General features: G+C 50.6%; 3 protein-coding genes, 1 long non-coding RNA gene and 1 other non-coding gene across 6 annotated transcripts in view; 2 read left to right on the top strand and 3 right to left on the bottom strand.

The window, feature by feature from the left end:
* NUDC (nuclear distribution C, dynein complex regulator) lies at positions 455–14,348 on the top strand. Its single transcript, XM_005676796.3, has 9 exons — positions 455–670; positions 2,996–3,073; positions 10,620–10,823; positions 10,914–10,979; positions 11,709–11,828; positions 11,902–12,096; positions 13,346–13,429; positions 13,523–13,641; positions 14,068–14,348. The coding sequence occupies exons 1-9, from the start codon at positions 590–592 to the stop codon at positions 14,117–14,119; spliced, it is 999 nt and encodes a 332-aa protein (XP_005676853.2). The 5' UTR covers positions 455–589; the 3' UTR covers positions 14,120–14,348.
* TRNAG-CCC lies at positions 12,617–12,690 on the bottom strand. The gene has a single exon. It is a non-coding gene; the product is annotated as a tRNA-Gly (tRNA).
* KDF1 (keratinocyte differentiation factor 1) lies at positions 17,355–29,938 on the bottom strand. Of its 2 annotated transcripts, none has more exons than XM_018056595.1 (4): positions 29,845–29,908; positions 19,097–20,167; positions 18,564–18,638; positions 17,355–18,008 (listed from the first exon to the last, which is right to left on the bottom strand). In XM_018056595.1, exons 2-4 carry the CDS (start codon positions 20,133–20,135, stop codon positions 17,926–17,928), a joined length of 1,197 nt encoding a protein of 398 aa, XP_017912084.1. In that variant the 5' UTR covers positions 20,136–20,167; positions 29,845–29,908; the 3' UTR covers positions 17,355–17,925. The 2 variants fall into 2 exon arrangements, with proteins under 2 accessions (XP_017912084.1, XP_017912092.1); XM_018056603.1 differs by having other exon boundaries at positions 17,358–18,008; positions 29,907–29,938.
* On the top strand, positions 57,221–63,701 carry TRNP1. The gene is made up of 2 exons (XR_309830.2): positions 57,221–58,215; positions 62,997–63,701. It is a non-coding gene; the product is annotated as a TMF1-regulated nuclear protein 1 (long non-coding RNA).
* FAM46B (family with sequence similarity 46 member B) overlaps positions 67,330–69,696 on the bottom strand; it is a 7,505-nt gene continuing 5,138 nt past the window's right edge. Inside the window, exon 2 of the mRNA XM_018056620.1 lies at positions 67,330–69,210. Coding sequence (XP_017912109.1) covers positions 68,182–69,210 — 1,029 coding nt within the window. The 3' untranslated portion in view covers positions 67,330–68,181. The remainder of the gene's footprint in view (positions 69,211–69,696) is intronic.

A 69,696-nucleotide genomic window follows, 5' to 3' on the forward strand; every position in this document is an offset into this window, starting at 1 on the left:
GGGCCCCTGAGACTGCACAATTTATATAGAGCATGTGATGATGACGGAGGTAGACCGCTCTCTGCGCGAGTCCATTCTCCTTTTTTGGGGTCTCAATTGACCCATGGGAGAGTTAGAGTAGATAACTAAGAACATTTCCCACTTCACCCTTCTACAAGCTGGGAAGTCACGGCCAAGGCGTAAGAACAAAGTCTGTGCCTTTTTTTCAGTTCCAACCTAGCCGGATTTATGCCCAGACCTTTCTGGAAGGCCCCAAAAAGCGTCTGGTGACCATAGCAACTCACACCAAACTCTGGGGCCTTCCGTTCCGCCCACCGCTTCAGGAACGCGCTCTTTGATTGGCTCAGCAGGTCGACCAATGGCCGACAAAGCGGGCTATCTGCCCCGTGGTCAATGGCCGCAGGCTCGAAGCGGGGCGGGACGTGAGAGTGAGCGGGTGGGCCTGGGCGGCGCGGCGCCTGCGTGTTTCCGGCTCCGCTGCGGAAGGCGGAGGACTGGAGCCGTTGGACCGGACGCGATCCGAAGGGTCGGGGAGCGCGGGACGCCAGTGCGGAGCTCGGGTTTCGGAGCGTGGTTCGCAGCTGGCACGATGGGCGGGGAGCAGGAGGAAGATCGGTTCGACGGCATGTTGCTGGCCATGGCGCAGCAGCACGAGGGCGGCGTGCAGGAGGTAACGGCCCGCGCGGACTTGGCTGGGCCCGGCCTATCCGGGTGAAGGCCCCAGCCACGCTCTCTCCGTCCTTCTCTGCCTTCGAGAAGCCGAGATACACCCCTGGGCCTCGCGGGCTCTGGGATTCCCCTCCACATTCTTACTGCACTCGAGCTTCCGGTCTGGCCTAGTCGTACCAGGTCTTTCACTCGTACCAGGCCTGGTCCCCCCTGAGACCTCTCAGTAGTTTCTGCCTTTGCAGCTCCGGCGTCGCTGCACCCGCCTCCGGAAAAGCCCCAGAGTTTGGGGATTTACCCCCCTATACACCACCCCCCTCGCCCCCGCCACATGCTTTCGGCTCCGTTTCTTCGTTGGTGGCCGCCCCCGAAGAGCATCTCTTGGGATGAATCTTTCCAAACATTACGACTTGCCTGTACGGAGACTTGGAGCTAGCGAAAGAATGTGAGAGTGGGAGGCGATATTAACACGTGGTCTTTGAATGGGGGAACAGGAGGCCTATGTTCACGATTGTTCTACAGCGCAGCTATCAACTTGGGACCCTTCGACGTCTCCCAGCCTCAGTTTCTTTATTTGAGACACAGCTAGGAATCCTTATATTTCCTGAATTTGTAGGAGAGTAGTGTCTTGAAGGGAGGGACAGTGAGGAATTCTCAGTAACCAGGCTTGGGCAGTCAACAGGTATTTGTTCGAATGACTGATGTGTGCAGGAACATAATTTCCTGCATAGTGACCAGACCCAGTAACACAGAGTGAATAAAGGATAAGGACCAATTTAGAAGAGGTCCTGGAATTGTTTTGAACCATGGAAAAGTTCAAAAGGTAGAAAAGCCTGTCAAGGTCTGTCTTCTTATTAAAGACACTGAAGGAACTTGCCCAAGATCATCCAACAGGCTCCTGACCTGGAGGGGACCAGCATCCTTAGGCCAGTGTGTGCTTTCCACAGACCATTTCAGGTTCTGTGTCTCTCTGGGTATAAAAGTTTGGAGCTTTCCATTCTGGTTCTCATTCAGGTGGGTACCGGTGGTGACCAAGGACTCCTAAGCCCTTTGAGGTCGGAAGAATACTATTAATTTGAGGATGTGAAAGGCTCCCTCTCCCCGCCCCTCCCCAAATTGTTGACACAACTGGATTTGGAGTGTATTCATTTTTGAGCAAACTGAAAAAATTGTGTAGAAGCAGGAATTGAAACCATTGAGGTAAAATCTAGCATCGGATTTAGAACCACTCTCTTGGGCAAATAAAAGGGCTTAGTTGTAGATGCTAACCTTAGGTCACCACTAGATTGTTTCGTTCATCAGAATGTTTATTGAGCATGTCCTCGGAGTCAGGTCTGGTGCTGGGCGCTGAGGATGTTCATGGTGCATGCAATGTGGACTTCACTCTCCCGCAGAGTGTCTGTTGCTCTGGACCAGACACTGCTAGGGACCTCACCCCCTTTACTTCCTTTGGTTCTCACAGAGGATCCTCACGTATATCCCTGGAAATAGGTCCTGCTGCTGTTTGTCTTTTGTGGAGTTAAGAAACTTTCCTAAGGTCACAGAGCTCATGTCTATCAGCCTTGATACCCAGACTGATGTTCTTAAACCACTTGGCTACCCAGCCATAATTAGTTGGTCTGAGCTTTCTTTCAAATGGCTTCATTTGTTCCCTTTCTTCTAGCTCTGCCCTAGTAACTCAGCCAGTGCCACTCTGGATGGGTTTTTTACCATGTGAAGAGGAAAGGTGGGCCCCAAGTGTTTCAAACCCTAGATGCCCATATCCTCAGGCTGCCTCTAGCACCACAAAAAAATGTGAAGTATATATACACGTGCGCACAAGACAGTGAGAAATCTGGGACTTCCTGGTGGTCCAGTGGTTAAGAATCGGCCTGCCAGTGCAGAGGACATGGGTTCGATCCCTTGTCTGGGAAGGCCCCACGTGTCATGGAGTGCCTAAGGTTAAGCCTGTGTGCCACAGCTACTGAGTCCATGCCTGAGAGTCCATGCTCCCCAAGAGAAGCTGCTGCAGTGAGAAGCCTGTGCACCACAATGAAGAGCAGCCCTTGCTCACCACAGCTTGGAGAAAGCCTGTGTGTCAAAGACCCTGTGCAGCCAAAAATAAAAAAATGAGAAATCTGCCTTTCAGGTGATCTGGGTAAAGTTAGTTTAGGCTTCCTGGCAGGAGTGACAAAGCCTGGGCCTGTAGGGGGATGTGTCCTCAGTTGAGAGGCCGGGGGTGAAACAGTCTAGTCCCAGGTTCCCTCCTAGCCTAAGAGAGTTTGCTTCTGTGCAGTTGAAGGGCCCCCAATATGGCATCTCTCCAGCCTCTGTCTTTGTCTCCTTTCAGCTGGTGAACACTTTCTTCAGCTTCCTTCGACGCAAAACAGACTTCTTTGTTGGAGGAGAAGAAGGCATGGCAGAAAAGGTGAGTGATGGGGGCCAGTGTCCTTTGGGCAGCTCTGTTTCTCCAGAAAAGCTGACCTGGCCTTCTTTGGCATACTAATAACTGTTAGCAGAAGTAAAATGCCAGGGGCAAAGAGTCGGGGAAGGGAAGCAAGCCATCCTTTATTAAAGCCCCTCACCTCGCCAACTGCATTACCTACCCTGTTCCGCATGGTCCTTTAACTGTTTGAGGGGCAGGTGTTACTCTCCCCATTTACAAATGAGGAAATCTGTGTGAGTTATAGGAAAGCCAGGGTTGTCCAGATTCTTGAGCTGAGTTATGGGAGAGCCAGGGTTGAAACCAGAGTCTCTTGTAAAACTGCTTTCTGCCCCTTACACAACGCTTCTTGGTTCCTTTTCTCCATTGAGGAAAGTGAAAGCGTTAGTCTCTCAGTTGTGTCCAACTCTTTGTGACCCCATGGACTGTAGCCCTCGGGCTCTTCTGTAAATTCTCCAGGCGAGCATACTGGAGTGGGTAGCCATTCCCTTCTCCAGGGGATCTTCCCAACCCAGGGATTGAACCCCGGTCTCCTGCATTGCAGGCAGATTCTTTACTGTGTGAGCCACCAGGGAAGCCCAGGTTTTATCTAATTACCTCACTGAGAGATGAGAGTAGGCAAATGTTAGAAATTGAGCTTAAAAGACAGAGGTATAGGAAAACTCAAAGCCAGCCAATCCTAGTCTTCTTGGATTCTGTGACCCAAAGTTCAGGGTCATATTTGAGAATAGTGGTGGTGGTTTTTTTTTAAATTGTCTATGTCACATATATATATATGTATGTATCTTTTCTAGGTTCTTTTCTATTATAGGTTATTATAAGAAATTGAATATAGTCCCCTGTACTATACAGTAGGTCCTTGTTTTTTTGTTTTTTGTATTCTGTATATAGTAGTGTGTATCTGTTAATCCCGAATTCCCAGTTTACCCCCCCACACCTTGATAACCATAAGTTTATTTTCTATGTTTGTAAATCTAGTTCTGTTTTGTAAATAAATTCACTTGTATCATTTTTTTTTTAGATTGCACATATAAGTGATATCATACAATATTTGTCTTTCTCTGACTTACTTTACTCAGTATGATAATCTCCAGGTCCATCCATGTTGTTGCAAATGGTATTATTTCATTTTTTTAAATAGCTGAGTCATATTCCTCTGTGTGTGTGTGTGTGTGTGTGTGTGTACACCACGTCTTTGTGCATTCATCTGTCGTTGGACATTTAGATTGCTTTCATGTCTTAGCTATTGTAAGTAGTGCTGTTGTGAACATTGGAGTGCACATGTTTTTTCCAATTAGAGTTTTTGTCTTTTCTGGATACATGCCTAGGAGTGGGATGGCTGGATCATATGGTAGCTCTACTTTTAGTTTTCTAAGGAACCCCCATACTGTTCTTCACGGTGGCTGCGCCAGTTTACGTTTGCATCAACAGTGTTGGAGGGTTCCCTTTTCTCCACATCCTCTCCAGCATTTATTGTAGGCTTTTTGATGGTAGCCATTCTGACTGCTGTTAGGTGATCCCTGAGGATTGTGCTTTATGGTACAGGTTCCGAGAGTCTGAATGTCTTCTGATTCCCTAGGTTGTAATTATATTTTTGAAGATTCATAAATAATGAAGAAGATGTCATTTCACTGAACTGTGAAAACTGACAGTTGTTTTCAGTTAAACAGGAGACATAATAACCAAAAGGAGACATTTTACAAACTGCTTTCTATGGCCTCAGAGTTCTAACCAGCTGAAATGCTTGATAATATGCCTCATCTGAGGCTACTCTGTAGTAAGGACACGGTCCTGGAGTAGGAGTCCTGGGTTCTTGGTCTAGTTGTGGGCCTGGCTGATTTCCCACCAATTCTCTGGTCCTTTTCATCTTCACACCCGTCAAGCAGAAGCAGGTGGACTCACTGACCTTTAGGACCCTTTCTGGCTCAAATATGCTTTCTGTATTAGTGCTAGCACCTCCTGTTTTCTTGTGGGCCAGACTTCACCATAAAATATCAGCATTCATTCATTTAATTAATATGTATAAGACTGTGAGGAAGTGGTGGGTGTTTGGGTAGAAGTCCTAGGAGCATAAAATGGTGACTAACCTAGGTTGAGCACTCAGGGAGGACGCTGAGGAAGAGCTGCCTGCGGTATGCGGGTTGAGTGAGGTAGCAGGCAGAAGGGAGAGAGATGAACAACATTGAGCAGTGCTGTCTCGGGCGTATCACAAGGATGATGGTAGCTGTTCTGTATTGGACGTCTGCTGGTTCCTCTGTTATGCTCCTTGCCTCTTTGTTCCCTTAGTCAGCTCTTTCCCAAGAGGTTGGTTGGACTCTCAGGCAGGCAGAAATCTATCCAGCCCTCCCAACTGGTCTCCAGTTGTAACACCAGTAACTCCTTTGTGTTGACCTGCTGTGCACCGGGCTACCAGATGAATCCTTTCCAAGTGTGTTGGTTGAGAGCATGTTCTCCGGAGCTAGGCAGATGTGGCTGAATCCTGGTGTGCCCCTCTCCCTGCTTGACAGCTGCTTTGGATGAATCACATTCTGAGCCTCATTCCCCTCTGCCGCCCCTGGAAGAGGGGATAATCTTTCTCTCACAAGGCTATTGTGAGGATAAAAAGAGAGGGTTAAATATGCACTGTATTGCCTCCTAAAATCCAAAAGAATTCTAATCCCAAAACACATCTGGCCCCAATAGGTTCAAAAAAGGGACTGTGAACTTGAATTCTTGGGCTTCCCTGGTGGCTCAGACGATAAATAATCTGCCTGCAATGCAGGACACCCTGGGTTGGATCCCTGGTCTGGAAGATCCCTCAGAAAAGGGAATCACTACCCACTACCTCCAGTATTCTTGCCTGGAGAATTCCATGGACAGAGGAACCTGGCGGGTTACAGTCCATGGGATTGCAGAGAGTCAGACACCACTGAGTGACTAACACTTTCACAGTGCATATACTGTATATAATATACTCTACTCCAGTCCAGGGGTCAGGAGCAGCATAATGTAATGAAACATTGATATTTCTGCAGAGAAGTGTATATCCATGTTTATGCCAAGATAGGAAGACTGTAAATACCTTCATGCTTCAAACTTAGAGAAACACAAAAACACTAGTTTTTATAGCTTTTGAAGCTAGGCGTTATGGATTTGCATAAAGGCCATAATGATCAAATCAATATGTTATTGACATAGGAAGAGACAAATAGACTAGTGAAACAGGGAACCCAGAAAAAGTCTAACTTTAAGATGTGTCCAGTATGGCAATTCAGTTCATAGGCAAAGGATGATCTAATAAGTTGTGCTATTACAACTGGCTCTTTGTAAAGCACCAAAAGTGTAAAACCATCTGTTTCTTTCATATGTGCATGCTTGCTAAGTCACTTCATTTGTGTCCAACTCTTTGCGACCCTATGGACTGTAGTCTGCTAGGCTCCTCTGTCCATGGGATTCTCCAGGCACCAATGCTGGGGTGGGTTGCCATGCCCTCCTCCAAGGGATCTTCTTGGCTCAGAGATAGAACCTGTGTGTCTTACGTCTCCTGTATTGCCAACTAGTGCCACCTGGGAAGCCTGTTGTACTCGTATCTAAAAATAAATTGGCAGATCAAGAAGAGCTTAGTAAGGAAAGCTAGGAAACTGTATAACCTTGTGTGGAAGAGACCTAGCAAGGATAGAAACCTGGAAGCTATAGAATAAAAGATAGCTGTCTGTCTCTTCAGATATAGAAAATGTGGCAGAAGAGATGCAATGACATAGAGTCATTTGAAAAACCATAGATCTGGGGAAAATGCAATGCAGAGGACAGATAAAATTTAGGAGTCAGTTTAATATGCAGGAACTCTTGTAAGTTGACAAAAAAAGGATAAATGGAAAAATGGGCCATTCCACGAGGAGCATATGAAAAGATGCTTACATTCAGTAGTAATCGAGGAAATGTAGATGAGCTAAACAGTAAGATGCCCTTTTTTTCTGGTCAAACTGACAAAAATATATATTTTTAATTGCTTACAGGGATGTGGGGAAAAAAAGGGTACTCTTCAGACATTGCTGGTAAAAGTGAATTATAGTTCTTTTTTGTTATAAAAGATGCTCAATATCACTTGTCATTAAAGAAAGGCAAATAAAAACCACAGTGAAATGTTGTCACCTCACACTCACTAGGATGGATTCTGTTGGAAACCCCCAGAAACACCAAGTGTTGGATAAGGTTGTAGAGAAATTGGGACTTGTGTGCACTACCAGTGGGAATTTAAAATAGTGCAGCTGCTGTGGAAACGGTATGGCAGTGCCTCAGAAAATTGAAAAACAGAGCTACCATGTGATCTAGCAATCCCATTACCCCCTGAAATCGGAGGCAAGATCTCTTTTTTTTTTTAAATTTTTGGCTGTGCTGGGTCTTAATTACTGCGTGGACTTTCCTCTCGTTCGGCGAGTGGGGGCTACTCTCTAGTTGTTGAGCATGGGCTTCTCGTAGTGGGGCCTTTTCTTTCTGCGGAGCGTGGTCTCTAGGACAAGTGGGCTTCAATAGTTGCAGCACGTGGGCTCAGTAATTGCAGTGCCTAGGCTCTGGCGCCCAGGCTCAGTGGTTGTGGTGCATGGCCTGAGTTGCTACGCAGCATGTGGGATCTTCTTGGATCAGGGGTCAAACCTGTGTCTCCTGCATTGGCAGGTGGGTTCTTTACCACTGAGCCAGCAAGGAAGCCCTGGAAGCAGGATCTTGAAGAGAGATTTGCACACCCATAGCAGCACTGTTCAAAAGAGCCGAAAACTGGAAGCAGTCCAAGCATTCATTGATAGATGAATCAACAAAATGTCATATATCCATGTAGTATAATATTTGGGCTTCCCCGATGGCTCAGCAGGTAAAGAATCTGCAGGAGACACAGGAGATGCAGGTTCAATCCCTGGGTCAGGAAGATCCCCTGGAGGAGGAAGTGGCAACCCACTCCAGTGTTCCTGCCTGGAAAATTCCAAGGACAGAGGAGTCTGGCAGGCTACAGTCCATGGAGTTGCAGAGTCGGGCATGACTGAGCACACACATACATACATATTATTCAGCCTCCTAAAGGAAGACAGACAAGAGCACATACTGAGTCCATTTATATGAAGTTCTAGAACAGGAATGGGTCTTCTCCCTTAGACCTGTTCCCCCCACTCCATGGTCAGGTCCAGGACCTCGTGCCTTTGGGTTTAGCTTAAATATCTCTCAAGAGTCTTCCTTGGCCAGTCTGGTGGGACCCACTCTTTACTCTCCTGTCACCCAGGCTAGGTCAGGGAAAGCTGTGTTCAGGTATGCCCACCGAACACTCTGGGGGCCTCCCAGCCCTCCTCACCCGTTCCTCACTCTGCTGGGCTCTGGTTCCCAAAGACATGTCCAGTGACAGAAGCTTGACTCTGACAGCCTGCCAGTTGGCACCCTGAGTAATCTCGTGGGGGTCTCTGCGTGGGCCCGGGCCCGGGTAAAGCTGGTGGGGGGTCAGAGGCTGCCGTGACTGGCCTTGACTCTGACTGGTGGTTCAGCTCTGGCCTCATCTGCCCTCCAGGAGCTGGGAAGGAACAGGACGAATGGGACGTGGTTCACTGGAGCTGGGAGAGGGGGCGGCCCGCTGCTGCCTCCCTTGGCCACTGGTTAGCAGATGGCCTGAGTTCAAGGTCTCCCTGATTAGAGTGGAACAGCCTCTGCTGGCGCAATTGGGCCATGACCAACCCCTTCTGTTGACAGCACAGTGGCCTTCAGGTGGCTCATTTCTTTCTTAGACACACCTCATTTTGCTAACCCATCTGGTTTTGGGGTGCCTTTGGTGCCCTTTAGCCTCGAAGAGTGTGGAGCTACTGTAATGTGGCATGAAGTTGGAGGTTTGAGGGTAACAGGAAGCATTGGCACCCAGTGAATGAGAGGCCACAGGGCATTTGGCAGAACCCTAGGCCTAGGAGCCCATGGCTGACTTCGGTGACTCTGGCCCCACGTGGTTCCCCTCAACTCTTGCAGATCCATTTCCCTCTAGCTCTGGCTCAGAGATTCTTGAAAGATGGTTTGTTGACCACTGATCATGTGGGCGGGTGTCCTGTGAGGGCTCCTCCAGGTGTGTGGGTTGACACAGAATTGGGTTTCTTAAGTTGGATAAATTCCTGAGTCTGCCAAAGGAAAAGAGGTGAAATTGAACAGACACTTGAGCTGGTCCTGGAGGATAAGAAGCTGTTTGTGAGGTGACCTGAGAGTAGAGGCAAGGATATTCTAGGCAAAGAGCAGCTATGTAAGACTGCTTTTAGAAATAATACGATAAAAGCACAGAGAGATGACCTCAGGGTCGCGCAGGCAGAAGGAGTAGGCCGGGATCTCAGATGTAGGTGTGACTCAAGTATGCATGAGAATTGGCCAGGAGGGCCTGTCAAAAGTGCAAATTGCTGGGCCACACCCCTGGGATTTCTGATTCAGTAGGCCTGGAGTAGAGCCTGAGAGTCAGCATTTCTAACAAATTCTGGGTGATGCCAACATATTCTAGGGATCAGGGAACCACACTTCAGGAGTTTCTGATGTAAAACATGAGGTGTAACCATTCTTCCTGTCATTATCTTCATAGCAGAGAAGATGCTTCTCCACCAGTTGACCCTGGGTTAGCCTCCACCAGGCAGAGGGTGTTGGGAAGCCAGCAGTTCATGTGCAGTTGGTTTGTGGCTAGGACTGTGCCAATCTCTTGACAAGTGTCATATGCAGTCTTCGTGACAGCTGATGAAACTGAGGCTTAGAAAGGTCAAAGTTGTTTCCTTGTCCAAGGCTACAGAGCCAGACCCTGTGGTAACAGTATTGGGGTCGCTTTTGGGCCACAGAGGCAGGCAGCTAGCACGAAGCAGGTTAAAAGCATCCTAGGAAGGCGTCGTGGGAGAGGATGGATTTGAAATTAATAGCTTACAGGCCGAGGGGAGGAAGACGCTGACCTTTTCCCTCCAGAACGCTCTTTCTGGCCTGAGAGCTGAGGAAAAGCTTCTCAGAGGGGCTGAGGCTGGAGTTCTCCTGACAGCTTCACTCTGCTATGAAGGACTTTCAAAGCGCTTATCATTTGGTCTGCCTGACATTCCTGCGAGGTAGGGACTCACCCTTGCTGATAAGGACTCTGAAGCTTCCCAGGGATCTTCCCAACCCAGGGATCGAACCTGCATCCCTTACAGTGGCAGGTGGATTGTTTAACCACTGAGCCACCAGGGAAGCCCATTAACACCATTAATAGGTTAAGTAATTTGCCAAAAATAAAATAGCTAGTGTGTGACAAAGCCTGGATTAGAATGCAGGTTGTCCAACTTCAGTGTTGGGTCTTATTCCCTGGACTGCCTTTTTTTTTTAAGTGATTGCTATTTATTGAAGCAGATACTTTGCAGGTATTTTCATTACAACTCAATGAGATAGATGTGTATTAAATCCCATTTTAAAGATGTGGAAACTGAGGTTCTAAGTGCAGTGCCTTGCCCAGGCACTCAGAGATGGGACTGGCTTCATGTCTTGGAACGTGTCTTCTCCCTCGATGCCTCTTAGCCTTCTCTTCCTTCCTCAGCTTATCACACAGACCTTCAACCACCACAACCAGCTGGCACAGAAGGCCCGGCGGGAGAAGCGAGCTCGGCAGGAGACTGAGCGGCGGGAGAAGGCGGAGCGGGCAGCCAGGTTGGCCAAGGAGGCCAAGGCAGAGACCTCCGGGCCCCAGATCAAGGAACTGACTGATGAGGAGGCTGAGAGGCTACAGCTGGAAATTGACCAGGTAGGAATGGGCTTCCCTCCCCTGCCCCCTGACCCCCATGGACACTAGAAGTGGGGCCCCTCTTGCCAGCTGTTTTCCCGTTTGCCACAGAAAAAGGATGCTGAGAATCAGGAGGCCCAGCTCAAGAATGGCAGTCTTGGCTCACCAGGGAAGCAGGTGAGATGGACTGGAGGGGTTTGGGAACTTCTGGAGCTCTTGACCCACTCCCTTTCTCTGGAAAGCCCACCCCACCGTTCCCTTAGCTTTGGGAATCCTCCTCATACTCCAGGATCCCACATTGGACCAAAGGGGGTTAAAAAAAAGACTCCAAAGCTTACTGGCTTAATTTAAGCCTTGGCAGGAAAGCCAGAGAGACAGAGATGGGCAGCGCTGCATGGACACCATGAGGGTGGGCTCGGGTCTGCGGTGGGTTTCTCTGACACACCCAGGGCATGTTCTCCTCAGGGCTCCTCCTGCTTCCACGGAATCCTTGGGGGCATTCCTTTAGCTCTTCAGAAGTTCTAGTCTGAGGCTGGGTCCCCACCTTCCGGACAGGGAAGAACGAAGCTGACCATTTGGCAGGCTGGTTTTCCTTTAGAGCAGCTCTGCTGGCGGCCGCCTGCTGACCTGCTCTGGGCTGGGCTTCCTTCCAGGTCCCTTGGCTGGGTCCCCGGGGTCTGTCTCTGACTGCCACCTCCCCTCAGCTGCCCCACACTCTCCCCATCTGAGCCCCTCTCAGCAGAGCTGGCAGAGAGCCAGACAGGTTTTACCTCTGCCTCGCAGTGGGCCGTGGGCTGTGCAGGGACCTGGTCTGCTGTGTTGTCTGTGGCTGTATGTGCCGTGCCAGCCAGTGGGGTTCAGTCTGGGTCTGTCAGGGAAGTAGCTGAGCTCCTCAATTGTGAGCAGGAGGCCGAGGAGGAGGAGGAGGAGGAGGATGAGAAGGACAAAGGGAAACTGAAGCCCAACCTCGGCAATGGGGCGGACCTGCCCAGTTACCGCTGGACCCAGACCCTGTCGGAGCTGGATGTGAGTGCGGGGGCTGGGGCGTCAGGGAGGGTGCTGGCCTGGGGTGCCCCCTGACTGCTCCTGCCCTGTGCAGCTGGCCGTGCCCTTCCGTGTGAACTTCCGGCTGAAGGGGAAGGACGTGGTGGTGGACATCCAGCGGCGGCATCTCCGGGTGGGGCTCAAGGGACAGCCAGCGATCGTGGACGGGGAACTCTACAACGAGGTGAAGGTGGAGGAGAGCTCGTGGCTCATCGAGGACGGCAAGGTGGTGACGGTGCATCTGGAGAAGGTGTGAAAGGCCCCGCCCCCTACCCTCTGTCCTGATTGGCTGTTTCTGAACTTGGGGGCCCTGCTGGGCATATCTTATTTCATCCCCACAATAAGACTTTGATAGTAGGTCTGTCACATTTTAGAATCAGAAAAAGGGCAGCCCAAGAGATCTGCCCAACTTTTGCTCTAGAAGAGGGTAGAGTTAAGGATCAGGGTTGTCTTTAGTACCAAAGCCTTTTCCTTTCCCTTAGGTTTTTGTTGTTGTTCTACCAGCTTATTCGTACCAGCCCATCTCCCTCCACCCTCATGCACGCATGCTCAGTCATGTAACCCCATGGACTGCAGCCCGCCAGGTTCCTCTGTCTATGGACTTTTCCAGGCAAGAATACAGCGATGGGTTGCCATTTCTTTCTCCAGGTCCATTAGGTTTTTTTCTGGTTTTTATTTTGGGTCTGAATTTTTATTATGGGTCTTAGTTGCCATGTGCGGGATCTTCCTTGTGGCATGTGGGATCTTTAGTTGCAGCACATTGGACCTAGTTCCCTGACCAGGGATCGAACCTGGGCCCCCTGCCTTGGGAGTTCAGAGTCTTAACCACTGGACCCACCAGGGAAGTCCCTCCATTAGGTTTGTATCAATACAAGCATTCAGTTCAGCAAATACTTGAACACCTACTCATGCCAGAGACTGTTCTAAGTGCTGGAGGGAAAACAGTGAACCAGACGTAGAAAGCTATGCCCCTCCGGAAGCCCACGTTCTCCCCTCTCAGAGAACTGGGATGCAGACCCCAGTAAGTGAACATGGGCTCTGTGAAGCGCCAGGGTCCAAGGAAAGAGTCCCATGGCATGTACTGCCTGGCCCAGCCTACCTGACCCCCTTGGCTGCCGCTCACACACCCCTCTGTGCCCTTGCCCTTGCGTTTCCTCCCACCTGGAATGTCCTTCCCTGCTTTTTAACGTGGTTCACGCGTGTCGTTTAAGGCCCAGCCCTGTGTGTCATCTGAACCTCTCCCTCCACCTGGATGAGTATCTCCCTCTGTACTTTATTCTTTCCGTTATCATGCTGACTGTCTCCGTGTCTGTCTCCCCCAGCCACCGGGGAGGGCAGAGGTCTTGCCTGTCTGCCCCTAGGTCCCAGTTCAGGCCTCGTAAGTCCCTGATGCAGGATGTGGCTGGGAGAGAGTTTGGTTCTGGAAGAGCTGGGGGGTGGTCACCAGGGTCCAGAGTGAGCCGCCACCCGTCCCCGGGTGGCCCTCCTCTTCCTCTCAGATTAACAAGATGGAGTGGTGGAGCCGCTTGGTATCCAGTGACCCCGAGATCAATACTAAGAAGATAAACCCCGAGAACTCCAAGGTGAGCCCAGGCTGCTTGGAGGAGCTGCGGTCGGGAGGTTTGGGGCCTGGGTGGCCCCAGGCCTTCACCCACCCTGTCACTGTCTGCCCCCAGCTGTCAGACCTGGACAGTGAGACCCGTAGCATGGTGGAGAAGATGATGTACGACCAGAGACAGAAGTCCATGGGGCTGCCTACCTCCGATGAGCAGAAGAAACAGGAGATTCTGAAGAAGTGAGCGATGCAGAGATGGGGGTTTGGGGGAGGTGTCTACGGCTGGGACCTGGGTGACAGTGGCAAGTGTTTACTGAGCAGAACACAGGAGCTGCCCCGCCCCTTCCAGGATGAGCCAGCCAAGTTTATGGCTTTATAGCCTTGGCTTGCCTCCCCTAATCACTTACTGAGGTCATCTTGAGGGCAAGGCCACCACAGGATAGGAAAGGGTAACAGGCGGTCACAGTCACCAACAGAAAAAGCAGTGCCGGTGTTGGCACCTCAGCATCCAGCCTTGGGGAGACCTTGGGGGCCCCACTCCTGTCTGGCGTGGCTCCGGGTTGCTGAGAGTTGTAAACAGATGAGACCTCATGTTGGGGGCTGAGAGAAAGGGACAAATTTAGGGAGACGGGTGGCCTGTCTCACCTTCCTGCTTTGTCTCTGCAGGTTCATGGATCAGCATCCAGAGATGGACTTTTCCAAGGCCAGATTCAACTAGCCCCTGTGTTTGCTCCCCTGAACTCTCCAGGCCGAGCTCCCGGCTCCCCACTTTCCTCTCCCACCCTCCCTGGGACTGGTGGGCCGCAGGGCCAGGGCAGGCACGGGGCTGGCTGGTACACACAGGTCCCAGGCCATCATGGGAGAAGGGCTGGGGCCTTGGGGGGGGGTCTTGTCCTCCCCAGCTGGCCTGCTGTTACACATTAAAACCATTTACCCAATTCCACTCACGTCATCTCTTCCCTCTGGCCTTTCTCTGGGGTTCAGGCCTCTTAGGACTGCTGCCGTGACCTGGGGGCTTGACTGCTCACCCAGGCTCTGCTGTGTGATCTAGGGCAAGTCTTTGCCTCTCCCTGAGCTCAGTTTCTCATTACTTAAATAGAGGATTCCGACAAGGCTTTTAGTCTGTGTATGATTTTGAACAAAAGGGGTTGGTTATAGGCACCAAACAATGTCAGATTCTCCAAGGGGCCCATGACTCAGCAGCACTTAAGACTAGCCTGACTTGATTTCCGTTTTCATCTCTGAGACAATTTCCCACTGCACTGGGTCTGTCCTCAAGTCCTGGAGCAAGTGTTTCTAAAACTATACACTACTTCCCAGAGGCAGAGAGCAAGCAGCAAAGCCTAGGGGCACTGCCTAGGCTTCAGATGGGCTTTGTGTGTGGTGGGGATCTGGCTGGGAAGGCAGGGGGAAGCCCAACGGAGCCTGTTGTGTGTCTTTGACCTGGACCCTTGCAGATTTTAGGGCTTCTCAGGAGTGAGCCACTGAGGCTGGAGAGGTGTTCTCTTTTGCCCCAGTCCAGCCACCAGAGCTGACCCTTGCCCCGCTTTGGCAGGAAGTACAGGTCACAGTGCAGAGTGCCATAGAGGTTATGGTAACAAGACGAATGGGTTCACTTGCCCAGGGTGCTATGCCCTATGAGCCACGGGTGACTCCTGAATTTCTGGGACACAGCGTATGTGTCCTTTTGGCATCTCAGAATAGCTTGTTAAAGACTTCAGCTGTGCAGTATTTGGCTTTGTCTGTTTATCAAACTTACCCCTTTTTCTGGGAATGCCAGTAGTGGTTCCCAAGGCTGAGCTTAGATAATGGGGCTCAAAAAAACTTTGGCCCCAGAGGCCCATTTTCTAAGCTCTCAGATTGCTTCTTGGCAGGAAAACTGTGACAAACCTAGACAGTGTATTAAGGAGCAGAGGCATCACTTTGCTGACAAAGGTCCGTATAGTCAAGGCCATGTTCTTTCCAGTAGTCATGTATGGATGTGAGAGGGGCACCATAACAAAGGCAGAGAACCAAACTTAGGTGCTGGAAACAACCCTTGAGAGGTCCCTTGGAAAGCAAGGAGATCAAAACAGTCAATCTTAAGGGAAATCAACCCTGAATATTCTCTGGAAGGACTGATGCTGAAGCTGCAATACTATGGCCAGCTGATGTAAACAGCTGACTCACTGGAAAAGACCCTGATGCTGGGAAAGATTGAGGGCAGGAGGAGAAGGGGACAACATGGATGGTGTCACCGATGCAATGGACATGAACTTGGGCAAACTGGGAGATGGTGAGGAACAGTGAGGCCTGTCGTGCTGCAGTCCGGGGTGGCAAACAGTCGGACACACTGAACAACAATAAGGGCCAAGGCTAAGGTGGAGGGGCTGTAGCATGACTCTGCTCTGTCCAGTGATATCCCTGGGCTCCAGTGCCCCACAGTCATTTTCCTCACCATTAAAAAAATTTTTTTTGGTGGCCACACTATGCAGCATGGCATGTGGAATCTTAGCTCCCTGATAGGAATTAACCCATGCCCCTTGTAGTGAAAGTTGCTCCGTCATGTCTGACTCTGTGACCCCATGGACTGTAGCCCGTCCGGCTACTCTGTCCATGGAATTCTCCAGGCAAGAATACTGGAGTGGGTTGCCTTTCCCTTCTCCAGGGGATCTTCCTGACTCAGGGATTGAATCCGGGTCTCCCGCTTTGCAGATAGGTTCAGCCACCAGGGAAGCAGTGGAAGTACAGAGTTCTAACTACTGGGCTGCCAGGGAATTCCTGGGCTGTGGTTATTTTCAATCAGAGGGCCATGACCTGGATGGAACAGCAGAGCCTAAGGAGGGGGCCAGCTGTGTCACTGGTACTGAGCCTGCGGTCATGGCCACAGGGACCATCCAGTGTGTCCAATAGGAAACTGAATAGACAAACAGTTTGTCTAGTCAGCTTCCAAGGGTGTCCCTGAGGATAGGAGAAAGGGCGGTGGGGGCGGCTGCAGGTGAAGTGGGGCAGAAAGGGGCCCCGGACACCTAGCTTTATCAGTTGGACTTGGCCGGCGGGCCTGCTCTGGTCTCACTGAGGACAGACACACCCCTGTGTGTGAGGAGTGGCAGGAGCCTAAAGAATCCGCCTGCAATGCAGGAGACCCTGGTTTGATCCCTGGGCTGGGAAGATTCCCCTGGAGAAGGGATAGGCTACCCACTCCAGTATTCTTGGGTTTCCCTTGTGGCTCAGCTGGTAAAGAATTCGCCTGCAGTGTGGGAGACCTGGGTTCGATCCCTGGGTTGGGAAGATCTCCTGGAGAAGGGAAAGGCTACCCACTCCAGTATTCTGGCCTGCCGAGGTCCCAAAGAGTCGGACACAACTGAGCGACTTTCACTTTCACTTTTCTGAACCCAGCTGAGCACTGATGACCATACAGGGGATCTGGCTTCTATCCCAAGTGGGTCAGTTTGCCAGCTTGGGGGCAAAAGTGCCAAGAGGCCAGCTTCTGGGTACAGAGCCACAGTTACTAGTATGTGACCCTCTCAACTCCTTAATGCACCTGAGCCTCAGCCCCTGTGAAAGAATGACCCCACCCTAAGAAGACACCAGGGATCCCCGGTGCTGTTGGCTCCAGGGAGAGGTGGAGGGAGCCGCAGGCCTGAGGCGGGGTGGGTGGGGGCCGGGTTTGAGGAAGCTGCAAGGATGGCCAGAAGCGGCCACATGTGGGCAGTGTATTGGGGCAAAAGGCCTGCCTAGACGGACCTCTCAACCATGACAGAAGCCACTTGATAAATCCTTCTAAGGTACAGATCCTGCACTTGTCTCGATCTGGAACTCAATGTGAGGAGTCTGAGAGACGGGCCTTACCGCTCTCAGTTTAGCCTTCTGACCTCAACCCCACGGTACTAAGCCAGGCTGGATGCTCTGCGTGGTCTGCTCCAGACAGCAGTCAGGCAAATGCGACAGAAAGGACAGCATGACGGCCAAGATGAGCAGACAGATATCTATTAAGTTTGTACTATGGTCACGTTAGTATGTAGAACAACCAGCCAAGAACCTAACTGCTCAACAGAACATAACGTGGAGTGGGCACTGCCCACAGAGTTCCAGACAGAGGCCCTGCCTGCCCTCAAACCCAATACATGTAAGACAAGCTTCTTTGAGCTGTTACCCCCTCTGTCCTGGGGACGGGGAGGACTGCATGATAGATTATGGGTTGTATGTTACAGGGGGAGCATGCTATGGGGGTGGAGTCGGGATTCAATCCCAGAAGTCCCCTCAGCTTTTGCCTTCCATGACCCAGGCCTCCTGAAGACTGGGCAGGAAGGAACAGGCCCAGGCAGGGGCCAGGCCAGCGGGGGACCCCGGGGGAACGTGACACCTCAGCCCAGTGAAATGCATGTGGCTCGGGAACCATTCAGCCAAGGCGGGAGGAGCCAGAGTGGGCACTGCTTCTGGGCTCACGGCCTTGCCTCCCACAAAGCGGGGCTCTGGTCCCTCTCTTCATGCTGTAGACTATACTTCTCTTGGATGGGGTGGCAGCACTGGGCCTGGCGAGGGTTAGCAGTACACCTGGAGCAGGGGTGCCCCTGAAGAGTCTGTGTCGGTGCCCTGGAAGGATGAGTCATGGCTGGCAGGGTATCCTAGGGGGGGAGGAAGGAGGAAACAGGGGCTCAGAGATGGGGAGGAGCTCATGCAAAGCACTCGGGCAGGGAACACCTGCTGAAAAGAAACAGAGGGGGACTTGAGCCTGGGTCAGGCTCATCCTGGCTGGGTGAGCCACTCAGCTTCTTCACCTCTCTCAACCCGTCTTGCTCCCTGTGAAGGGGAATGACCCTGTTTCCAGGGGCTTGTGAAAGCCAAGAAGATAGCAGTAGGGACCACACAGGGTGCCTTTTCAGCACCGGTGGGTGCCCGCCTCCCCTGCCCTCCACTTTCCTCTCTAGTGACTGGGGTTTCAATTCAGGCTCTGGGCACCTGCCCGCCTCCTGGCTCAGGGGCATCCCCCTGAATCTCTCCCAGCAGAATCTTTGAGCCAGCCTGCAGGATGGGGATAGGGTAAGAGGCTGCTCAGGCCTCTCCTCCCTTTCTGATCCCATCCTCACCCACCCCAGGAGGAAGCTGGGAGAGGGGCAGGTTGGGGGCCGCGAGGGCTGTCCCCTCTCCTCTCTGCACTCCTCATCACGTCAGGACCAAACCTGGGGCTCCATAGGGTCTCAGCTTCCTGGCAATGGCATCTGCGGTCGTCTCCTGGGAGATCTGCACCGTGAGTTCTAGGGAGGGAACACGAGGGGCAGTGGTCATTATCACGTCCTTTCAATCTTACTCCCAACATCGTGTGTGTGTGTGTGTGTGTTGGGTTAGAGAAACATCATATGTGTGTGTGTAGAGAAATGATGTTTAAAAAGTGACACAGAGGGTATGTGTGTCTGTCTGTCTGTACAATGGTGGATGGGGGGTTTGGTTAGGCCAGCACAGGTCAGAGGTCCAAATTTATATGGGTACCTGGGTCCTGTTAATCAGACTAGCTGGCTAGGCCTGGAAGCCCCTCTGGCAGGTAGCAGCAGGGGACAGAAGGAGCCTGTGAGGGAATGTAGAGAGCTGGAGAACCAGATGGAGAAAGAGCTGGGACCAGCTGAGGGGTGGATCCACAGTGGCCAAAGAGCCCAGTGTAACCCTCCCTGGCAAAAGCCTCTTCCACTCCGCCCCTCGGGCCGTGCACCCCACCTACCATCCTGGCTGAGCCCTGAGGCCACCATGGTCTCGTGGCCGCTGTCTGGGGGAGCCGCAGCTGGGGCAGCCGCCCGGCTTGAGCGCCCCTCTGCCGTCTGCGGGCGGGCGCGGCTCTTGCGGGTACTGATGCGAATGATGCCGCGCACCAGGCGGCCCTCAGCGTCCTGCTCATCCAGGTGGTAGTCCTGGGTGATGCTGCTGATAAGGTCCGAGATCTTACTGGTCTTCTCCAGGAACACAGTGTCTGAGGTGCATTTGGCCAGCTCGTCGATCTGGTGTACGCTGAACAGCTCTGTCAGCTTCTTGAAGATGAGCACGTCGATCTCTCGGCTGGACATGGAGCCACTGCCTATCTCAGGCAGGTCCAGGTCCGACTCGTGGAAGGAGTAGTACTCCTCAGAGCCCCGGGGACTGCTGGCGAGGGTGCTGGGCAGGCTGTGCCGCATGGGCGGGGGGTCAGCCAGTGGCTCCTTGCAGCAGGAGTCCGCGTCGGGGGCGGGGGAGGTGGTGCTGCGGTAGGGGTACACCGGGATGCCTTTGAGCTTGACGTCGGGGTAGCTGAAGCTGCTCCCCATGGCCGACTTGAGCCGCTGGCCATCCCGCCGGCTAGGAGGTGCACGGTCAGGGCTGGGGGGCACGCCGTTGTGCTCCTTGACCCAGTTGGCTTCGGCAGCCCCTTCAGGGGAGTCCCCCGAGGACAAGCAGGGGCTGCAGCCGCGTGCACAGGCCCCGCAGCGCTGGAGGCAGTCCCGGCAGCGGCGGAAGCAGAAGGCCGCCCGGCACCAGTCCCATACCCATGGTCGCCAGAGCAGGCAGCAGGCAGGGGGCTCGGGAGCCTGCTCGGCAGAGCCAGAGATAAACGTAAGGCTCTCGGGCCCGTGGTGCCCGGGGTCCTTGGGGTCTGGTCTGCGGGTGCGGCGGCTCGGTGGGGCCCGGGGTGGCTCATCGTAGGTCTCCAGGCATAGTTCTGTGGGCCGCTCCCAAGGTCCCAAGCGTGGGGGCCCGGATGATGGGCGGGGGTGTCCGGGGCGGGGCATGGCTCACTGCATGGTCTGCTGAAGCCAGACGCCTGTGAGGGAGAGGCCAGGAGGGAGACAGGGTCAGAGGTTGTGACACGTGCCTGCGCTGAGACCTGAGGAGCTTCCCACTTCTGGCTTCTGAGGTCTGTGATGTGGATGGGCCCAAGCATGGTCACGAATCCTGTCCCCTTGCTTCCCCAAACAGGAAATTCTCTCTGGGCTCTAACCTATATATAAAAATCTCCTGGGATTTCACACACATTGGGATGGCTACTATTAAAAACAGAAAATGACAAGCCCTGGAGAAGATATGGAGAGGGTGGAACCTTTGTGCATTGCTGGTGGGAATGCAGAGTGGCACAGCTGCTCTGAAAAACAGCATGGTACTTCCTTGGAAAGTTAAATATAAAATTATCATATAATCCAGCTGGGTTACACCCAAAAGGATGGAAAAACAGGCACTCAAGCAGATATTTGTATACCAGTGTTCTAGCAGCATTACTCACAATAGGCAGAGATGGAAACAACCCAGTGCCGATTGATGGATGAATGAATAAAAAAAAAAGAAGCTGTATACACACAATGGAATATTATTCAGCCCTGAAAAGGAATGAAATTCTGATGCATGCTATAACAAGGAACAACTGCTTCAAAATTGAGAAAAGAGTAAAACAAGACTGTATATTATCACCCTGCTTATTTAACTTATATGCAGAGTGTGTGTGCTCAATCACTCAGTTGTGTCTGACTCTTTACCACCCCTGTAGCCTGCCAGGCTCCTCTGTCCATAGAATTTTTCCAGCAAGAGTACTGGAGTGGGTTGCCATTGCCTCCTCCAGGGGATATTCTCGACCCAGGGATTGAATTGTCTCCTGCATCTCCTGCATTAGCAGGTGGATTCTTTACCATTACACCAGTAGAGTACATCATGCAAAATGCTGGGCTGGATGAATAACAAGCTGAAATCAAGACTGCTGGGAGAAATATCAACAAGCTCAGATATGCAGATGATACCATTCTAATGGCAGAAAGTGAAAAAGGACCGAAGAGCCTCTTGATGAAGGTGAAAGAGGAGAATGAAAAAGCTGGCTTAAAACTCAATACTCAAAACACTAAGATCATAGCATCCAGTCCCATCACTTCATGGCAAATAGAAGGGGAAAAAGTGGAAGCAGTGACAGATTACGGAGAAGGCAATGGCACCCCACTCCAGTACTCTTGCATGGAAAATCCCATGGACGGAGGAGCCTGGTGGACTACAGTCCATGGGGTCGCGAAGAGTTGGACACGACTGAGCGACTTCACTTTCACTTTTCACTTTCCTGCACTGGAGAAGGAAATGGCAACCCACTCCAGTGTTCTTGCCTGGAGAATCCCAGGGGCGGGGGAGCCTGGTGGGCTGCCGTCTATGGGATCGCACAGAGTCGGACACGACTGAAGCGACTTAGCAGCAGCAGCAGCAGTAGCAGTGACAGATTTCATTTTCTTGAACTCCAAAAGCACTGTGGACAGTGACTGCAGCCATGAAATTAAAAGTTCCTTGCTCCGTGGAAGGAAAGCTGTGGCAAACCTAGGCAGCATATTAAAAAGCAGAGACATCACTTTGCTGACAAAGGTCTGTACAGTCAAAGTTATGGTCTTTGCAGTAGTCATGTATGGATGTGAGAGTTGGACCATAAAGAAAGCTGAGGGCCAAAGAACTGATGCCTTCGAATTGTGGTGCTGGAGAAGACTCTTGAGAGTCCCTTGGACGGCAAGGAGATCAAACCAGTCAATGCTAAAGGATATCAGTCCTGAAAATTCATTGGAAGGACTGATGCTGAAGCTCCAATATTTTGGCCACCTGATGTGAAGAACCAACTCATTGGAAAAGACCCTAATGCTGAGAAAGACTGAAGGCAAAAGGAGAAAGGGGCTACAGAAAGTTAGATGGTTAGATAGCATCACCAACTCAGTGGACATGAATCTGAGCAAACTCTGGGAGATAGTGAAGGACAGGGGAGCCTGGAATACTGTAGTCCATAGGGTCACAAAGAGTCAGACATGACTTAGCAACTAAACAGCAAATAACGTAGATGAGCCTTGAGACATTGTGCTAGGTGAAATCAGCATGACACAAAAGGACAAACATTTTATGGTCCCACTTACAGGAAATATCCAGAATAGTAAAAAAGTATACTGGTGGTTGCTGGAGGCAGGGGGAGAGCGGGAAGTTAGTATATACTGGGCAGAGTTTCAGTTTGGGAAAATGAAAACGTTCTGGAGATGGACGGTGGTGATGATTATACAACAATGTAAATGTATTTAACGTCACATACAGGCCTGTAACATCAAAACCACTTAAAAATTAAAATGGCATATTTTATCTTAGATATATTTTACAAAGAGAAAGTTCCTGGGATCTCACTTTTGGGGTAACGGTCTCCCTGAGTTTCTTCCTACTGTTGGTAAGCCCACCAGCACGGAGTCTGAGGCTGCTCAACAAATGCCTTTCCATCTGACTTGCTACAGAACCTGATCCTCACCACTTTCCCTTTCTTCCCCTCCTCCTTCAGGTCAGACTTGGGAATCAACAGGTCCCCTGTCCATGTCTCAGTATGACTCAGACTGGCTCCCTATCAACATTTAACAGCAAGCACTGTTTTGCTGCCTTTGATTAGACAAGAAAGCAAGCCTCAAAATGCATCTTCTTTCCCGTTTTGACTTGGTTGCTAGCAAGCTCAGATTTCACTGAAACTGGCCCCGTGTTGGGCACAATAGAACCAAAAATGAGTGAACTATAAATGATGTTCCTGTAATTCACACATGTTTTGTAGGGAAAACAGATGCTTAAAAGCTGGAACACATAGGATATACGCAGTATTATGGGAGAAAATAACTCTGTCTGTGGGAACATTATGTCATGATGTATTTGGGAAGGTCCCTGATCACATTTCTGGCTCTAGGTGAGTGATCACACCAAGATTATCACGACCAAGATAATCACAATGGTGTGATCACTCACCTAGAGCCAGACATCCTGGAATGTGAAGCCAAGTGGGCCTTAGAAAGCATCACTTCGAACAAAGCTAGCGGAGGTGATGGAATTCCAGTTGAGCTATTTCAAATCCTGGAAGATGATGCTGTGAAAGTGCTGCACTCAATATGCCAGCAAATCTGGAAAACTCAGCAGTGGCCACAGGACTGGAAAAGGTCAGTTTTCATTCCAATCCCAAAGAAAGGCAATGCCAAAGAATGCTCAAACTACCACACAGTTGCACTCATCTCACACGCTAGTAAAGTAATGCTCAAAATTCTCCAAGCCAGGCTTCAGCAGTACGTGAACCATGAACTTCGTGATGTTGAAGCTGGTTTTCAAAAGGCAGAGGAACCAGAGATCAAATTGCCAACATCTGCTGGATCATGGAAAAAGCAAGAGAGTTCCAGAAAAACATCTATTTCTGCTTTATTGACTATGCCAAAGCCTTTGACTGTGTGGATCACAAAAACTATGGAAAATTCTGAAAGAGATGGGAATACCAGACCACCTGACCTGCCTCTTGAGAAACCTATATGCAGGTGAGGAAGCAACAGTTAGAACTGGACATGGAACAACAGACTGGTTCCAAATAGGAAAAGGAGTACGTCAAGGCTGTATATTGTCACCCTGCTTATTTAACTTCTATGCAGAGTACATCATGAGAAATGCTGGGCTGGAATCAAGATTGCTGGAAGAAATATCAATAACCTCAGATATGCAGATGATACCACCCTTATGGCAGAAAGTGAAGTGGAACTAAAAAGCCTCTTGAAAGTGAAAGTGGAGAGTGAAAAAGTTGGCTTAAAGCTCAACATTCAGAAAACTAAGACCATGGCATCTTATCCCATCACTTCATGGGAATTAGATGGGGTAACAGTGGAAACAGTGTCAGACTTTATTTTGGGGGGGCTCCAAAATCACTGCAGATGGTGACTGCAGCCATGAAATTAAAAGATGCTTACTCCTTGGAAGGAAAGTTATGACCAACCTAGATAGCATATTCAAAAGCAGAGACATTACTTTGTCGACTAAGGTCCGTCTAGTCAAGGCTATGGTTTTTCCAGTAGTCATGTATGGTTGTGAGAGTTGGACTGTGAAGAAAGCTGAGCGCCGAAGAATTGATACTTTTGAACTGTGGTGTTGGAGAAGACTCTTGAGAGTCTCTTGAGAGTCCCTTGAACTGCAAGGAGATCCAACCAGTCCATCCTAAAGGAGATCAGTCCTGGGTGCTCTTTGGAAGGACTGATGCTAAAGCTGAAACTCCAATATTCTGGCCACCTCACACGAAGAGTTGACCCATTGCAAAAGACTCTGATGCTGGGAGAGATTGGGGGCAGGAGGAGAAGGGGACGACAGAGGATGAGATGGTTGGATGGCATCACTGACTCGATGGACATGAGTCTGAGTGAACTCTGGGAGTTGGTGATGGACAGGGAGGCCTGGCGTGCTGCGATTCATGGGGTCGCAAAGAGTCAGACACGAGTGAGCGACTGAACTGAACTGAACTGATCACACGGAGGACTTCCCTGGTGGCTTAGACAGTAAAGCGTCCACCTACAATGTGGGAGACCCAGGTTCAATCCCTGGATCAGGAAGATCTGGAGAAAGAAATGGCAACCTACTCCAGTACTCTTGCCTGGAAAATCCCATGGATGGAGGAGCCTGGTAGGCTACAGTCCATGGGATTGCAAAGAGTTGGACATGACTGAGTGACTTCACGTTCTTTCTTTCTCTCTGATCACATGGAAGGGTTTGCTGGGCAGTAACTATCCTTGGCCTAGACTTTCTGAGACATTAATCTTTTACTAATGTCCTAGAACTGGTGATGTGAAGGGAACCTGGGACTGAATCTCAGGCTATCTGTATTCAAGTCCCAATTCTGGCTTTAACAGGTGATGTTTTTTGGGCAGATCGATGCTACCTCCCTACACACAGCTGCCATCATCTCTCACCCAGATACTATCAAGGCCCCCATTCTGGCCACCTCTATTCCCTTCTACTCACTGCAGCCAGTGACAATTTAAAAAGCAGCAACAATGACAAACAATCATGAATCTGGAGGAACTAAGCAGACACCACTTTAATCAAGTGATCAAAGTTAACATTATTAATAATGGGACAAACCGACAGGATGTGTCTCCTGTCGGTTAAAGGATACAGCATCGCTTATGGAGTATTCCTGCCAAAAATGTATAACCTGAATGTAGTCATGAAAAGACATCAGACAAGCCCAAATTAAGAGACATGATAAGTAAATGGAATGTGCAATCCTGGATTGAATCTTGGATTCAATCTAGATAATCGGTAAAATTTAAAACTAGACTGCATATTATTTAATACCATTATGTCAATGTTAAATCACCAATGTTAAATTCACTGTGAAATAAGACAGTGTTCTGATTCTTAGGCAGTGTACACTGAAGCATTTAGGGGTAAAGACGCATGGTGTCTGCAACCTAATCTCAAAGGGTTCCTCCCAAAAGGAAAGGTATGCGTAGACAGAGAAAGGGAGGGAATGTTAGGCGTGATGAATGTGGATGAGCAGGATACAGGAGTTCTTTATTCCTGCAACTCTTCAACCCGTTCCCCCAGCTCCACTCAGTGCTCCTTCTCCAAGGACTCTCCAGAACCTCAAGTCAGATGGGAGCCCCTCCCCCCCAACAGCATTCTGCTTGGCTCTGAGTCAGCTGAGTTGGCCTTGAACCCATTGTTTGAAGATAAGCCTATATGACCCAAGGGGACAGGGACTGTGTCTGACTCCTTTCCGCATCAGTGTCCAGAACAGGGTTGGCACAGTAAGTACTTCAGGAGACTGATACATTCTGCATGACCTCTGGGTAGAACCAAGTCCATTAGGTAGAAAAAGAAAGGGCTTGGGCTCCAGGCTGACCGGAGTAGGGGAAACAGCAGTCTGGTGACAGTAAGGTGAAGTCCCCCTCCAAAGGTTCCCAAACTGAAACTGTAATAGGTGGCTTGAAAGTCTCTCACAGTCCAGAGAGGCAAGTGGTTAAAAACCCTCTGCCTTGGTTTGAGCAATGCTGGGGTGGGTATGGATTTATTCATTCACTCAACTAATGAATATTTACTGAGAGCCTACTGTATGGCAGACACTTCTAAATTCTGTGGATGAAGTGGTAAAACAGACAAAATTTCCAAACCTCAGGAGTTTGATTCTAGTGAAAGAGTTAATTATTGTAGCTTACCTTGTTCTCAATGCTTAAATGTACTCAACCAATTAATTCTCAGAACCCTATTTGTAGGTATTATTGTTGTCATTATACTGAGGCTAAAGAGAGGTTAAATAAATTGTCAAAGCCACACATCTGTTTGAACGCAAGTGGCCCACTTCAATTCATATGCCACCCCATCTATTATTTGAGAGGAAAGGGGCAGTCAAAGTGGTCAGCTGCCAATTCCATGGATGAACCTGTGCCCAAGGAGTGCTTGCATGGGGACAGCCTTGAGTCTTGGGCTTAGCCCTTGGATCAAGAGGGTAGGCATATCTACCCTGTTTGAACTACACTGAGCTCTGGGGTACCCAGGATTTGTAAGAACAAGAGGTTTCTATTCATGGTTTCGGTTACTGTCTTTTCCTCTACCTCCAAGGTTTTAGGAGTTGTCAGAGCTAGTAGAAGTGATGGAATTCCAGCTGAGCTATTTCAAATCCTAAAAGATGCTGCTGTGAAAGTGCTGCACTTGGTATGGCAACAAATTTGGAAAACTCAGCAGAGGCCATGGGACTGGAAAAGGTCAGTTTTCATTTGAATCCCAAAGAAGGACAATGCCAAAGAATGTTCAAACTTCTGCACAATTGCACTCATTTCACATGCTAGCAAGGTAAAGCTCAAAATCCTTAGGCTAGGCTTCAACAATATATGAACTGAGAACTTCCAGATGTACAAGCTGGTCTTGGAAAAGGCAGAGGAACAAGAGATCAAATTGCCAACATCCATTGGATCATAAAAAAAGCAAGGGAATTCCAGAAAAGCATCTACTTATCCTTCATTGACTATGCTAAAACCTTTGACTGTGTGGATCACAACAAACTGTGGAAAATTCTTAAAGAGATGGGGATACCAGACTACCTTACCTGTCTCCTGAGAAATCTGTATGCAGGTCAAGAAACAACAGTTAGAACTGGACATGGAACAACAAACTGGTTCCAAACTGGGAAAGGAGATCGTCAAGGATGTATATTGTCACCCTGCTTATTTAACTTAGATGCAGAGTACATCATGTGAAATACTAGGCTGGATAAAGTTCAAGCTGGAATCAAGACTGCAGAGAGAAATGTCAATAATCTCAGATATGTAGATGACACACCACTGGTATGGAAGAAAGCAGAGGAACAAAAGAGCCTCTTGATGAAGGTGAAAGAGGAGAGTGAAAAATTTGGCTTAAAAGTCAACATTCTTCAGACCCATGAATTCCCTGGCAGTCTAGTAGTTAAGACTTCACCTTCCAGTACAGGGGGTGTGGGTCGCATCCCTGGTCAGGGAGCTAAGATCCCTCATGCCTCAAGAAACCAAACCATACAACATAAACAATATTGTAACAAATTCAATAAAGACCAAAAAAAAAAAAAAACCACTCAACATTCACGAAACTAAGATCACGGCATTTGGTCCTATCACTTCATAGCAAATAGATGGGGGGAAAAATGGAAACAGTGACAGACTCTATTTTCCTGGTCTCCAAAATCACTGTGGACAGTGACCACAGCCATGAAATTAAAAGACGCTTGCTTCTTGGAAGGAAAGCTACGACAAACCTAGACTGCATATTAAAAAGCAGAGACATCACTTTGCCAACAAAGGTCCGTATAGTCAACACTATGGTTTTTCCACTAGTCATGTATGGATGTGAGAGTTGGACCATAAAGAAGGCTGATCGCTGAACAATCGATGCTTTTGAGTTATGGTGTTGGAGAAGACTCTTGAGAATCCCTTGGACAGCAAGATCAAACCAATCAATCCTATGGGAAATCAACCTTGAATATTCACTGGAAGGACTGATGGTGAAACTGAAGCTCCAGTACTTTGGCCATCTGATTTGAAGAGCCAACTCAGTGGAAAACACTCTGATGCTGGGAAAGATTGAAGGGAGAAGGGGACGACAGAGGGTGAGATGGTTGGATGGCATCGCCGACTCAATGGACATGGGTTTGAGCAAGCTCCAGGAGATCATGAAGGACAGGGGAGCCTGGCGTGATGCAGTCCATGGGATTGCAAAGAGTTGGCCATGACTGAGCGACTGAACAGCACCACCACCATTCATCAAATTCATCCAACAAATATTTACTGAGCACCTACCATGTGCCCAAGGCTGGGCTAAATGGGCCAGAAACAGGCTCTAGCTCAAGAGGATTTCTGCTTTCTTTAAGTGCTCATAATTGCCCTGTAAGTATTATATCTCCACTTTATAGATCAGGACTCTGAAGCTTAGAGAGGTGAAGTGACTTGCCCAGAGACCAGGCAGGGGATGGAGCTGGATTTGTACTGTGGTCTCTCAGACTCTGGAGCCCCTGTAGTTTGTTCTATACCACACATCTAGAAGGGAGGGTGGGATGGAGGAAAGGGGACAAGACCTGGGGTAAGGACAGTGCCTGGCTTCAGTTTCCCACTTCTTTCTAGACCCTGAACCCTCCTGAAGTCAATCTCAGGCCGTTTCGTCCTGGCTCTATTTCCCCCTTGCTGCTTTCGCCCCCACCTCCAAAATCCTAGGAACATCAGTCTATTGCTTCAGTAGGAGTTCCTGCTGTGCCTGGGGTAAGGCTTCTGGCCTCAGTTTTCTCATCTTTACCAAGGGGAGAGAAGAATACCTTCAGGGGCCACCTTCAGGTTTAAATGAGATATTGCGTTCAGGGGCCTTAGAGTTTGTGCCTGGCACCTGGGAGGGGTTGGGTCTCTGGGCACCTCCAGGCACTGCAGGGATCGTCCTCAGGGTCAGAAGCCCCCAGACCCTGGCACGCCCTCCCCAAACTTCTACCTGGGGCTCTCCCACTCCCCCTTAATCCTTGAGAACACACACATCGGAGGTCTCTCTCTCTCTGTTCCATCCCCTTCCTCCGAAGGTGACCAGGAGAGGCCCGGCCGCACCAGCCCAGCTTCGTCTGGCACACCCAACCGGCCGAGAGGGTCTCCCCAACCCTGCTCACCAAAACAACCGTCGACTCGCGTGCCCGGGCATCCGTGCACCCTTGATCTCCGGCCCCAAAGTCTCAGCCCCCGACTCCCGCCCCCTCGGGCACCTAGTCCTGGGGGCAAGGGAGAACCAGATCCCGGCTGTGCCGCTCGGGCTAGCACAGCCCCTACACCAGCGGTGCCCTCGGGGCAAGCACCACACTCTCAGGCTGCAGGGGCCCTCCGCCCGCGGGAGGATCCAGCCTATAGACAGGGCCCCTCGGGGTGTGCATGGCCCCCGCTCCCCGCCCGCCCCCGCCTCCCCAGCAAGCACGGCTCCCACCTCAAGCCAGCGCCACCCTAAGGGCGAACCCGGCCCCCTCACCCCCCAGTCCGCCCGCCCAGCCGAGGCGCCCGCTCAGGCCGCTCCCTGGCCGGGCCCGGCCCGCGCACCCCGGAAGTGGGAGGGTGGCCCCGGAGGAACCGGCCCCGGGACCCTCGCCCGCCCGGCCGTAGCCTCGGGAGGGGGTCTTCCCACACTGGGGCCGCCCTGATTCGCGCCCCCTCGGGCCCGCGCGGGGCTTACCTGTCCCGCCAGGTGAGCCGCCTCCAGCTCAGCCCCTCCCCCCGCCCCCCCTCGCTGCTCACCTGGGGCGCAGGTGAGCGTCTCGCGGGAGCGCTGCACGGGCCGCCGCTGGGGACACACTTCCTGCCTCCGCGAAGCGTCTCCGCCGCGCACCTGGGCCGAGGCCCCGCCCCGGGAGCTGGGCCGGCAAGTTGGCCGGGCTCTGGCGCTCGACCTGCGGTCTCGGAGAGCAGCGCTCGGCCTACTCCGGTTAAATGAGGCCTGGAGGGCACCGTGGACAGACGCTGGGCTCAGTCTTCTTTTCTGTTAAATGGGCAGATGGGCCTAGCAGTCTCTAGCGCCTGCCAGGCCTTAAAGGCTCAGCCCAAAGGGCATGTCTCCAAAGACGCCTTCCTTTTGGCCTGCGTGCTAACTCGCTTCAGTGTCCAACTCTGCAACCCAGTGTACTGTAGCCCCGCCAGGCTCATCTGAAAATGGGATTCTCCAGGCAAGAATACTGGAGTGGTTTGCCATGCCCTTTTTCAGGGGATCTTCCCAACCCAGGAATCGAACCCACGTCTTTTATGTCTCCTGCATTGGCATGCGTGTTCTTTACCACTCTGGCCACCTGGGAAGCCTCCTCTTTTACAACTATGCCCGTCTGGTTTTCTGTTATATAGAGCAGTTCTCTGCAGTCCTTATCAAAATATTCAGCACACTATTCTCTTCTGTCTCCTCCTTTAGCCTCTGACTAGGGTATAGTCCTGTTCCCCAATGTTCTGGGTGTCCAGAGCAGGACCGGATACATAGTAGATGCTGAGCAGATATTAGGGGCTTCCCTTGTGGCTCAACTGGTAAAGAATCTGCCCTCAGTGCTGGAGATCTGTGCTCTATCCCTGGGTTGGGAAGATCCCCTGGAGAAGGGAAAGGCTACCTACTCCAGTATTCTGGCCTGGAGAATTCCATGGACAGTCCATGGGGTTGCAAAAGAGTTGGACATAACTGAGTGACTTACACTTTCAGCAGATATTCTCTGCTGAGTGAACCGCTGGGCTCTGATGTCTCCTTTTGTCCTGAGGGGGCCTGGTTCACCTGTTCTGATCAGTTCACTTTCTCTGTTCCAGGAAATCTGCAGAGGAAGACAAGGGCCTCTGCTTGGGGGCCTAGGAGCAGGATGGAAGAGCAGGCTGGGCTGTGCAGTCATGAAATACATCCCAGATAAGCAGAAGTGGCCAAAATGGGCCATGATCACTGCATCCCACGGGGTCTCTGTAAGAGGCAATGTCATTGGGCAGCAGATGTCAGGGGTCGGATTATTCTAGGTTCCTACTCCTCTTAATACCAACTTCATAGCAACAATAGCAGCAGTGAACAAGTGACTTTTAGGGAGCATCTCCAGGATCCATGCTTAACCCTTTACTTGCATAGTATTATTTAATCCTTCCACCTGAGAATAACACCTCAGGTGTTATCATTTTCATTTTACAAGTGAGGAAACTGAGGCTTAGGAGGGGGAAATTATTTGCTCAGGCATTTGACCCAAATGGTGTAACTTTGGGCAAGACTTCCTTCTCCAAACCTCATCTGTGGAAATAATAGTAGCTCTCTCCAACTGGGAGAATTTCAAAAGGGTACAGATGCAAAGTGAGATAAAGGATATGGGAAGAGACCACTGAGGTAGGATGAGTAAGTGGAATTCAGTACCACTGAGCCCCTTCCTCTCCAGACACACCAAAGATACACAACCTCCTAATCCCAGATGGAGATACTGCCAATTAGGAGAGAACCCTTTGTCTGCCCGCTTTGGTTTGCCAAGTCCTCCTCTTCCCCAGCCAGGGGGGACACTCCTTGGAAGCATGGTGACTGGGGGTGGTTTCCTTCCCTGTCTCACCTCTCAGGGCACCGTGGTCTATTCTGTAGGTGCCCTGCCATGTGCAGAGAGTAGTTGCTCAATTTCCACCACAGACCCTCCATGAGAGTCCTTCTCAGTATATCTTGTCCACATTCTCACCTGGGGCAAGTGGCCACTGTAACTTCATTTGGGCCTCAGAAAGTGAGTCATATCGTGTACAGTTGAACATCTGTGTACCATAAGACCCAATAAGTGTATTTCTGGGATACAGCCACGAGAATTTCACATATATACCAAGAGACATGTACAAGAACGGCGGCAGAAACATTGTTCACAGCTACCTCAAACCAAAAACATCCAAATGCTGTTGATAGGAGATAAAGAAATGTGAAATAATCATATAGCAGTAGAAAATGAATGGAAGATAGCAGTATGGCTAGATCACAGTGATATAATACTGAGTGAAAAAACTGCAAGTCAGAGAAGAGTGCGTGTGGAATGGTATCCTTTTCATAAAGTTCAAATACAACTGCAAGTACTATATTTAGGCATAATATTGAGTTGAACCATGTTGCATAGCTATTTTTTGACCAGTTTTAAAAAATTAGTTGATTGATTAATTTTTGGCTCTGCTGGAGCTTTATTGCTACCCGGGCTTTCTCCAGCTGCAGAGAGCAGGGGCTATTCTCTAGCTGTGGTGTTTACCCTTCTCCTTGTGGTGGCTTCTACTGTTGCAGAACACAGGCTCCAGAACCCTGTTGTGGTGCATGGGCTTAGCTGCCCCCTGGCATATGGGATCTTCCTGGATCGAGGACTGAACTCATGTCCCCTGCATTGCAAGGCGAATTCTTAACCACTGGACCGCCGGGGAAGCCCCTTTTGATCTAAAAAAAAATATATATATATATATATAATTCATAAGGTTAAGCCCATGGACAGAGGAGCCTGGTAGGCTACAGTCCTTGGGGTGACAAAGAGTTGAACACGACTGAGTAACTTTCACTTTCAGCCTAATTTATGTGTGGAAAAAAAAATTTTTTTTAAAAAGCAAGATAATGAGGAACACAAAATTCAGAATAATGATTATCTGGGGGTGGGGTAGTGGAGGGATCAGAAATGACAGGGACCCTGGAGAAGGAAATGGCAATCCCCTCTTGTGTTCTTGCCTGGGAAATCCCATGGACAGAGAAGCCTGGCGGGCCACAATCCATGGCATCGCAAAACAGCTGGACGCCATCTAGCAACTAAACAATACTGCATGTTGCTCTTATTTCTATGCATGATGAAATAAATATTTACTTGACTAAATAAAGTCTTGGGGAAAAAAAAAGAAATGATAGGGAAATCCATAAGCAGACTTCACTTTTAGTGGTATTCTGATTCTTGGGTTGGACTCTAGGGCTTTCATTTTTATCATAAATGAATGAGTACATGAAAAAATAGCAATTTATGCTGTAACTAAATGATTAAGGACATTGTTACTTGTCAAGATTTCTTTCTTTTTTAAAAAACAATTTTTAGCCACACCCCAGGTAGCACATGGGACCTTACTTCCTCAATCAGGGATCAAACCCATGCCTCCTGAATTGGAAGGCAGTCTTAACCACTGGACTACCAGGGAAGTCCCTTGCCAAGATTTCAAGGTACCAAAAAATCTAAGAGTCTAGAATCTTATTCAGTTTTCCCCCATTTGTTTATTCATTCAAAGATTAAGGTATAATTTACATACAGTGAAATTTATCCATTTTAGTGTACAGCTCTGTGAATTTTGAAAAATGCATACATCGGCATAACCACCACCACAATCAAAATTTAGATCAGTTTCATCACCACCACCCCCCGCAAATTTCCCTAAACTTTTCTGCAAGCTGTTCCTCCCCGCATCTCAGCCCTTGGCAACCACTGATCTTTTTTCTGTCTCCATAGTTTTGCTTTCTCCAGAACATGTTTAGTGAATGTGCACTGCAAAATTCTGATTCTGTCGTACCTAAAACACGGCAGATTAATAAGCAGCAACATGAAGATTGAAGCAGCTCAGAACTACCTTCTCTGCCTAGAAAGGGAAAAAGCAGGGAGGGAAGGAAGGAAAATACAATCTCTGAACCTCTGGCCGCATTCTCTGATGTGTGAGGGGATCCTTTCTCTGGAGGTCCTGCCTTTCACCAGCTGTGTGGCCCTGGAGAAGCCACTTCCCTTCTCCTCATCTGTAAAATGGAGATGATAACATTTCTTCCTCTAGTGTGTTTTGTGGAGTACTTTGCAAAAAGCACAAGTTAGCTGGCATTCTAATCATGTGTGTGTATGTGTTCAGTTGCGTCCAATTCTTTGCAACCCCGTGGACTAAAGCCTACCAGGCCCCTCTGTCCATGGAATTTTCCATTCCAGGAAAATTCTTACCTGGGATTTTCCAGGCAAGCAAGAATACTAGAGTGGGTTGCCATTTCCTCTTCCAGGGAATCTTCCTGACCCAGGGATCAAACCTGTGTCTCTTGCGTCTCTGCACTGGCAGGCTGGTTCTTTACTACTGCGCCACCTGGGAAGCATGGCCACACCGAAACCTCTCTCATCCTCTGCCCTTCTCCCTCCCACACTCAAACACACAGGGCCCTGTTCCCAAGGGCCCATTCCCCTGCCGCAGTGCATACTGAAAAACTTTGTCAAAAACTGATGACATTATCGATATTAATATATACCCCCCAAATTGAAACCAGGGACTCAAATCGGTACTTATACACCAGTATTCATTGCAGCACTATTCACAAGAGCAGAAACGTGGAAAACTCAAGTGTCTATCAACAGATGAATGGATAAACAAAATATGGTATATATGCACAATGGAGTGTTATTTAGCCATGAAAGGAATGACATTTTTGTGATACATGCTACAACATAGATGAACCTTGAAGACATCATGCTAAGTAAAACAAGCCAGACACAGAAGAACAAATATTGTGATTCCACTTATATTCAGAACAAACAAATTCACAGAGACAGGGATTAGAGGTTTCCAGGGGCTGGAGAGAGGGAGGAGTTGGGAGTTACTGCTTAATGGGTACAGAGTTTCTATTTGGAATGATGAAAAATTTTGGAACTAGATAATGGTGATGGTTGCACAATAGTGTGAATGTAAATAATGGTGCTGAACTGTAACTTACAAATAGATAAAATGGCAAATTTTCTGTGTGTGTGTGTATATATATATACCACAATTTAAAAATCATATATATATATATAAACCACAATTTAAAAACCCTCAAGCTGATGACATTCTTTGAAAACAAAACAAGTCACCGTACAGGTCCAGCATTCAACATAACAAAGGAGAGAGAAGTCTATTGGAATGAAATTTCCAGATAATAACCCACTTCTGCTGTGCAGTTTACAAAGCAAACACTTAAATTTGATCCTTACAGAAGTACTAGACATAACCGTGGTCATATTCATTTTGCAGATGGGGGAACCGAGGCACATCAAGGACCCAAGGCCATATTGTCACTAAATAGTGGAGCTAGGTAGGAATCCAGTCCTTTTGGCTCAAATGGCAACCCACTCCAGTACTCTTGCCTGAAAAATTCCACGGACAGAGGAGCCTGGTGGGCTAGAGTCCATGGACTCGCCGAGTCAGACACGACTGAGCGACTTCACTTTCTCTTCTTTTCTTGCACAGTTTCTTACTGTGCCATTCTTCTGGCCCTTGAAGCTGTGTTCGGGCTTCTTTCTGTGCCTTTCTCACCACCTGCTGCTGCTGCTGCAAGTCGTGTCAGTCGTGTCCGACCCTGTGCGACCCCATAGACAGCAGCCCACCAGGCTCCCCTGTCCCTGGGATTCTCCAGGCAAGAACACTGGAGTGGGTTGCCATTGCCTTCTCCAATGCATGAAAGTGAAAGTTAAAGTGAAGTCGCTCAGTCGTGTCCGACTCTTCGCGACGGCATGGACTGCAGCCCACCAGGCTCCTCCATCCATGAGATTTTCCAGGCAAGAGTACTGGAGTGGGTTGCCATTGCTTTCTCTCTAACCACCTGAGCTCAGTTTTTCCTCTTGGCCACAACAGGAGACCGTTGTTCTGATTCCGCTTCCACATTTTTGCTCTGTTCTGATTGATGTTTATTTTTCGGGTCCGCTTCCTCGGCCGCCATTTTGTCCCTGGGATGGAGACTGAATGAGGAGGAGAGGGAGGTGTTGAGGACGGCTGGGGTTCTGGCTTGTGCTGCTGGGATGGATGGAGATGACTGGGCAGGGCAGGTTTGGGGTATGAAAGTGTAAACTTGGTATTGTCTCTCTCCTTAGTCGCTAAGTCGTGTCCGACTCTTGCGACCCCTTGGACAGTAGCCTGCCAGGCCCCTCTGTCCACGGGATTCTCCAGGCAAGAATACTGGATCAGTTGAGTTTAAGGATTTGTGAGACAACCAAGAAATGTCACGATTGTATATATGGATGACGTTCAGAATGATATTTAGAAGCTCTAAGACCTGCAGCTCTGGGGGTGGGGAGAAGCAGTGGTTCAGAGGAGTGTGGGCCATGGACTGTGGGTCCGTGGTATCTGCGGCTTGCCTCTGGTGTGCTTCTCCCATGGAGGGCACTAGAGGGCAGCACTCAACAGCAGAAATTGCCAGAACTTGAGTCACTGCTGCTGCTGCTGTTAAGTCGCTTCAGTCGTGTCCCACTCTGTGTGACCCCATAGAGGGCAGCCCACCAGGCTCCCCCGTCCCTGGGATTCTCCAGGCAAGAACACTGGAATAGGTTGCCATTTCCTTCTCCAAGGCATGAAAGTGAAGTCGCTCAGTCGTGTCCGACTCTTCGCGACCCCATGGAATGCAGCCTACCAGGCTCCTCTGCCCATGGGATTTTCCAGGCAAGAGTACTGGAGTGGGTTGCCATTGCCTTCTCCGAGTCACAGGATCCATCTGTTAATCAAATGAAGTCCCAAATGCACCCCTGTTGAGCAGCACCAAGAATTTATTTCTCTGAACCTCTGCCTTTCTCATCCTAAAATGGGATTAACATGATGTAGGATAGAGCAGTGGTTCAGAGTTTGAACTCTGGAGCGAGAGAGCCTGAATTTATGCCCCAACTCTGCCACTTACTAGCTGTGTGACTTTGGCCAAGTTACAGAACTTCTTTGTGCTTCGGACGTGCCTTGTTCATAAAGTTAAATTAGTAATAGTTTCATACGGTGATCACTACAGGGGCTGGCACATGGTAGTTAGATGGTGGATATTTTATTTTAAACTCTTCTTCTTGCCCCTTCTCTACCTCCCCTGCCATTATGAGGCCAGGGCTCTTAGAGGCCAGATCACTGCCTCTGAGAATAAGCAGAACAAATTGCTATGACTACTATGATCGCCTACTATGTCTTAGATATATTATGAGCCTTGTTGCCATATAATCCTCACAGTAACTCAGTGACTAGATCCCAAATCCTTATTTTGTAGCTAAGAAAACAGAGGTTCAGAGATTTAAGACTCTTGCCCAAAGTCACGCAACTAGTAAGGGGCAAAGCCCGGAACTGAGCCCAAGTTCTTCCTATTCAGAGCCTGAGCTCTTTGCAGTGGCTCCTCTGGGTACCACTGAAACTCGGCCCCAGAGGATGCCCCAGGCTGCAGCAGAATGGGGGAATCCTCCTGCTGTAATCAGCTCTAATCCTATTCACCGTACTTCTCTTTCCCAGATATAATTTCCTGGAATTCTGAATGTAGTAAATGGGATGGAACCACCTGAAAGGGAACCCTGTGGGCACAGAATGGTGGAGGATGAGCAGAACTGGAACATGGAAGTTGAGGCTATCTTGGATCCAACCAGTCCATCCTAAAGGAAATCAGTCCTGAATACTCATTGGAAGGACTGATGCTGAAGATGAAACTCCAATACTTTGGCCACATGATGCGAAGAACTGACTCATTTGAAAAGACCTTTATGCTGGGAAAGAAGGCAGGAGGAGAAGGGGACGACAGAAGATGAGAGGGTTGGATGGCATCACTGACACAATGGATATGAGTTTGAGTAAACTTGGGGTGTTGGCGATGGACAGGGGAGCCTGGCATGCTGCAGTCCATAGGGTCGTAAACAGTCGGACACGACTGAGCGACTGAACTGAACTGGTTCTTCTGATTGGTCAGGTCTAGCTGTATTGGTCAGACAATGGGCCAATGATCATTCAGAGCTGCCTATCCCCTTTCCTTCATTGGCTAAAGGATGGTGTTTCCTGGAGGCTGGAGAGAACCAGGGGAGTCCCAGAGTTACCCTGGAGAATGGTGGACGGATAAGCTGGGATCCAGGCTGGGCTAATAATGAAGTTGAGGTGTACTAGGAGCTCCGGAATTCTAAGGAGCTGCGCTGTATGGATTCTGGAACTGTAGACTGGGCTGTTGAAAGAGAGACCCCAGGGGGTCTGACACAGGGGCAATTACTGGGGCTCCCTGACTTTAGCTTGTATGACGCCCAGTTTAGGCCTGGAGGGAGCTGCAGCCTGAGAAACCATCCTGTACTGGTTGAGGCAGGTTCTGAATTTGGTTCCAAGTTATAGTAGTGATATTTTCTGCAGAATCTTCATGCTGCAGGAAACTTGATCCAATTCCTTCAGTTTACTGATGAGGAAATAAGGCCCCTGAGGAGAATGGCTTTAGCTGAGGTCACATAGTGAAGAAGCAGTGGGCCCTGGAGGAGGTGGTGTCAGGATAGGCTTGGTTCAAATTCTGCCTTTATGGTGAACTGGGAAAGTGACTCAGCCTTTCTGGGCTTTAGATTCCACATCAGTAAATTCTATTCATTCAGCTTTCTCCTGCCTAAAGTCCACCTTACCCCTCGTACTCTTCCTTACTCTCTTATACACACACACACACACACACACACACACACACACACTCACAGCAGCTTGGACACACATGTCTGATGCTAAGTCTCCTGGTCACTTGCAGGGGACAATAGGCAGCTCTGACCCCTGAACAAACACCCCCACTTTCTGCCCCCCATGCCCCTCCCCCCAGCCAGCCTCATACTCCATGGGATGCCTTCCCAAAAGGCTGTCTGAGCCCCTCTGATGGCCTTGACCTCCTCTGCTTCTTTCCCTGTCCCTAGACTGGAGCTCCCAGAGAGAAAAATCTAGTCCAATTCATCTTTCTGAGTCCTCAGCACTCAGCCCAGGGCAGGGTCCAAAGGTTATGGCTGGGAGTGTTTGTGGAAGGAGTCAGTGAAAGAAGCCCCTCCAACCCCTCTCCTTTTTAGAAGCCCATGTCCTTCACCTTCCCAAACCACTGATGTGGCAGAAAGAGCCCTGGAGGGGAGACTCACACAAACCTAGGGTGAAAACTCATCCCAGACTCTCCCTAATTGTGTGTACTTGGGAAATGACCTCACTTCTCCAAGCCTCAGTCCTCTCTTCTGTAAATAGCCCTTTAGGGGAGGGGGCATGTAAGCTGAGAACTGGAAGACTTAGATGGAAAGACCTAGAGGAAGAGTCTTCTGGGCAGAGTAAAGAACTGATGCGAAGGCCCCAAGATGGAGATAAGCCTGGCGTGTTCAAGAAACAGAAAGGAAACCAGCGTGGCTGGAGCACACTGAGCAAGGGGTGACTGGAGGTGGTGGTGGAGATGTGCAGGCCCTGGGCTGCACAGGGCCTCAAGGAGTCTGGGGTTTATTTTATTAATTATGTATGGCTATGCCGGCTCTTGGTTGCTGTGTGTGGGCTTTCTCTAGTTGCGGCAGGTGGTGGCTACTCTTCAGCGGTGGTGCATGGGCTTCTCCTTGTGGTGGCTTCTCTTGTTGGAGAGCGTGGGCTTTAGGGTGCGTGAACTCAGAAGTTGTGGCACATGGGCTTAGTCGCACCCTGCCCTGCATGTGGAATCTTCCCGGACCAAGAATAGAACCCGGGTCCCCTGCAGGTGGACTTCTAACCACTAGACCACCAGAGAATTCCTGGGTCTTTCTTTTAATCTAAGTGATGTAGGAGGTCCCTGGAAGGTCTTAAGCAGGTGGGTGACTGATCTGACTAATACCCTCGAAGTTTCATTCTCGCCCCTGTGTGATGAGTGCAGGAGAGTAAGAGTGGAGGCAGGGAGTCCAGTGAGGAGGCTTTGGGAATAATCCAGGTGAGGGGGGAAGGTGGCCTGGACTAGAGTGGTGCCTGGGAATGAGAGGAGAAGTGCTCAGATACATGATGTATTCTGGAAGTGGACCCCACAAGACTGGATATGCAAGACGTGGGCAGAGAGGACTCGGGGTCGGCCCATGATTTCAGTTATCGTTTGCTGAGAAATGATCATTGTTTAGTTGCTAAGTCGTGTCTGACTCTTGCAACTCCATGGACTGTAGCCTACCAGGCTCCTCTGTCCGTGGGATTTCCCAGACAAGAATACTGGAGTGGGTTGCCATTTCCTTCTCTAGGGGATCTTCTTGACCCAGGGATCGAACCTGAGTCTCCTGCATTGGCAGATTCTTTACCTCTGAGCCACCTGGGAAGCCCTTGCTGAGAAACAAACCACCCCAAAACTTAGTGGCCTAAAATGATATATTATTTCTAGAAATTCTGTGGTTCAGCTGGCATCAGTTGGCCAGTTCTGCTGGTTTTGCCTGGTGTCACTCATGGGGCTGCATTCACCTGGGAGCAGTGGGGCCTGGATTATCTCGATGGTGTCCCCTCTCCCTGGGCCTCTCTCCACCTGGCCTCTCATCTCGTTCAGAAGTCTCGATGCAGAGCCTCGTGAGTACACGCCTCAGGATGGCCCATAGTATGGATCCACTGGCAAAGAACATCTTTAAAGAAGTTTTAGTAGGTGAACACGTGGCCATTTTCCAGAGTATATTTTTTGTTTAAAAAGATGAACACAAGTCAAGATTTCGAGCAAGAAATCCCCCTTCATCTTGGAAGTTTATTACAAATCCATTGAACACTGTGGAATATAATCAGAAAGCAAGATCAAAAAAGTGGCTAAACAGAGAAAGTTAGGAATTTGACTATCGGTCAAGGTTTGCTCTATTTCATAGTATTAGGTGAGATCAAAATTCCAGAGTTGACATGGATGAATTTTAGAATATTTAAGGTTAAATGTAAATTCTGATTAAGCCAGAGGTTTTGTTCTTTGGACTTAACTGAAGAAGTTGATGGAAATTTTGTTTACTATGTCATAAATAGAGTTTTGTTTACTATTCAATATAAAGTGGTTCTCCTTAAGGAAAAAAAAAATCTCCCCTATAATTCTGAATATATAAACCTTTCAAAATACATGTGCTAAATATATGGTAGGACCTTGTTTATCTGATTTTTCCCTCCTCTGGTAATCATGGGTTTGCTTTTTATGTCCATGAGTCTGTTTCTGTTTCATAAATAAGTTCATTAATGTTTATTATAACTGACACATTTAAAATCCTATCATCTAAAAATATATTAACTAGAAATATTACTTTTACCCATTTTCACTTTACCTGAAGCAATATTCAAACTCTACATCAATGTCTCCAGTACTACTAGAGCCACTTTGGAATAAAATTCTTTCATAAAATTAGAGGGGAAAAAAAAGACTAAAAAAAAGAAGTCTAGCTGACCTTCACAGCGAAGCAGCGGACTTCCAAGAGGACAGGGCCCACTGCTCAAGTGCTTATTGAACCTTTGCTTGCTTCACACTTCTTGACATCCCACTGGAGAGAGCAAGTCATATAGCCAAGGCCAGAGTCAGCACGGAAGAGATGCACGGGGCATGGATGTCTGGAGGCCTGCTTCATTGGAGGCTGCCAGCGTAACAGTTCAGCACAAACCCCTGGGTCTGTGGTCTGAGGATATGGGTGAAATTCAAGGGTAGAAGGCAGAGAGCAGGGTTTGCTGGAAGTGGTGGGGTGGTGGTACAGTGTCCTGCTCCTGGATTTTCCAAGTGAGCCACTGAGGAGGCTCGGGAGAACCGGCAGCAGTGAACACTCAAAGTCCCTGGCAAGTATGGTGAGGGAGGGTAGGAGGCAGTAATCAAGGCAGAGGTCCTGGGAAGTCTCCAGGACCTCATTCCCTCATTTGGCAGCCTCACTGAGCCCCTCTGTGCCTGGTCCTGGTCTGACTGCTGCAGAACACAGAGAGGAAGAAGACTCGGTGTGTGACCTTGGGGACCCAAAGGGCTTGAGGAAGACAGACCGTACCCACAGGTTCCAACCCAGTGTGCGAGATGGCAGCTTAGTGCTGCAGTGGAAAGTTGTCCAGGGCCTTTGGGGGGCCCCAGGGGAGGAGTACTTGGGAGTAAATAGACAAGAGGGTGGAGCTGGAACAAGTAGAGGTCAGCCAGGGTCCCAGCCCGGGCCTTGTAGCTGCCTTCCAGCCCTGACAGTGCAAAGATGAAAGCAGCTCCACCAGCAGGTGCTGGGAAGACCAGCTGCAGACATTATTCTTCCCATTGTATGGATGAGCAAACTGAAAGTCAGGGTGGGTAGGCTGTTCAAGCCAGATCCAGCTCGTCACATCCTGGGCTTCTTTCCACCCTCTTCAGTTCTTGCTGAAATCTTAAGGACGGTGGAGGAGGGGAGGGCTCTCTCTCTCCCTTGCAGGGATGTGCCTTGGGGCTGGCCTGAGAGCTGCTGTGGATGGAACGCCCCTCCCTGGATCCTGGTTCTGTATCGCCTCCCCTAAGGAAGGCCGAGCCCTGTGAGGAGACATTAAGGGGGGTGGTGACGCGGATGCGGGTTGGCCAGATCCAGACTTGAAGCCCCCAGTCTGAGCCGTCTGGCCCTCAGGGCTTTCCTGTGGAGTCCCACTCTCAGAGGCCCCTGTCTAAGGGATGAAAGATGGAGGGGAATTGTGGGGACAACAGAGGATGAGATGGTTGGATGGCATCACCGACTCAATGGACATGAGTTTGAGCAAGCTCCGGGAGTTGGTGATGGACAGGGAAGCCTGGAGTGCTGTAGTCCATGGGGTCGCAAAGAATCGAACACAACTGAGCTGAACTGACTGAGTTGTGTGGAGGCCAGAGGTCAGGGCCAGGGGAGAGAGCTTGGGGTACTTCTGACTAGGGCTGGGCTGTTGTTGTTTAATCGCTAAATCATGTCTGACTCTTGGCGAGCCCATGGACTTGTAGCCCAACCAGGCTCCATGATCCATGGGATTTCCCGGGCGAGAATACTGGAGTGGGTTTCTATTTCCTTCTCTAGGGCGTCTTCCCGACCCAGGGATCGAACTCGGGTCTGCTGCATTGCAGGCAGACTCTTTGTGGTCTGAGCCACCAGGGCAATCCTAGGGCTGGGCTGGGTTCCCTATAAAGTGAGTAAGGGTGGAGTTGCCAGGTTTAGCCCTGGGGGCTCAGGTGAGGGGATAGGAAGGAGGCTGGGAGCTTAGGGCTTCGCCTAGCTCAGCCTGAATGACCTTGAGTTTGTCCTACTCTTCTAGACTGGTGGCGAGTGTCCCAGCACTCTGCCAAGTGGAGCCGCCAGCACAGGAGCTCAATAATTCATGAGCCATCTGAGCTCTGGCCTCCCCTCCAAAAGGAAAGGCAGCCCCACGTCCAAGCCGATCCAGTCCAGCCGGAGCTCTATTCTTCCTCCCGTCCGGCTTGTCTGGGGGTGGCGGTGGGGGTGAGGGTGGCTGCTGAGTTCAGGTCTCAGATACAGCAGGAAGGGGGCATGGAAATGATGGAGGGAGTGGCAAGGGGAGGTCCTGGCATCTGATGCACTCACAGCAAAAGCTTCTTTTCTTGGAACCAGAGCTCTCTGTAGTAGGTGGGAGGCTGGGGAAGGGGAAGGCAGAATCAGAGAAAGACCTGGAAATGGAGATAGAGACAGACCCAGGGAAAGTCAGAAAGAGACAGAAGTGAGGAAAAAAGGCAGAAGCAGGTGTGGGTATGAATATGGGCGCACACAGACAGGTAGGGAAGATACAGGCTGTTTTTTAAAAACCCACTCAGAGCTCTCCTGCCATCTAGCTGGTGGGAAATCCAGTTTCCATTATTGCTGGACTCTCAACACAGAACAGCACTTAGGGTTGGGCCAAGGCCCAGGAGTATTACAGAATCGGACGTGAACAAGGTCCTTCAGTCTGGTCACCAGGCCTCCCTGGTCACCTGACCAGCATGACTCTTTCAGGTCAGGGACTGTGCCATTCAGTGCCAGCCATGCTGGGCACACAGAATCTTTGGTCCTCTAGGGCACATTCAGTGTGGGGTCCAGTCTTCTGAATGCCACTTGTCCCCTTGAACCCAGGGCCTAGATCTATCCTTTTCCTGGGTTCAGGAAGCCTGAACTGACACTGTCACCCCTTATCTAAGAGGTTGGGAAAGAGCCTCTGACTGTGGTCCCTAGAAGATCTGGCTGGTTTTCTGTCCCAGAGCCAGACCCTTGTATCCCTCTGGATCTGGGAATCCATCCCTTAGCAGAGTCCTTGTTCCTTAGCATCCTACAGCTGAGCAGCTGGGGCCAACCCTGCATCCTTCTGGAGCCTGGAGGAGGATCCCCAGAACCTCCACCAGCCATGCCTGTGATGGTGGGGGGCAGTGGCAGACAGGCAGGCAGAGCTGTAGCTTCAGTGTGAGCACAAGGGTCTTGATCCAGAACCAGATGGTCATTAAATGATTCAGAGCAAATTTCTGTGTGCTGTGGTGGGCGAGGCCCTACCCTGATCTTTAAGATGAACTCCCCCTCCCTCCCCGCATGACCTGGTCCTTACATTGTTTTAAAATTATTTATTTATTTATTTGGGTGTCCTGGGTCTTACTTGTGACACTTGGGATCTTTAGTTGTGGCATGTGGGATCTAGTTCACTGACCAAGGATTGAACCCAGGCCCCCTGCATTGGGAGCATGGAGTCTTAGCCACTGGACCACCAGGGAAGTCCTTGTCCTTACATTTTTTGTTGTAAAATCTTTACTGTGAAATGTCTTATATGTATAGAAGAATATATTGCGTATATCCATGTACATATACACACATATAAAAATATATGTATTGTTTACAGAGCAAAAATGAAGATACTCACTACTAGTTTAATGGGACATTTTAGTACTTTTGAAGTCCTCTGTATCCCTCTGTATGATCCTCCTCCGTGGCCTCCCTTTTCCTCATCCTTCCAGAGAAAAATATTCTGAAAATGGTGTTAACCGTTCCTTTCAGTTCAGTCATTCAGTTGTGTCTGACTCTTTGTGACCCCGTGGACTGCAGCATGCCAGGCTTCCCTGTCCTTCACTGTCTCCTGAAGCTTGCTCAAACTCATGTCCATGGAGTCAGTGATGCCATCCAACCATCTCATCCTCTGTTGTCTCCTTCTCCTGCCTTCATTCTTGCCTAACATCAGAGTATTTTCCAATGAGTCAGTTCTTTGTATCAGATGGCCAAAGTATTGGAGTTTCAGCTTCAGCATCAGTCCTTCCAATGAATAATCAGGACTGATTTCCTTTAGGACTGACTGGTTTGATCTCCTTGCAGTCCTAGGGACTCTCAAGAGTCTTCTCCAACACCACAGTTCAAAAGCATCAATTCTTCTGTGCTCAGCTTTCTCTATAGTCCAACTCTCATATGCATACATGACTACTGGAAAAACCATAGTTTTGACTAGTCAGCAAGGTAATGTCTCTGTTTTTTAATATGATGTCTAGGTTGGTCATAGCTTTTTTTCCAAGGAGTAAGTGTCTTTTAATTTCATGGCTGCAATTACCATCTGCAGTGATTTTGGAGCCCAGAAAAATAAAGTCTCTCATTGTTTCCATTTTGTTTCCCCATCTATTTCCCATGAAGTGATGGGACTGGATGCCATGATTTTAGTATTCTGAATGTTGAGTTTTAAGCCAGCTTTTTCACACTCCTCTTTCACTTATATCAAGAGGCTCTTCAGTTCCTCTTCACTTTCTGCTGTAAGGTTGATGTCATCTGCATATCTGAGGTTATTGATATTTCTCCCAGCAATCTTGATTCCAGCTTGTGCTTCATCCAGCCTGGCACATCGCATGATGTACTCTGCATATAAGTTAAATAAGCAGGGTGACAATATACAGCCTTGACGTACTCCTTTCCCAATTTGGAACCAGTCTGTTGTTCCATGTCTGCTTCTAACCATTGCTTCTTGACCTGCATTCAGATTTCTCAGGAGGCAGGTAAGGTGGTGTGGTATTCCCATCTGTTGAAGAATTTTCCACAGTCATTCCTTTAATGGTGTTAATCATTTGGGCTGATTTATCCACTGGGCACAAGAAGCATAGTACCTAGGGGTCTCAGTACTTTTCAGTTCAGTTCAGTCGCTCAGTCGTGTCCAACTCTTTGCAACCCCATGAATCGCAGCATGCCAGGCCTCCCTGTCCATCACCAACTCCCGGAGTTCACTCAGACTCACGTCCATCAAGTCAGTGATGCCATCCAGCCATCTCATCCTCTGTCGTCCCTTCTCCTCCTGCCCCCAATCCCTCCTAGCATCAGAGTCTTTTCCAATGAGTCAACTCTTCCCATGAGGTGGCCAAAGTACTGGAGTTTCAGCTTTAGCATCATTCCTTCCAAAGAAATCCCAGGGCTGATCTCCTTCAGAATGGGCCGATTGGATCTCCTTGCAGTCCAAGGGACTCTCAAGAGTCTCCTCCAACACCACAGTTCAAAAGCATCAATTCTTCAGCACTCAGCCTTCTTCACAGTCCAACTCTCACATCTATACATGACCACAGGAAAAACCATAGCCTTGACTAGACAGACCTTAGTCGGCAAAGTAATGTCTCTGCTTTTGAATATGCTATCAAGGTTGGTCATAACTTTCCTTCCAAGGAGTAAGCATCTTTTAATTTCATGGCTGCAGTCACCATCTGCAGTGATTTTGGAGCCCCCCAAAATAAAGTCTAACACTGTTTCCACTGTTTCCCCATCTATTTCCCATGAATTGATGGGACTGGATGCCATGATCTTCGTTTTCTGAATGTTGAGCTTTAAGCCAACTTTTTCACTCTCCACTTTCACTTTCATCAAGAGGCTTTTTAGTTCCTCTTCACTTTCTGCCATAAGGGTGGTGTCATCTGCATATCTGAGGTTATTGATATTTCTCCCGGCAATCTTGATTCCAGCTTGTGTTTCTTCCAGTCCAGTGTTTCTCATGATGTACTCTGCATGTAAGTTAAATAAGCAGGGTGACAATATACAGCCTTGATGTACTCCTTTTCCTATTTGGAACCAGTCTGTTGTTCTATGTCCAGTTCTAACTGTTGCTTCCTGACCTGCATACAGATTTCTCAAGAGGCAGGTCAGGTGGTCTGGTATTCCCATCTCTCTCAATACTTTTAGGGGTCCACAAAAATGTTTTAATTTATTTTATACATAGAGTTGATTTATTCTATACTCTCTAAACTTACACATGTATGTTAGTTATATCTCAATGAAGCAAAAAAATATATCAGAGTTGACTGAATTAATAGGGAGAGCAGGCATTTTCCTTACAAAATCCCAAAATATGTAGAAACTCTCTCCTCCAGGAGGGGGCACTTTATCAGGTTAATGGTGCTTTATACCTAACTTGGGTGGCCCTGATGGTGACGAATCTGCCTGCAATGTGGGAGACCTGGGTTCAGTCCCTGGGTCTGGAAGACCCCCTGGAGAAGGAACTGACAACCCACTCCAGCATTCTTGCCTGGAGAATCCCCATGGACAGAGGAACCTGGCAGGCTATAGTCCATGGTGCCGCGAAGAGTCAGACACGAATGAGCGACTAACCACAGCACAGCACTTCTAAGCCTGGCTCCTTTGCTGCTTTGCTTTCTCCATCAATCAGGACTTATTCAATTATAAGTTCAAAATAGCCCAGAATAGCTTAAGAAACACAGGAGAATCTGTTTGCTCACTTAACAGAAAGTCCAAGGGTACCTTTAGGTGCAACTGGAATCAGCTGACTCAAGTGACTTCCACACTCACTAGGTCCCTGTGTCTGGGCTCTCCTGCCAGGCAGTAGGCACGCACTTCCTTTGTAGTGGCAAGATGACTGCCTGCAGCTCCAGGTTTATAATCTGCTTAGTCAACAATTCCTGGACAAAGAAAGTTTCTCTTTCTCGGTAGTTCTGGGAAACTTCCTAGGGTTGAGTTTCCTTAGCCAGCCCAGGATCATAAACCCATTCCTGGAGATAGGCTGGGTTCAGCCCCACAAGAAACGTGCACTGAGCTTGTAGCAGCAGTGGTTTCCCCTGAAATATAAATACATTGTTACTAAAAGTAGGACAAATGAATGGTGGGAAGGCAAAACCCACAGCTACCCACCCGTCATCCTAGAGTTATCTATCTAAGGTATAGGCCCGAGTTACTCTCTATCACATCACCCTGTTTTCTTTCTTCAAAACATGTAACACAATCTGAAATGATCTTAATTATTTTGATTCTTTATGGCCTTCTTCTCTTCCTTTGGATTGAAAGTGCTCAGAGGACAGGGATCTTGCTTATCTTGATCACCGCTATATTTCTAGCACATGAAAGTGTCTGGTACACAGTAAGTATTTAATAAAGGCTTGTGGTAGGAATGAACTTGCTGGAGAGCTCATCTTCTCTTGCTTTTTCAAGAATCTCCTACAACAAAAAAAAAAGAATTCCTACACGGGAACCTCCCTGGTGGTCCAGTGGTTAAGACCCCACAGTTTCACTGCAGAGGACTTGGGTTCGATCCTGGTTGGGGGACAAAGATTCCACAAGCTGCACAGGGTGGCCAAAAAAAAAAAAAGAATCTCCCACATGAAGTTGATAATACCAGGCAGCCTTATTTTCCCTTGTACTAGATCAACCCCATCAGCATACAAAGGTGCTCCTAGCAGCTCCCATCTTACAGAATCCCTATTCCACTCCACCTGGAGGAGGAAATGGCAACCCACTTCAGTATTCTTGCCTGGAGAATCCCAAGGACAGGGGAGCCTGGCAGGCTGCAGTCCATGGGGTCACAAAGAATCAGACGTGACTTAGCAACTACACACATTCGACCCCACTTTCTTCCCAGCTACCACTTCATATTTCTCTGCTTTTCAAAACAAAGCGTACACAGAAGAATGGTCTGCATTTGCCATAACTGCTTCCTTAATTTCAACTTACTGCTCAGCTCTCTTTTCTGTTTCCCTCCTGTACTGACAACCGTCCCTGCTCAGGCTCCTTGGCTGGTCCCTCTCCATCATCACCACTTCTAAGCATGGTGTCTCTGACTTATGTCCACTTCTCCATCAACACCTTCTCCCAAGGCTGTTCATCCTGTCCCATGGCTTTAAGTACCATCTATGGATGACTGCAGATTTAAGTCTCCAGCTGTGACTCTCCAGTGCTGACTTCCAGAAGCCTCTGTACACTTGCCTACTTATCATGGATATCCAGTATGGGTGTTGTGAAATAATGGGTTATATAGATGCCCCCAGTTCCTGACACAGAGTTCCTAAAACCCTTGGAAATTTCTGGGTCATAGGAGCATCTTTTGTTCTAATGAGGTGACTCTTGATGGGCACCTGAATAGCTTCAGAATGAGAGCTGGTCACCAGAAAGACCAAACCATGATTAGAAGTTTGGAACCTTCAGCCCCTGCCCCTACCCCATCCTTGGGGAAGGCGGTTGGAGATTGAGTTGATCATGTTCAAGTGATGAAGACTTCATAAAAATTCCCCAAAGCACAGAGTTTGGAGAGCTTCTAGGTTGGTGAACATACCCAATGCTGGCAGGGTGGTGCACCCCAACTCAGTGGGACAGAAACTCCTGTGCCCAGGACCTGCCCAGATCACACTCCTTGCATCTTTTTAGGTGGTTGTTCAACTGTACCATTTATTACATAATAAACTGGTAAGTGTGTTGCCCTGAATTTTCTAGCTGTTCTAGCAAATTATTGAATCCTAGGGCTCAGAGGTTAAAGCATCTGCCTGCACTGCGGGAGAGCTGGGTTCGATCCCTGGGTTGGGAAGATCCCCTGGAGAAGGAAATGGCAACCCACTCCAGTATTCTTGCCTGGAAAATCCAATGGACAGAGGAGCCTGGTGGGCTATACTCTGTGGGGTAGCAAAGAGTCGGACATGATTGAGTGACTTCACTTTCTTTCTTTCTTTCAGGGGGGATTGTGGGAACCTCTGATTTCTAGGTGAGTTGAGAAACCTGTATGCAGGTCAGGAAGCAACAGTTAGAACTGGGCATGGAACAACAGACTGGTTCCAAATTGGGAAAGGAGTACATCAAGGCTGTATATTGTCACCCTGGTATTTCACTTATATGCAGAGTACATTATGAGCAACGCTGGAAGAAGCACAAGCTGGAATCAAGACTGCCGGGAGAAATATCAATAACCTCAGATATGCAGATGACACCACACTCATGGCAGAAAGTGAAGAACTAAAGAGCCTCTTGATGAAAGTGAAAGAGGAGAGTGAAAAGCTGGCTTAAAGCTCAACATTCAGAAAACTAAAATCATGGCATCCGGTCCTATCACTTCATGGCAAATAGATGGGGAAACAGTGGAAACAGTGGCTGACTTTGTTTTTCTGGGCTCCAAAATCACTGCAGATGGTGACTGCAGCCATGAAATTAAAAGATGCTTACTCCTTGGAAGAAAAGTTATGACCAACCTAGATAGCATATTCAAAAGCAGAGACATTGCTTTGCCAACAAAGGTCCGTCTAGTCAAGTCTATGGTTTTTCCAGTGGGCATGTATGGACATAAGAGGTAGACTATAAAGAAAGCTGAGCACCGAAGAATTGATGCTTTTGAACTGTGGTGTTGGAGGAGACTCTTGAGAGTCCCTTGGACTGCAAGGAGATTCAACCAGTCCATCCTAAAGGAGATCAGTCCTGGGTGTTCATTGGAAGGACTGATGTTGAAGCTGAAACTCCAATACTTTGGCCACCTGATGTGAAGAGCTGACTCATTTGAAAAGACCCTGATTCTGGGAAAGATTGAGGGCAGGAGGAGAAGGGGATGACAGAGGATGAGATGGCTGGATGGCATCACCCAGTCAATGGACATGGGTTTGGGTGGACTCCGGGAGTTGGTGATGGACAGGGAGGCCTGGCGTGCTGCGGTTCATGGGGTTGCAAAGAGTCGGACTGAGCGACTAAACTGAACTGAACTGAACTGGACAGACAAAGTTGTGGTAACTTGGGGATCTACTACTTGTGACTGGTGTCTGAAGTGAAGGGCAGTCTTGTGGGAATAGGCCCTTTACCTGCGGGGTCTGCGTTAGTGTCAGAATCAAATTACACTGAATCACAGGACACCCAGCTAGTGTAGAATTGCTTGGCATGGGAAAATGCATGCACACATTTGGTGACCAAAAGCATCAGAAGTATTCTGTGAGTATTGAGAGGAAAGAAGAAAAACAGAAGACAGTTTCCAAAATAGGTATCCACAGCAAGATTGTTTCCAAAGGTTTACTTATTCCGTATGTGTGTAGCGCTTTACTATCTAGTAAAATATGCTTTTCCATTCTGTGTTACTTCTTTTTTAAACTGAGTTTTGTCTTTCTGTGTTAGATGGATGCAGAGAGCATGACTTTACAAGTCAGACTTTCATTTTCTAACACACAGTAACTCAAGCATAACATCTGAATGTTGCTGTGCTAATGTCAGTTATTTTAAAAAATCATTTCACCTTTGAACTGAATGTATACCCCTTGCAATGTATACTGTTCCTTGTCCATGGGTGCCCAGTCACTCAGTCCTGTCCGACCCTACGGACTCTAGCCCGTTGGGCTCCTCTGTCCATGGAATTTTCCAGCCAAGAATACTGAAGTGGGTTGCCATTTTCTTCTCTAGAAGATCTTCCCGACCCAGGGATCGAACCTTCGTCTCTGTGTTTCCTGCACTGGCAGGGGGATTCTTTACCACTGACCCCCCCTGGGAAACCTTAGTTAGACTCAAAAAAAAGGGAAGATACATGGACCATTACTATAGACATTTCGATCCTTATTTTTGTAGTGAAGCAATTATCATGTAGGGGGTAAAAAAAATCCAAATACAAAAAAAACCTCTTAACCTTGATTTCTTTATTAAACCTGCTCTGCCCTTGGTCTTTCCCATCTCAGTCAAGGGCACCACAATTCATTCTGCAGCTCTATCCACAAAACCAGAGAGCATTCCCTCAACCCCACACTAATCCATCCACAAGTCCTCTCAGTTCATCTCCAAATAAAATCCAAATCCATCCCTCCTCCCACCTCCTGCCATCACTCGGGGCCTGGCCTCCATCCTCTCTCAGCTGGATTACGGCAGTAATCTCCTAACCCGTTGCCCCCATCCTCCTCTTGCTGCCTTTCAGTTTATCCCCTACACAGCTAACAGCAAAATCAGATCCCCACTTAAACCTTTCAAAAGCTTCCCCTGGCCTTAATGTAAAACCCCAAATCCTCACCCTGACTCCCAGACCCAGCTCCTCTGACTTTACTTCTCCCCATTTTCCTGCTGGCTTAGTAGGCACTGAACACCCTGATCTTTCTGTCTCAGGACCTTTGCACATCCTATTTTTTCTACTGGGAAATCTCTCTCTCCAATTCCACATAACTGACTCCTGCTCCTCTTTCAGGTCTCAGCTCAAATGTCCCCTCTTAAAAGAGAAGCTGACCCTGACTCCCCTTTCTATCATGTCACCAGATTAGTCTTTGTTCATGATTTCTCGGGAAGCACTATGACCTCATGGTTGAAAACAGGCTCTGGAGGCAGATTGCCTGGGAGTTGAATCCTAGCTTTGCTGCTCCTGTACCATGTCACCTTGACCACAGTTACTTAACCAATCTGTCCTTTGGATTCCTTATCTGTAAAATGGGAGTATGTTAATAATAGTACCTCAAAAGATAGGCACTCTGTGCCATGTACAGAGTAAGCATTCAATAAATTTCGACAGGTATTTTATTGTTCCTTCATGGCACATTTCTTGGGATTTAATTATTTTGGTTTCTGAAATGTAAGCTTTTGTGGGAACAGGAATTGTGCTTTTCTTATTCATTGCTGTACTCCCAGCAGTTTGCACAGTGGCTGGTACACGGCATATGCTTAATTACATTGCTGAATGTAGGAAGGCAGATTCCGACTCATCCCTTTTGGAACTTACAATCTAGAAAGCATAGACTCTAACCTTGTCCTTCTTACCCTTCGACACTTTGCCATCTTTTTTTTTTTTAAGATTTTTGGAAGTGGACCATTTTTAAATTCTTTACTGAATTGGCTACAGTATTGCTTCTGTTTTATGTTGTGGGTTTTTGGCTGCCAGGCATGTGGAATCTTAGCTCCCCTACAAGGGACTGAAGCCACACCCTGCGCTGAAAGGCGAAGTTTAAACCGCTGGACCGCTAGGGAAGTCCCACCTGGCCACTTCAGAGCTGTGAAAACAGAGACCCATAAAGGTGGGGTGATTTGAGCAAAGCTTCCAGGGGCAAGGGGCATTGCTCTTTCCAACATCCCACAGGGAAGTAAAATTGTTACTTTTCAGAAACGCGCTGGAGCCCTTATAACACGTGAAACCTGCTACATCCATTGTGAACACAAGTCACAGCTGTTTATTCTAGGAGTAAAATCCAGGGCAAAATTTTCATCACAAGAGGGGGGAAGAAAAAAAAAGAAAGAAAACCTGTGAGGTCTTTGGATGGAGCGTGACTGAGATGGTTGACACTGCGCCTGTGCCTTCCTGGGGAAGGTATCCAGTCCCCATCCAAGTCACTGTCCTCCCTCTACCCAGACATGTTGTTCATGCCACCTTTAGGAATCCAGGGGTCTCATTTAACAAATATGGGAACAGAGGCTTAGTGAGAAGGGACTTGCTCAACACAGGTCCACATAATGAATTAAACCCAAATCTTCTGACTTCTAGCACAAGATTCCTTTAAGCCCTAATTAATACAAAAGCTCTTACTATGAGGTGAGAGGGAGGAGGAAGTTAGAAAACGGAAGAGATTGTTGAACGAGTTGCCCACTGGCAGACAGGGGTACTGACAGGTGTGCGGGGAGACCAGAGACCCTCAACAGGGGAGTCTGTTGAGGAAAGAGGAGATGTAGGCTGAGGCCGAGCTGGGTTATTTTCAGAGCTGCTATCTTTATCTGCATCTGCTAAATTATTAAACTGATATCACATCCTAGAGGGTGCCAGGCCAGGTTGCCAGGAAGAGACTGAAATGGAGGTGTTGGATCTCTTAGCCGAGGCCTTGAATCTTCTAGCTGGGATGGAAGTCGACTTTTCAAGCCTTGACTTCCTACCCCAGCCCCCTCTCAGCTGACAGACGGGATCCTGCTTTGGGCCACATCTGCACTCTCCATTCCCTCTGGAAGGTCCTGTGTCCGCAGCTGCTGTCCTGAAAGGGGTGTGTATATAATGGATAAGACTCTGAAACCAGGTCCCCGCCCCCCTCCACCTCGCTGCCAGCCTGCCTCTTCTCTTTCAAGGTCTCTGACTCAGACCACAGACAGACATGACTAGCTGTGAAACCTTGGAGGAATCCTTGATCTTTGTATGTCTTTGTGCCATAGGTATTAATGGTTCCATTCCTCAGAGCCCGAAGTTCACAGAAAAAGCACCTCTCTCAGGGTTATGCAGCTTGGAAAGAACTAAGCTTCAATTCAAATTCAGGTCTTGCCAATTCCAGCTGCCTTTCCTCTCTATCCTTTTAAAAAAATAGTATTTTCTCTATTTCCTGCAAAGAGAATGTACAACTTTGATAAGATCAGAAAGAAAAGAATAATCATTAGTTTAAAAATGTCTTTTCTAATTCCAAATGTTGTGTTAGCTGGGCTGGCTGTACCCTAAGAGATGGTTGGCTGTGGCCCTTGGCCACTCCTGGGAGCATGGAGCTCAGGGCAGTTAAGGAAGCTGGCAGATGCCAAAGGTCTCTCACCTCTGGTCCTGTACACGTGGTGTCCCCATTCTGAATCCTTCTCCCTTCTTGTCCCCCATCCCCTTCTCTTCATCTTGCACTTTGATTCATCCTTCAGATCTCTGTGTAAATGTCTTCTTCTTTGGGGAACTCTCCCTGATCCCCTCTCCATCTAGCTGGACTCAGTGCTGGCTCTGTGTTCCCACTGCCACTCTCTTTCTCCTATCCCAGGAGATAACTGCAGTCACCTGTGTCCCCCCTGGACTGTGTGCTCTCTGAGGGCAGGGCCGCATCTGATCACCGCTTTACCGCCAGCAGCCAGCTCAACAGAGAAGGTAATGATCAGATTTGTCAAGTGAGTGAAATAAAGGGTGAATGAACAAATGAATGAAGAAGAGGACCTCTCCACTCTTGATTAGCTCTGAATACCCTAGTATTATTTTTGAATTCAAACGAACACTATGTGAGTGACCTTATGGAGACAGGCACTGTACCTAACTTGAAGGACTCTCATGAAAAGCAAAAGCAGTCTGGGAAGAGACTATTAAGTAACTAAACAATAAACACACACACACACACACACACACACACATATATATATATAACTAGTGGGAAATGCCATAGAGGGTAGGAACAGGGGACGTATCAGAAAACAGCAGGGAGCAGAGCTATGCCTTCGGGGGGGGTCAGATCTGTGTTTGAATCTTTGTCTTGTCACTGATCTGTGGTGTGACCTTGAGCAATTATCTTCACTTCTCTGGGCTTCGGTTTCCCAGGAACAAAGAATCCTGATGCCCCTCCCTTAGGGATGCTGTGGAAAGATGAGAATGTTCATCTATTCGATAAATGTAGGCTGAATTCAGAGAAACAACTTGCCCAGAGTCACCCAGATGGGCAGTGTGTGTGGAATTCGAACTCAGATCTGACTGGTTCGCTGGATCTGGTCGATGGTGGAAGTGGAGGTAAGTCCTAATCTTTCCCCCCTTGATTCATCCCCCAGAAGTGGGGAGCAGTGATCTGCGTGATGATCACCTGTAGCTCTCCCCACAGTGATGGGGGAGGGGTCTTCTGCACAGAGAAGGATACAGGTTCGATGACACAAAGGAGACCATTCAAAGGGATGACGCCAAGCAACAGGGCATTCCGTCATCCCTTGAGCTCCTCTGACTCCCCAGGCCCCATCCTCCCCACTGAACTTCCCTTCTCCTTCTTCCTCTGTGAGCCTCTAGCACCAACGCGTCCCCTAGACTCCTCTTGCCTCACTGAGTCCACCACATTGACTGAGTCCCTCCCCTCGCCCTCCTCCGCGCCTCCACCACTCCTGGTCACTGAACACACTTCCCCTCACGCCCTCCTCCTGAGTCTTCCTCCCTTTCCGTTCACTGAGCTTGGCAGCCCCCTCATGGACCTCTCCTTCCTCTCCCAGCCCCTGCGGAGCTGCTTCTTGGGAGCCAAGCTGTCTCGCCCACGCCCACGAGTTCCCATCACTCAATCAAAGGCACTTAAAAGCACTTAGAGAACATGACGGTGCGGGGGTGGGGCGGGGTGCAGTGTGTGGAGGCGGTGTGCCCCCAACCTCCTCTTCCTTCTCCACATCAAGGCAGCGCTGCGTCCCCTTCAGCCTCCTCTTCAGGCTGAGGCGGTAGTCACACCGGCCACACTTTGGGCACGTCCCCCCCATCCACCTCCACCGCCAGCCCCCGGCGACCCCTCCTGTGAGCCCAGTGTCTGCTGCACTTCTCATTCGCTCTCAGCTGGTTTCCAGCCCTCCTGCCCCTGCCACCACTTAACACAGAGCCTTTTTATTTCTGATGGCGCTTTCCAGTGGATGGCAGTGCCATGGTGTCTCGTCAATGCTTGGAGGGGGTATGGCAGGATCCACTGCGGCTGTGGAAAAAATAACTAGAGCTCAGTTCTATCATTTTGCCAGTATGACTAAAGTCCCAGTTAAGCAAAGTCCCCTCAGTGACAGTGAGCCCAGGTTATCTGAGCTTCCCAAGGGCATGAGTGGCTGAGCTGGTCCCATTCAGTGGTCCAGAATGAACCATGGACCACGGGCAAGGCTCCACTACACCTTCTGGGCCTGTTTCCTCCTCTCTGTGAAAGGTGTGGGGACACCTACCGAGAGGTGCAGACAGGAGCAGAGGGGCTTGAAAAGAATTTTGCCCACTGAAGGGTGGGCTCCTCTGGGGGGAAGGGGGTGGGCGGGCACTAAGGTTTGCGAAAGCTGCGCCAAGTTCCGCAGCAAGTGCTGAGGTTTGCTCTGCAAGTGCAGGGCCTGGCTGGTGATTAGTCAGTCCTGCCAGATCTCCACCAGGAGGGGCCAGTTGCCCCTCTGCGTTAATCTCTCCATGGCCTCCGGGAGATTGGAGAAGGGTGTCCTGGTGAAGTTTCCGGCTGGGGAGGCCAGGTAGAGCCGATTCAGCGGCGAGGCAGCGTTCGGTACTGTGCCAGGAAACAAGCCTCCTGAGTTCTATTTGAAGCTTTCAACTGTCACATAGTGTGGCTTCAGGCAAAACTCTCCCGCAGGTGGGGCCCGGGGTCCGTGATTTCTAAGCCCCAGCTACCAAAGCTTATGACTCAGGGGTCAGACCGGAAACGATGCGGCCCCCTTTTCACCCAAAATGTGGAGGAGGTGGATGGGTACTGGATGCCGGTGGGTCGAAGGATTAGGGGACCAGAAGGGTTCGGGCAGTGTCCTGACGGGGCGGGGCATGTGAAGCGGGTTTAGGGCATGCACGTCTCTGATTGGCTGTGCTGACCTTCGCTCCGCCCCCTGCTCTATAAGACGTGCGCGCGCGGCTCGCCTAGCGCTTGTGGGGGCTGCGGCTGCATCCTCACTCGTGTTTGCTGCGTCCATCCTCCCCCGCGTGGGGGGAACAGCCGGCCAGACCAGCGTACCTACAGCGGGGGCCGCCAGGGGTTGGGGGCGGGGGATGCCGGGCTGCCGCATCAGCGCCTGCGGCCCGGGGGCCCAGGAAGGGTCGGCGGAACCGGGGTCCCCGCCGCCGCCGCCGCTGCCCCGGGAGCCCCTGTCGTGCCCTCAGCCCCATCCCCAAGTCCGACCTTGGCCCCGACCCGGGCTCAAGCCTCATCGCAGCCCGAAGCGGCCCAGGAGTCGGGGGGCTCCGCTGAGGGGCTGGAGCTGCAGCGCTGGCGCCAGGGCGCTAGCGGGGCCGCGGGGGGCCCCGGGCCGGCAGGGGGCGCGGGCGGCGGCCCGGGTGCCGCGGGGGCGGCGGCGGCGGCAGGCGTCCGCGCGCTGGAGCTGGCCGAAGCGCGGCGGCGACTGCTGGAGGTGGAGGGCCGCCGGCGCCTGGTGTCGGAGCTGGAGAGCCGCGTGCTGCAGTTGCACCGCGTCTTTCTGGCGGCCGAGCTGCGCCTGGCGCACCGCGCCGAGAGCCTGGGCCGCCTGGGTGGCGGCGTGGCGCAGGCCGAGCTCTACCTGGCGGCGCACGGGCCGCGCCTCAAGAAGGGCTCGCGCCGCGGCCGCCGCGCCCGCCCGCCCGCGCTGCTCGCCTCGGCGCTGGGTCTGGGCGGCTGCGTGCCCTGGGGCGCCGGGCGCCTGCGGCGGGGCCACGGCCCAGAGCCGGAGTCGCCCTTCCGCCGGAGCCCGCCCCGCGGCCCCGCCTCACCCCAGCGCTGACCTCCGGCGCCGGGACCCCTGGCCACCCCGAGAGACCACCGCCCGGGTGCCGACCGATGGACTGCGGACGCCGGCTGGGTGGAACGACGTCACCGACGCGGATGGACAGATTGGCCGACCACAGGAAGAGACGGTCGAGGGGCCGGGGGCCCAGTAAAGAAGGCGAAACCGAGGTGCGGTCTTAGAGGCTGGCGCATCCGAGGGGCGGGGCGGGGAGACCTCCCTTCCCTAGAGCTTCTAGAGTTCGCTGGGTCGTTAAATAAAGCTGTCCACTTTCTGCTGCCGCCTCTCCCAGAACTCCTGGGGAATGAGGTAGTGGCACTAAGTCCCCATTATAGAGTTGGACACATTGAGGCCGCTCAGATGCCAGGAAGGGTTTGTCAGCAAACTTTTACCGGTTGGAGCAACCCCACTCTCACCTCCTCCAGCGTTGCCTTTCCTGGGTCCCTTGGGGCTGTAAGAAGAGTCTTGCCCTTGAGGCTGCTACTCTGGCACGCCCTTCGCAGGGCAGAATAATGAGGCCCCAGGATGGGGTGGCGGCTGGCACAGCGATGTGGCTTTGAGTTGTCTCCTAAGGCCCTGTTTCCCATTTGGGGAGATGGAATCGCAGAGAGGTTAAGGAATTGCTCCCATCATACTGTGCTTAGGCCCTTCCACTTCTGGGGAACAGGTCTTTCCTCAGGCCCTCATGCAGCTTGGCTGACAGCTGACTCAGACGACCAGAGATGTTTGGTGACTGCCTGAAGGTTTGCAGGTTCTCCTAGGGGCTCCCAACCTGTCGCTAAGATGGCTCTGCCAGGGATGGAGCCAGGTGACATCCTGTAATGGGCCCCAGGGGAGCAGGTATGTCATCAGCTTCTAGATTCTAGAAAGTGGGGCCTTAAAGGGCCAGACCTGAAATGAGATCCACTTTCCTTCCACATGCCCTTCAGGCCCACTCCCCTGCTCCACACAGCTGTGAATGGCCTGGCTGATGCTTTGCTGCCCACCAGCTGAGCTGACTGCAGTCTCACTTGTTGGTCTGTGAACTGGGTGTCTTCACCTCCTGGAAGGTTTGTTGGGAGGTTAACACAGGGCAGAAGTCTGTCCTCTCCCATAAATCATGGAAGAATGTCTTATTCTCTTACATCACACCTAGAAACAGGCACTGCTTTTGCTGCTGGAGCCCTGGAGCTGATCTGAAGTCCTTATTTTACAGAGTGGCAAGGTCACCTGCCAGCTAGGGACAGATCTAGGTTCCAGGGTGTATGTGTGTCCTTCTTGCTGTATCTCTGCTGGCCAGGGGGAGGGGCTAGGTAGAACTGGTGTCAGCTTGTCGGCCGTGTGACCTAGAACAGCGGTCTCCAACCTTTTTGGTTCCAGGGATCAGTTTCTGGGAAGACAGTTTTTCTACCGACTGGGGCTGGGTGGGTGGGTGGGGGGATGGTTTGGGGATGATTCAAGCACATTACATGTATTATACACTTTATTTCTATATTATTATGGCAGCTCCACAGCAGATCAGTCATTAGATCCCAGAGACTGGGGACTCTTGACCTAGAACAACTGCATCCCCGATATGGGCTGGTTTCCTCAGTCCCTCTCTGAACATAGCTGTCCCTTCTCATGTCAGCTTTCAGGGGAGAAGGGGGTAGAACGAGGCAGCTAAGAGTCACGGGAATCTGGTTTAATCCTAGAGTCCTTGGGGTCAGGCGCACTGCTCTGAAAGCCAGAGCCCCAGGGGCCCTCACCTATCCCTTCTCCAGCTAGCTCTCCCTCTTCCCAGGTACCAAACTTTTTTTCCTGGTTTCTCAGCTCACAGCGAGGCCTTCCTGAACCCATTTTTAGCTGGGGAGGGGAGGTCCAGGAGGAGGCCTCAGAGACTCTGAGAGCTTGGGGTGAGGAGCCCTGGTATCCTCCGGTCTCCTGAGGGAAAGGACCTTCCAAAGCCACTTGGGTCACTTTGGGTCTAGAGGCCCAGAGAGGACAAGGACTCCCTGAGGTGACAGTGAGGAGCTTCAGGCTGCAGTGCTGGGCTGCAGCCAGGACTGTTTGCATGGGAGGGACTCTTGGTCCAGAGAAGCTTTTAGCTAATGGTTTAAAGTGCTCTGTGACACCACAATTTTGCCTTTCTCTGGGATTTATTGGTAATCAGCTTTGCCCTGGTTTGGAAGAGGGCAGTGGGGCGGATAGGGAATTAGAGATGGCTCTTGCTGGAGTAAGAGGTATATGTAGGAATGGAGATTGGTCCCAGGCTCACAGGCAGCTCTGTGCCCTCCCTCCACTTCCAGATGTCCCAGGCTTCTCATTAAGGGCCTCAGCCAGGGCTCACAGTGCTCACTGACTTAATCCCCAGCTCTTGGTTCAGTGCTCTGTCCACTACCCCTCAACCAACAAATATAAGTCATCTTCCCACCTGTGCATGTCCCACCCAGGATCCCTCTAGAAGGTTCCATTTTCTCCTCAATCAGCAAACATTGATCTCTGCTCAGTCCAGGCGCTCAAGAAGCAGCACTGGATCAGAGAGTCTCTGCTTTCAAGGGCTTGTGTCTCCCAGCCCTCCTCTAGACAGCCTGCCCTGGCGTTGTTGGAGGAGGGCTGTCTTCAGGCCTTCGCAACTAACTATGCAGTGAGTGAAAGTCGCTCAGTTGTGTCAGACTCTTTGTGATCCCGTGAACTACACAGCCCATGGAATTCTCTAGGCCAGAATACTGGGGCGGATAGCCATTCCCTTCTCTAGGGGATCTTCCCAACCCAGGTTTCCCACGTTGCAGGCAGATTCTTTACCAGCTGAGCCACCAGGGAAGCCCCACAACTAACTCTGGCCCCTGGTTATATATTGTAGCCGCTCCCCCCGCCCCCTCGAGCCATGACTTCCTAACACTTTCTAGATGGCCCAGCCATCTAGCCCTGGGGACTGGACTGAGGACAGGTGATCCTGAGGGATCTGTGCACCGAGGACACATGGCCACTAGTGAAGCTGGGATGTCAGCAAGGCGAAGGGAGGGGCGGGAAGACCAGTTTAGGGATTTAGAGGAACCTGCCCCTCCTCTGGATGAGTCCTGTCGCTCTCTTGCCTGGCCCTGGGCAAGTGTGGCGCCTCCGGGCCGCGCCACCAGAGGGCAGTGTGGGCTGCTTCCCGGGGCGTGGGGGCGTGGCCTGGAGCAGGTTCCTTCTGTCCATATCCCCGCCCCCAGCCAGCCCCTACTCCTATTGCCCGGGCATCTCAGGCGTTGAGCTTTAAGGGTCTGACAAGAACGTGAGAGTACTGGCGGTCACTTAGAGAAAGGGCGGGCCTCTGACCTCAGAGGGCAGGTCCATCAGGAGGGACTTTCCTGGAGAGAGAGGTTGCACCTATTGGCGGTACCGTCTGAGTAAAAGCCCAGAGTACTTTACCCCTCCCAGATGCGTTAGACTGATAATTGATCAGAACACTCCACCTCTGCCTCCGCCAACTGGGGATCAAGGTAGCTTCCCAGGGTTGAAGCGACAATTCGCAGCTAAGGTGCTCCAAGCCTGCAGTGGGTAGTCTCTAGAAGGCTCCCTTACCCTGACAGCCAGGCCCTTCCAGAAAAACTTGGGGGTCCCAGTTTTCTCGGAACTGAAGGAGGAGAACCTTTATCTCCTCCCCGCCTTTACATCCAGTGTGGGAGGAGGTAGTTGGGAAAGCTGGGAATCCCCAGCCTATTTCTTCCTGCATTAGATCTTGACCGCACCCTGGCTAGGAGTGATAGGGGAAGGGAATCCTTTGTTGAGGAATAGCATATTAACCACCACATCTATGCCAGGTACTGTGCTAAGCGCTTTACACCCATTAGCTGTTTCAATCCTCCCAGCTACTCTGCCAACAAAGTAGGAGTAATTCCCAGATGAGAAAACTGAGGGTCAGGGAGAGCGAGTGACTGGCCCAAGGACATAGAACACCTAAGTGGGGGACACCTTCAACATTAGGGTATGTGGCTTTCCGTTTATCAAGATATTGAGGGCTCCACATGGGTTTCTGAGCGCTCGCTCTTTGAGTCTGGGTACAGGAAACCCTAGTACTTGGTTCTGCCGAGGGATATGATCAGACATTGGTGGCACATGGTGCCATCCCTCCAAGGTCTGGCCACACCCCCCAAAGGCTGGCTCCCTAGCTTGGTTGTGCTCTGGGGTATGAGTCAGGCTGAGTCAGCAAGGGCAGGTCAGGGATGCTTAGGGCCTGGGTTTGCCTTGGAGGGCTTCCTCCTCCCCTGTGCACCTGGGCTGGCATGATTGGAGAGTGAAGAGCCTGGGATGGTAGAGGAGGAGGCTGACTGGCTCCATGGTGGGGCAGAAAGTGTCCTGATACTTAGAACAAGAAAGACCTGGGGTTTAGTCCTGGCCTGGAGCTCAGCTGGGAGAACTTTGGCAAATGACTTCCCTTCTCTAGGCCTGTTTCGTGTGTGTGTGTGTGTGTGTGTGTGTGTGTTTTATGGGGAGTTAGGGAGGAGATAATTTCCGAGTATTAAGTGAGAGGTCACATTAAGTGCCTAGCACACAGAGAAGGTCTGTAAATGCTCCGTGGAGCCAACCTACCTGGCTTAGGAAAGGCTGCCAGGACAGAGCCCCCAGGCAGTGTGGGCCTTTGCTTCTCCAGAGCATCGCCATATCAGGCTTCCCAGAACAGTCCCCCTTCTCCCCCCAGTGCCTTCCCCGAGGAACTCCATAAGGGGAGATGTGGAGGAGGGGCAGGCATTTTATCCCAGGAACATTCCATTCCAGCTGCTCAGACCAATGGGGATCCCAGCCAAGGACAGAGGCCCTAGGGAGCTCGCCCCAGGAGCCCCCACCCCTTCCAGGGCAGGAGCCAGTGGAGCCCTTTTCCAAAATATTGCCCTTGCGCCTTCTCTCCACAAAGGCCCCTCTTGAGGAGGTAAATGCTGAAGGGTTTGGGTGGGGCTGGGTGGCTGTGTGGGAGAGAGGTAATGAAAGCTCTTGAAATTATTCTTTCCAGCTCCTCCCAGCTCCTCCAAGCCTCAACTCAGGATCTCTCTTCTGGATTCTGCTCCTTTCACCTCCTTCAGGAAGACTTCTCTAATCCACCCTGCACAAGCGCAGCACCCTCCTCACCTCAAAGGAGCCCCTCAGTTGGCAGTGGCAAGGGGCTGGGTTCTAGGGAAGTTGCCTCTACTAGGAATTTATATATTCCCGCATTTGACTCCAGCTTACATGGTACAACTGGGGATGTTACAAGTCCTTTGAGATGCAATCAGATTAACAGAGCAGCAAACCTTTCCACTGAGAAAAGGATTTCTCTTTAAAAAACAAGACTCAGCACAGCTGGGGTCCCCATTTTGGTAGATGCCAGTGTTGCTCAGTCGAACAGTGGCAGGAGGGCTGTTTGAGGGAAAACGTTGCTCTGAACAATCCCTCAGTTTCCTTTGCCCACCATCCTTGCCCTGTGTGGGTGCCTGCCTGCGGCCCCTCAGAAAGAAAATGGGCTGCTGGCTCCCAGGGGAGACTCCTCTTTCTCAGGAAGAGGGGTTGACCACATAAAAATTTTAAGTTTTAAATGAAAAAAGGGAGCACGATGGTCGACAGAAGGGGCCCACATGGACACCCAACCCAGAACTTGTAGAATTCTGCAAAATGGATGCCTCTGGAGTCAGTTGCCTGTTGTATACATTCAGGAAGAATAAATCTCGGTGACGTGAGATAAGCTTGTGTGGCCTTGAGGTCTCCTCTGTGAGTGCCCGTGCCACCTTGCCTTTGTGCGTGCCTGTCAGGGCTCTTTAAGTTGGCAGTTCCTTGAGCAGCTTCTGTTTAGTTTCGTTTGGCAGTCTGGGCCTGGTGATGGATTTGCAGACTGGATGCTCCCTTGACTTGGCTCCAAGCTGAACCTCTCCAGGAAGTCTTCCCGAATGAAGGATGTGATGCGGAAGCTCGGGGATGGGATGCCCTCATGGGACAAAGTGGTGTGAGTGTGATGACATGGCTGCACGGTGATCCGTGGGGAACTGCGTGTGGCCGTGCTGGTGAATGGGTGGACCTGTCAGTCGGGGTCCCAGCAGAGAAAGAGCACACTCAAACTGGGGAGAGATTTTAAAAGGGACTCTTTCTTGGACTTTCCTGGTGGTCCTGTGGCTAAGACTCTGAGCACCCAATGCCGCAGACCCAGGTTCTATCCCTGGTGGGGGAAACTAGATCCCACATGCTGCAATTAAGGGTTCACACGCCACAACTAAAGATCCCGCTGCAATGAAGATCGAAGGTCCTGGGAGCTGCAACTAAGACCCAGATCAGCCAAATAAATTAAAAAAAAATTTATTTAGAGAGACTATTTCCAAAGTTGTGGGCTGGGCTTAAGAAACTAACAAGGCACTGCAGCTATCTGTGGGGCTAGCAACAGAAGTCTTTACAACTCCTGGGCCTGAAGGGGTAAAGAGGGGAGAGGGGAGGCAAGGGCTTTGGGAACTGGAGAGTGCAGCTGTGTGGAGAGGGACCCTGACAGGAGCAGTGGCCTTTGGTTGAGCGATGTAGGCAACCACCACGATGGGAAGTTGGGAAGGGAGCAGGGAAATAAACACCCCATTCTCCTCCTCCCTCCGAACCTCCTGCTGGGGACTCTCATTGGCTGAGCCCAACAGAGAGACAGGGAACAAGGGAGCCATTGATGCACAGTTCATAGAGGTCAGCCTCCCAGGGGCACAGGGCATGAAGGAGGGCAGAGAGTGGGACTGGAAGGGCCAACACGTCCAGCAGCTGCCCGGAGGCCTATCTTTCATTCCCCAAAGTTCATAACAAGGCAGTTCCCGCTCTGGAGCTCTCCTACCCACTGCGGGTCCTGGGGGGAAATGGACTGTTGCTTGGAGAGGAGAAGGGGTATGGGTCTTTTCCTCCCTCAGTCTTCCCCCTCTCTGGCTCCTAGTTCTCAATTCTTTCCTGTCCTGGCATCTTAGATGACTTCAGGGATTGTCCATCAGAGAACAATGCCAGCCGCTGAGTCAGTGTTTCTCTCACACCCGGAAACACTACACCTCCCCCAAACACACCCACAGGCACGCCCGCTGCCATACAGGCCTCTGACCCTGCCACCACAGCCATATCTGGTGTCATGGATGCATCAAGAAAATGTACAAGTGGGCACAACTGCTACACTCTGCCATCGTTGTAAAATGGCCAAGTCACAGTAATGCAAGCTTTTTTATCTGTCACATGCCAAACATGCCATGTCACACATATGTATAGGAGACATACTGTCATGCCCAACCAGGTGAAACCAGAGTATAAGGGCAGGATGGTGCAGGGGTTAACGGCAATGGCCCACAAATCTCTCTGGCATCAGTTTTCTTGTCTGTAAAATGGAAATACTTGTTCTCTCGTGGAGTTGTTGCCAGGGTGCATTGGGATGCTGTGACTGGGAAGATCTCAGCATGCTGCCCAGTCTGGGGGAGAGCTATCCAGAAGTGGTAGCTGTAAGTGGGAAACTCCTATCTCCCACTTCTCTTGGGGAGCACACACACCTGCGCAGGGTGAGCTGGGCAGCCTCAGGCACACGTGCCCTTCCCCAGACACACCTGCCAGGAGCATGTGATGAGTTCCCTCCACCCGGAAGGCTCTTTCCCCAGACATCCGCATGGTTTGCTCCCCATTGTCTTTGTTCAATCAGATTGTCGCCCTTTCAAGGAGGCACACCCTTTTTAAAATTGCACACCTCAGCACTTCCAATCCCTTACCCAGCTATGTATATTCTTAGGCGTCGCTGACCTTCTAGACTATATAATTTATTTTCTATCTTTCCCATTCGAGTGTGATCTTCACAAGGGTAGGGATGTTGGTCTTTGTTTACTGTTGTGTTTCCACCCCATGGAGGGGTAGCCAGCACATGTGGGCTGAATCCATGCACACACGCGTATGCCATGGATTTCTGGCTCGCTCCCCTCGGAAACAAGCACATACCGGTGAATCCCACTCCCCACCCAAGAAGCTAGGCCTCTGTGCTTATGCTGTGAGCTTCCCCGTCACACCCCAAAGCAGGAGCTGGGACAAACTTAGTGCTCCCCATCCTAGGACCCTAGTTTGAGTAGGCACGACCAGGGTAGGGTAGGAGGATGCTTTTAGTCACCAAGCAAAGACAGCCTTTCCACTCATCCTTCTAGCCATTCTGAGCCCAGCAGGGACGCACTGAGCAGGTGAGATGGCTGGACTCAACCAGGTGGCCTGGGGCCTCCTCCGCGGCCTTGTTTTCTCCACTCTGACTGGAACCATAAAAGCCAGCACTTCAGAGGCCACTAATGAGCCTCAATATGTTAAGGACATTGCACTCCCTGGATCAAAGAGGCTGGGTAAACAGTAGGCAGCGTCCAGGCCTGTGACTGGCTGATGCCCTGAGGGAACACCTCCCTAAGAGCTTGTGGCTGGCAGCTGGCACTCCCAGGCAGCCAGGCATGGTCCCAGCTGGGTTTGGAAAGGAGAGTCCTTGCCTCTCTAGGGGACTTGCTTAGAGCAAGGCATCTCCCCACTAGCACTTGGGGATGCGAGAGGGAGGAGACAGCAAGGAGATCAAACCAGTCAATCCTAAAGGAAATCAGCCCTGAATATTCACTGGAAGGACTAATGCTGAAGCTACAGTATTTTGGCTACTTGATGCGAAGAACTGACTTATTGGGAAAGACCCTGATGATGGGAAAGATTGAGGGCAGGAGAAGGGGATGACAGAGGATGAGATGGTGGGATGGCATCATTGACTCAGTAGACATGAGTCTGAGCAAACTCTGGGAGATAGCGGAGGACTGGGAACTGTGGCATGCTGCAGTGAGGTTGCAAAGAGTCAGACATGACTTAGCGACTGAATGACAACTCCCAGTGGGGAGGCCAAACCTGGGCTCTGGCTTTGGAGGTGCCAGAAGCCCCCCTCAACCTAGTCCCAGCTGCCACATCTAGAGCGAGGGTCTCCAGTCCAGACTCCCCCTGCTTGTTCACCTGCTTCCTGGGGAGGGTTGGGGAAGGTTGAGCAGAGATGGAGTCAAGCAGCCCTGAGGATTGGAGTATGAGGCCAGTTCCAGGGTTACCAGGACTCAGGTAGGAAACACTGAAACATCTGCTTTTTAGCAAGAGATTTGCTAAAATGATGTGCAGGGGCAAATCACATGTGTGGACAGAGGCTTGTAGCACAACTGCCAAACTAGCGGAAGGAGGGGCATTCCCTAACAACCCGCCAGGACTCAGACCCTGCCCCCCCCAAGTCCCCTCCCCCAATACAACCCAGACTCTGGCTGGGTGAGAGGCAGCCACAGACCCCACCGCCACGGAAGGTCCTTCTCCCAGGAGAAAGCATGGTGCTAAGCTCAGTGTGGACAATCTTTATTGGCAGGTGTTAAAAGTGCAAAATAGTAACAAATCCAGAGGGATGGGAAGCGAGGTGGGGTATACCTCTCCTTTCCCTTGTGAGGACCCTGTAAACAAGCCAGGAGGGTGGGATCACTTGACTGTGGCTACATTGGACCCAGCACCTTCTAGAGAACAAGCTCCCAGGCAGGAGGGCTCCTCACCACGTGGGGGAAGGGAGAAGCACCCTGACAGGGGCATGGCTTGTCTTCCACCCCAGGCTCCACGGCGCACCTAGACAGCTTGGGGTAGGGGTGTTAGGGGGCTGAGGTAAACCTATCCCTCTCCAAACCTAGGCATCTGCCTCAGTTTCCCTCCTCCTAGTTAGTGGTTCAGCCCGACTCAAAGTGAGTGATTCCCATAACATAACAATATTTTAGCCATTGATGGGCTACAGGCCCTTGGAGGCTGCTGGTGTCACTGAGGGCTGACCCTAGCCAGAAAGACCCTTTCTAGGCCACAGAAATCAGCCTGAGATGATGGGCCTTGAGGCTACCATCCCAAACATTCTTTGTCTCCTCCTAAAGGCAGTTGACCCTCAAGACAAATTACCCCGGCACCCCACAATTATGCTACTCCAAAAGGTGGCGCAAATAACCAAAAAGTCCATTTACCGAGAACCCCAGCTTGGCCTTCAGTCCTCTGGGGCCCTCCCTCGGGGGAGAAATCTGGTTTGTTCAGTCTGAGGCCTGACTCTGCAGCAGTGCTGGGCCCCCTAGCCCTGGCTGTCTGTCTCTGGCCGGGTCCTCCCCGCCCTCCTGGAGGCCCCACTCCATCCGGGGTGGCCAAGTCCTTACCGGCCAAGGGCCGAGTCAGTTACAGGGCAGCCAGGTGGGATAGGAGGTGTGGGCCCGGGCCAACAGAGGCTGCACGGGGGTCACGTAGTAACTGACGGTGGTGGCGGGCACCACCCCGTCGGGGATCACCGGGCAGCGCCAGGCCAGGGCGGCAGCGGCCGCTGGGCCCTGCTCGGCCAGCGCCTGGAGCGCCAGCGCGGCGATGAGGTCCAGCGTCTGGCGGCGCTCGTGGTTCATGAGGCACACGGTGCTCTCGTTGACCACCCGGTGCAGCGTCACCAGGCAGGCGTAGCGGCGCGCCGCGTCGGCCCCGCTGAAGTGGGCCTCGAGGTAGCGCTCCAGCGTGCGCCGCTGCTCCGCCAGGTCGGGGAAGTCGATGAAGAAGCGGGAACACATGTAGCGCTGCAGGGCGCCCACGTCGGTGCTGGGCCGCGGCCGGAAGCCCCGCACCAGCAGGTGGCAGTACTTGAGGAGGCCGCCCCCGCGGATCTCTTCGGGGCTGCGCGTGGCGATGACACGGTGTCGCAGATGGTCCAGGGCCTCGGCGAAGTCCCCGTACAGGCTCTCGCCCGTCACCGACGGGTGGAAGGCCTCCGACATGGGCGTGGGCGAGCACTGGCCGAACAGCAGCAGGGAGTCCAGGAGGATCTGGAACGAGTCGACGCTGAACTCGAACTGGCGCCTGACCGAGTCCACGAACTTGAGCTCCACGTTCTTGCCGCTCTTGTTGGACAGCGAGATGAGGCTCCAGCGGTCCGTGTCAGTGCACACTTTCACCAGCTTCTGCACGTAAGCCTCCTTGAGAGTCAGCGGCGTGATCTTGGCCCGGCTCACGCCGGCCGGCAGGAAGTCCAGCAGGCAGGCCAGCACCACCTCCTTGGTCAGCTGGAAGGATGCCTCGCTGCGCAGGTCCACGCGGAACACCAGGTCCAGGTCCTTGTAGCCCAGGCCGCTCTCGGGGTCCAGCACGTGGCTGGCAGCCGAGCCGTGCAGCCGCACACCGCGCACCTGCAGCCCCTGCTCCTCCAGGCTGCTGCGGACGACCTGCAGGGGGCCGGCGGCAGGAAGAATTGTCAGCGACCTGGCTTCCAGGAGGATCCACTCTGGGTTTAAACGCAATAACCACAGTGACATCAACCATTGTTGACCACTTACCAGCTGGTTTGCCTTTGGAAAGTAATTTCATTCTCTAAACCTGTATTTCCTCATCTGGAGAGTGGCCCCTTTGGAGGAATGACTCAGAACAGCAATAATGATAACACATAGGTGCATAGAATTTACTAAATGCCAGGTCTTGATCTAGGCACTTTATAATTAGGATATAAACTCACACAATTCTTACAGTAACCCTATGAGGAAGGTACTCTTACTCCCACTCTACAGATGGGGAACTGGAAGCACAGAGGGGCCAAGTACCTTGCCCAAAGTCACACAGCCGGTGAATGCAGAGCTGGGAATTAAACTCAAGAGTTCATGTCTCAACCACTATGCTATTCCACCTCTCTAAAACTGCAAGTAAAGCAGTTTTGT

The sequence above is a fragment of the Capra hircus genome, chromosome 2, assembly GCF_001704415.2.
Source record: "Capra hircus breed San Clemente chromosome 2, ASM170441v1, whole genome shotgun sequence".
NCBI classification, from domain to species: Eukaryota; Metazoa; Chordata; class Mammalia; order Artiodactyla; family Bovidae; genus Capra; species Capra hircus.

What these genes read in the sequence shown, in the direction of transcription:
- NUDC (XM_005676796.3), top strand. Translation starts at nt 590, where the DNA reads ATGGGCGGGGAGCAGGAGGAAGATCGGTTCGACGGCATGTTGCTGGCC. An exon ending in AAGAAGGCATGGCAGAAAAG is followed by an intron (nt 3,074 to 10,619) that starts GTGAGTGATGGG and finishes TTCCTTCCTCAG; the next exon opens with CTTATCACACAGACCTTCAA. An exon ending in TAAACCCCGAGAACTCCAAG is followed by an intron (nt 13,430 to 13,522) that starts GTGAGCCCAGGC and finishes GTCTGCCCCCAG; the next exon opens with CTGTCAGACCTGGACAGTGA.
- KDF1 (XM_018056595.1), bottom strand. Translation starts at nt 20,135, where the DNA reads ATGCCCCGCCCCGGACACCCCCGCCCATCATCCGGGCCCCCACGCTTG. An exon ending in CTCAGGGCTCAGCCAGGATG is followed by an intron (nt 18,639 to 19,096) that starts GTAGGTGGGGTG and finishes TTCCCTCCCTAG; the next exon opens with AACTCACGGTGCAGATCTCC. An exon ending in GAGACCCTATGGAGCCCCAG is followed by an intron (nt 18,009 to 18,563) that starts GTTTGGTCCTGA and finishes CTCCCCCCCTAG; the next exon opens with GATACCCTGCCAGCCATGAC.